The sequence below is a fragment of the Natrix helvetica genome (genome assembly GCF_964273705.1).
Source record: "Natrix helvetica genome assembly, chromosome: 4".
In the NCBI taxonomy this organism is placed as follows: Eukaryota; Metazoa; Chordata; class Lepidosauria; order Squamata; family Natricidae; genus Natrix; species Natrix helvetica.
Genome location: NC_138550.1, coordinates 76,041,165 through 76,113,253, shown reverse-complemented (window position 1 = coordinate 76,113,253; position 72,089 = coordinate 76,041,165). Strand labels below are relative to the sequence as shown.

Genomic DNA, 72,089 nt, shown 5'->3' with positions numbered 1-72,089 from the left:
TTGGCGTGAACTGGACTCCGCGGTCTGAAATGATCCTCTTGGGTACTCCATGCAGGCGATAAATGTGTTTCACGAACATTTTCGCTAATTTGTTTGTGGATGGCAATCCTGAGCAAGCAATGAAGTGTGCCTGCTTAGAAACCAAATCAATATCTGTCCAGATTACTCTATTCCCACTGCTGCCTGGGAGTTCCATGATGAAGTCCATTGCAACCTCTTCCCATGGTCGGTTAGGGCTCTCTGCTGCAGGTTCTGGGCTCTTGGATTCAATCATCCCTGGTTGGCCCTTTTCCTCCTCCGAGGCCTCCCCCTTGGTAGGACTCTTTGTCACCTTAAGTTGAGGATCCTCTTCCAGAGGTCGTTTGGGCTTTTCCCCCTCGGAGGCCTCCCCCTTGGTAGGACACTTCGTCACCTTAAGTTGGGGATCCTCTTCCAGAGGTTGTTGGCCGAGATGACTCTTCTGTGGTGGCATCTGGGGCCCTCTCTTTATCACCGTGGCGATTGGTACACACGTTTGTTCTTCGCCAATTCCCTCCTCCGAGGCCTCCCCCTTGGTAGGACTCTTTGTCACCTTAAGTTGGGGATCCTCTTCCAGAGGTCGTTTGGGCTTTTCCCCCTCCAAGGCCTCCCCCTTAGTTGGACTCTTCATCACCTTAAGTTGGGGATCCTCCTCCGGGAATTGTTTGCCCTTTTCCTCCTCCGAGGCCTCCCCCTTGGTAGGACACTTCATCACCTTAAGTTGGGGATCCTCTTCCAGAGGCTGTTGGCCCAGAAGACTCTTCTGTGGTGGCATCTGGGGCCTTCCTCTTACCGCTGTGGCGGTTGGTGTGCACGTTTGTGACATTGGGGCTGGAGCCAAGCACTCTGACACTCTGTGGCCAAGTTGACAGCAATGGTGGCATTTTATTGCCCCCCCCCCGAGGAACGGAACCTAGTTACATCTCTAAACTTCGGAACCTCCTCATCACATTGGACTGCTCTCCATCTTGCAGCTTCCCCCTTGGTAAACCCTTCTTCCCTTGTGGAGATTGCTTCTCTGATGAAAGGTGGGGTAAGAACCTTTTGGGGCATTGCAGGTGCACATTTTCCCACCATTCATCCTGCAGGCCCCCCTTTGGTAATCCCTTCTTCCATGGAGATTGCTTCTCTGTAGGAAGGTGGGATAAGAACCTTTTGGGGCATTGCAGATGCACCTTGTCCCACTTCCCATCCTGCAGGCCTCTCTTTGGTAACCCCTTCTTCCCTTTTGGAGATTGCTTCTCTGTAGGAAGGTGGGGTAAGAACCTTTTTGGGCAGTGCAGGGTAGACTGGAACCGGTGGGGAGGTCAATCCCTCAGTTGGTCACTGTCCAGTTTTCTGCCATGGTGCCATCTGCTGAGGGAGGGCAGGTGCCCACTGGCATTCCTCCCATCCATGACCTGGGGTTAAGACCCATCCCGGGGTTGCCTGCTTCACAGGTTTCAGTTCAACCAATGATGGCTGGCTAGGGGGGTTTATGTGCCAAGGACCCTCCTGCTGGCTAGGAGGAGTTATGGGCCAAGTAAGTGCCCTCTGCTGGCTTGGAGCATTTTCCCATGTTGGTGGCAAAGGAGGTGCCCAGTGGCATCTTATCCATCCATACTCTGGGAAGAAAACCCAATCTGGTGGTGCTTCATTCACTGGTTGCAGCCCAATTTGTGGCTGGCAAGTGAAAGCTGCTGGCCAAATCCCTTCTTGCTGGCTGGTTTGAAATTCCCATTTTGATAAGGAATCTGTCTCCCACTCAGTTGCAGGGTAATAAGTCATTTCATTTATTGCTGTCTGGAAGGAGTCAAAATCTCCACTCCAGGTTTTTTTTCCAAGCCTTGCTTCCAAGCTGGGGGGAAGGAGGGGGAACATGCACTCACGTTTAGTTGTCCGAAATGGTCCGGGAAGCCCTTCAGAGATGATTGCATGGGGATGGCTTGGATCTCCATTCTTTTCATCTTCTAGTCCTCCTCTAACCGGGTGTAGAAAAAGTCTTTTCCAGCCCCCTCCGTCCTCTTGCCAGATGCAATAAATCTTGAAGCAGAATTCCTTTGCCTTTGAAGTTAGCAGAGAAGCGTTTTATCTCAGCTTCTTATCACCAAAAGCTTACTTATAATTGTTCGCTGATACCTTACGCTGTCCCGGTCAGCGTTGGGAATTTAGCACCCCCTTCACCAGCCCCTCGCCCCCTGCGAGGGGGAGGTGCTGGTGCTTTATTTTAAAGGAAGAGTTGGAATAATGTCAGCGTTCTAAATACCATGCATGAAATCAATCAGAAACCAAGGCAGAATCATCTTTAAAGTTCCAATTTAATCATACAGGCATGTTAGCACTGCTGTGGAATTTCAATTTTGATTCTCATCCTGGAATTCCACCCAGTTGAAAGTTCATGATCTATCCCCACACCCCATAATCCATCACATGTTCCAATCATCATCTTCCATGCTGGCATCTACACCCCTTTGCTTCTGGTCAGGTGTCGAGGTGCGGAGACAAAAGATGACCTTGAGCTTCTATAAAAGAATGACAACAATACATTCCACAATCCTACTCCTTTCTATTCCCCCCTCCCAACTACTACACTAATGAAACAGCATAGGAAAATATTAGAAAGTGTGGCAGGCCAAAGATCCTAAAAGAAACATAACTACAGGCCTGACAGTAGGTTGGAGGCACCCTTGAGGAAGCAGCGCACCCTGGGTATCTTGCTGAGGGGCAGGACAGGATCGCCTGACCAAACGGTGGAAAGGGCCGCCACCTGGCGGCGGAGCGTGCTCAGGGCCAGACCCCTGCCGAGACCGTCCTGCAGGAAATCCAGAACGCGGGACACAGGAGCTGTGACCGGGTCAAGACGTAAGTCCTCACACCACTTGGCAAAGATAGCCCAGGAAGAGTCATAGATCCTTGTAGTAGAGGGGCATCTAGACACTTGAATGATGCGCACCACCTCCACCAACAATCCTTCACCCGTTAGCAGGTCCTCCTCAAGTGCCAGATGGCCAGCTGGAGCCACTGGGGCTCTGGATGGACGATGGCCCCCTGGCGGAGGGAGACCTGATCCGGGGGAATCCGCCACAGAGGGGACACTGACAGGCTGACAAGGTCGGCGAACCACGATCTCCTTGGCCAATGGGGGGCCTTGAGGATCACTTCCGCCCCTTCCGCGATGACCTTGTTGAGAACCTGAGGAAGGAGAGGGAGAGGAGGGAAGGCATATAGCAGGCCCCGGGGCCAACTGCACCAAAGGGCATCCGTCCCCTCTGCCCCTGGAGAGTGGAAGTGGGAGAAGAACCGCTGGAGTTGGGCGTTGTCCTTGGAGGTGAAGAGATCAACTGTAGGGTAGCCGAACCTGCGGGACAATTGGTGGAACAGGGCAGGGTCCAGTTTCCACTCCGCAGGGTCTATGGTGGTTCTGCTTAACCAGTCCTCCTGGGTGTTGTCCACTCCCGAGATGTGGTTGGAGCGGAGGATCACCAGATGATGTTCTGCCCAGTGGCCCAGGGTCTCCACCTCCCTCATCAGCTGCTTGGATCTGGTGCCGCCCTGGCGGTTGATGTGTGCCTTGGTGGCAACATTGTCCGTCATCAATAGGACGTAATGTTGACAGATGGACTGGTGGAAATGGCGTAGGACCAGCCTCGTGGCCCGCAACTCCAGAAGGTTGATGCTGTAGGTTGCCTCTGTTGGGGACCACTTGCTTTGAACCATGATATGACCCATGTGTGCCCCCCAGCTGACGAGACTGGCATCCATGGTGATGATCAATTGGTCGGGCTCTTTGAAGAGGAGGCCCTTGAGGAGCATAGGTGACTTCCACCATCAGAGGGACCTCTTCAGCGCCGGGGGGACCCACACCAGCATAGGCGAGATGCTCCTGCAGGCTCTCTGCTGAGGTAGGAGAAGCCATTGTAGCATCCTGGAATGGAGACGGGCCCAGGGGACGATCGAGATGCAGGAGATCATTTTCCCCAACAGCTGCGACAGGAGGACCACTGGAACTTGCCTCGCATGCATCACTTTGTGGGTCTTGGACACCAAGCCCTCTAACCTGTCTTGGGAAAGGAACACCCTGCACAATGAGGTATCTATCACTGCCCCAAGGTGGTTGAGTCTGGTGGTAAGTGTGAGGTGGCTTTTCTCCAGGATTAGGGAGAAGCCGTGACTCCTGAGGATCCTCATAGTGACACGGAGGTCCCACAAGGTCTGCTGCCTGGACGACGACTGGATGAGGATGTCATCTAGGTACCATTGTAGCCTTACAGGCCTGTGCCTGAGCTGTGCCGCTATGACCTCCAGGACCTTCGTGAAAGTCCTGGGCCCCGACGACAGGCCAAATGGAAGGGCCCTGTATTGAAAGTGTCGGCCGGCGTAGAAGAAGCGCAGAAACCTCCTGTGCTGAGGACGGATGGGGATGTGGAGATAGGCCTCCTTTAGAGCAATAGTGGTGAGGAGGTCTCCCTGGCGGGAGGATGGACTGGAGGGACTGCATCTTGAACCTCTGGTAGGCGATGTGCCTGTTGAGGTTCTTGAGGTCCAAGATGGCCCTCCACCCCCCGGGTTTTTGGGTACCAGAAAGAGGATGGAATAAAACCCCCTCCCCTCCTGGTCGGGGGGCACCTGCTCTATCGCATTTATCTCCAGGAGATGGAGAATCTCCTGGTTCATAAGCTCCCTCTTTAGGGGACAGGAGGGAGTGGGACACTGGATGAAATTCTGAGGAGGAGATGACAGGAATTCCAGGGAAAGGCTCTCCCTGACAATCTGGAGGACCCAGGCGTCCACCGTGGTCTGGGCCCAGTGGGAGGCAAACAGTTGGAGGCGACCCCCTATGGGAGATGGGGTCGGGCAGTCACTTGGACTTGCGGAACGGCCTGTTGGAGGCCCCACCGCGGTTGTACTTGCGGAATCCGAACTGTTGCCTACCCCTGTCCTGAAATGCAGGTCTGTCCTGCGCTCTGTCCCCCGATTGGCCGGATGGTCTGTTGGGGGAATTGAAGGCGGAAGAAGTGGAGGGCTCTGGGGCATGAAAGGACTGCCATCTGGAATAAGGGACTGACTTGCGTTCCTGCTTCTTGGACAAGGATGGCAGGACCTTCCTCTTGTCCTTCGACTCAATGAAGAAAGGATCCAGAACTTCCCCAAACAATTTGGACCCCTTGAAGGGGGCAAAGGCCAACTTTCATTTATTTTTCTGATCTACCTGCTAATGGTGTAGCCAGATCAGACGGCGGGATGTAACGTTGGCCGCCAAGGCCCTTGATGTGAACTTGGTGGCTTTAAGGGACGCATCAGCAGCATACTGGGAAGCCGCAATGACCTTGGATATATCCTGGCGGAGACGCATGTCCCATGCCGGGAGCTTGGTCAACAGCTCACGCAGCCAGATGACGGAGGCCCTATTGAAGAAGGATGCAGAGGAAGCCGCCTTAATGGCCCAAGCAGCCGCTAAGTGGGTCTTGTGGCAGGCTTTATGGATTATGAGACTTGGTTTAAAGAGTCCCGAGAATGCCGGAGCGTCAGGCGGGAGGTCCTCGTCCTCCGAGAGCTCCTGCCCCTCTTGGTCAGGATCCTCCAGGGTGGAGGCCTCACTGACCACAGAAGATTCTAGGGAGGGATGATGGACCCGTTTAGCAGGGGGAGGAGAAGCTGATTGGGCTGAGAAGAGCTGGGAGCCACTGGAGGTTGAGCTTGTTTCCGCATGCCCTCCGCGATGTCCTTGGCTATGGCACGGGCGACCATGGCCTGCATGTGGGCTGAGAGTTCGGGCTCTTGGTCAGACTCAGGGTCCATACCCACCGACTCCCCCAGATGGAAGGGGATGGCCTCAGGTCTATCATCCCGGCTGGGTTCCTTGGGAATGGGTCCCTGTTCAGAAGCCCAGGAGGGGGCTGGGGAAGCAGGTTCCATCAGCGACCTGTCGGGGGACAGGTCCTGTGATTCCACTTCCTCAGCCATCAGGGCTAGAGGATCTCCCTGGGGGAGGGGAAGGACAAAGGAGTCCCCAGAAGGATCGTCCTGTGGGGGTTCCTTGTCAGCCTGGCGCCGGGCCTTTTCAAATTGCTTGTCAAGTGCTCGATGGCGCCTTTCAGCGTCCTTGACCTCGGGCATGGACGGCGCCCTGGGGCGATGATTGCCTGCAGTCCCCGCACCGCCTTTGCCCACCCCACTGCCCCTAGATGAGGGGGATCCCTTGCTAGGGGCCTGGGAAGGGCCTGGCCTAGCATCTACGGACCCTAATGGGCTGGGCAGCTCCATGGCCAATGACCGCACAAGCTAGTATGCAAAGGCACTGGCAGATGGTTGGAACCGGAGGCTCTGACTGGCTAGGCTGGAATGAGAGAAAAAACAAGCAAAAGGACATTCATGAGAGAGTACGTAAATTAATACTGACACAACAGTATAAAAAAACAGCCAGGGAACACAGGAGGTGTAGAGGGCCTGCAGCCGAGGATGCAAAGACCTGGCAGTAGAGCAGGGAGGGCCAGGCCAAGACAGAAAAAAAGAGAGAAACACCCTCCCTGAGCCAGTGCAAAGGCCACAAGTGACCCAGGCACCAGCGCTGCCTAGCAAGCGATGTGGATGGCCGAGGGCCAGCTGAGTGGCCCCGGACAAGGCCCCTGACCACCCAGCGGCCTCCTGGTGAAGCATGGCTGAGTGGTGCAGCCATTGCCAAAAGGCGCAAAAAATACGCGCCTAAAAATGGCCACCGTAACAGCGTGGGGGGGGGAAAGGAGGCGAAAGCGGCAACCGGGAACGAGAGCAGGCAAGGGAAACTTGAAAAAACTCGAAGAAAATAAACGGGCTGGCAGGGAAACGCAGGATGGAAAAAAAGCCTTGCCGCTTTTTTTTTTTTTTTTACTTATTTTTATTATTTTTACATTTAAAACAATGCAATACCGCGGAATCGGAGTGGTCATACATTCACATTATGTACAGCTAGTTTCAACCATTAACAATTAATCTACTTAATACATTGTCTGTCCTTCTGTTCAATCACAGTATATACATTTGTTCCAGTCTTGTCATCTTGTCTTATACCAGTCATAAAATCTGTTCCATACTTCAAAATATTCTGATTCCCCTTTATTTTTAAGTTCAAGAGTGAGCCTATCTGCTTCTGCACAGGCCAATACTTTTCTGATTGTATCAAGCTCTGATGGTGTATTTTCTTTTTTCCAATACTGTGCATAGGTTATGCGCGCTGCAGTTAGTATATGTATAATTAAATAAAGTGTATCTTTCTTAAACACCTCCGGTATTATGCCTAGGAGAAAAGTTTCTGGTTTAAACATAATTTGTTCTCCCACCATTTGTTCTAACCATGATTGAATCATTTTCCAATATTTTTTTGCCTCATTGCACGTCGGCCACATATGATAGAAAGTGCCTGGTGTTTTTTTACACTTCCAACAATTTGGGGCGATTTTTGAACGTTTTGGAAAGCTGTGCTGGGGGGAGATGCCATCTGTAGAACATCTTATAAAGATTTTCTTTATACGCCGTAGCCAATGTTAGTTTCTGATTAAGTATCCAAAGTTTTTCCCACTTAGCCAATTCCACATAGTAACCGAAATTTTTCGCCCAGGCGACCATGGTTTCTTTGACATGTTCCTCCTCTAGTTTATATTCCAACAAGAATCTATACAGCACTTTGATCAGTCTGTTTTCTGTCTGTATCAACAGTTTATCTAATATTGTGTAGTCTTTGGCAATACCTTTGTTCTTCCTATCCTGTGCATACCTTGATTATATCTGTAAATAAGACCACCATTCTACTTGTACTCCTTGTGATGTCAATTCTGATCTGGTTTTGATCTCCCCCTGCCTGTTCAATAACTCTTTATTTGTGACTATATTTTCCATGTTGATTAAGTTTGGGTATATGTATGCTTCCATCGTAGATAGCCAAATAGGTATTTTGGTATAGTGGTCATGTTTAATTTTGTTCCATATTATTAACAGAGATTGTCTGATGTAATGTCTACTAAAATATTTGTGTGCAGATCCTTTTTCATACCAGAGGAAGGCATGCCAGCCTGCTTGGAGGTCATGGCCTTCCAAATTGAGTAATCTTTTATTTCTCAGCATTATCCATTCCCTTAGCCATGTTAATATGGCCGCAGTATAATAGAGTTCCCAATCTGGTACGCCAAATCCTCCCTTTTCCTTAGTGTCTTGCATAACCTTAAGTTTTATTCTTGGTTTTCTTCCCTGCCAGATAAATTTCGATACCAATTGATTCAAATCCTTAAAGACACCTTTTTCTAATTTAATGGGAATATTCTGAAATAGGAAAAGAAATTTTGGTAATATATTCATTTTATAACTGCGATCCTGTCCATCAGGGACAGTTGTAGGTTTTTCCATCTTTCTAGATCCTTCTTAGTTTTATTAATCAGATTAGTATAATTATCTTCTTTGATGGTCACACACCTCGCGGATAAATGTATACCAAGATATTTAACTTTTTTGACAATTTGGATACCCAATTTCTTCGTTAACTCCTCTTTTGCTTTTGATGTCATATTTTTAGTCAGCATTTTGGTCTTTGTCATATTTATCTTTAGACCCGCTATTTTCCCATACTCTGTCAGTTCCTCAATGAGTTTCGTACCAGACTTCATAGGATCTTCTAGCACAAACACTAGGTTGTCTGCAAAGGCCTGTAACTTAAATTGCTCCTTTTTGATTTCTAGTCCCTTTATTTGTACCTCTTTACGTATATTCCTGGCTAGTACTTCTAGGGTTAGTATAAACAACAGGGGGGATAAAGGGCAACCTTGTCTTGTACCTTTCTGGATTGCAATACTTTGTGTTAATTCACCATTGATTATTACTTTGGCTTTTTGGTTTGTATAAATTGCTCTGATCGTGTTTATAAATTTATCCCCACAATCCATGTATTCTAATCGTTGGTGCAAAAATTCCCAGTTGACATTATCAAATGCCTTTTGGGCATCGAGAAAGATTAGTGCAACCTGTTTTTCATTGTGCACTTCATAATATTCAAGAATGTCCAACATAATTCTCATATTGTTTTTAATTTGTCTTCTGGGAAGGAATCTGTTTTGATCTGTATGGATGAATGATGTAAGACATTTTTTCAACCTTTCTGCTATTATTGAGGCAAAGATTTTGTAATCTGCATTTAGCAGTGAGATTGGTCTATAGTTTTGTATAAACACCTGGTCTGTGTCCACCTTAGGTAATAATACAATATTAGCCTCCGTCCATGATAACAGTGTCTTCGCCTCTTTCAACACAGCATTATAGACTTCCAACAACGTTGGGACAAGTATATCCTGGAATTCTTTATATATTTCCGTTGGCAACCCATCCGGCCCTGCAGCTTTATTATTCTTTTGTCTTTGTATGGCCTTGGTTATCTCTGATGTTTTAATGTCTTCATTGAGCATGTCCTTAATCTCCTCTGGTACCTTTGGCATATCTGACTTTTCCAAATACTGTAATATTCCTTCCTTTGTATGGTCTCGGTTTTCTCTATATAATTATTCATAAAACTCTTGGGTAATTCTTTTCTTTTCCTCTAGTTGGTAACAGATCTCGCCTTTTTCATCTTGTAGTTTATTGATCCAATTCTCTTGTTTTTGCTTCCTCAACCTATAGAATAGCCACCGCCCCGGTTTATTTGCATTTTCAAAGAAGTTTTGTTTTGCTTTCTTTATAGATTGTGCCAATTTCGCTGTTTCAAATATAGCCAATTCATGTTTAATAATTTCCATATTTCCTTTTATACTTCTGTTCTGCAGTTTCTTTTGCAGTTCACTCTCTAAATTTCTATACCTTTCTTTCAGCTCTCTTATTTTTAGATTCTCAGTTTTTTTCTTCCTGGCTGTGGCTGATATTGTGACCCCTCTTATAAATGCCTTAGTTCAGTGATGGCGAACCTTTTTTGGCTCGCGTGCCACAAGTGGGGGGAGCGCAGGGGGGTCGAGTGCGGGCGTGCCGCACCCATAATGCGACACGCGACCCCACCAGTGCGCATGCACGCAAAACGATTGACCCCCCATTTTTACATGGTTTTTTTGCCCTCCCCAGGCTCCAGGGGCTTTATAGGAGCCTGGGGAGGGCGAAAAGAGCCTCCCACGACCCCCCAGAGGCCCTCCGGAGGCTTCAGGGACTGTCCAGAGGCTTCCCTGAAGCCTTCGGAGCGCTTAAAACGACCCTCCGAGCAAACCGGAAGTGACTTCCGGGTTGCTCGGAGGGTCATTTTAAGTGCTCCGAAGGCATCAGGGAAGCCTCGGACGGTCCCTGAAGCCTTCGGAACGCTTAAAACCACCCTCCGAGCAAACCGGAAGTTTTAAGCGCTCCGAAGGCATCAGGGAAGTGACTTCCGGGTTAAATGCTTAAAACGACCCTCTGAGCAACCCGGAAGTCACTTCCGGTTTCTTGGAGGGTGGTTTTAAGCGTTCCGAAGGCTTCAGGGACGGTCCCTGAAGCCTCCGGGGGGGAGGCTCTTTTCGCCCTCCCCAGGCTCCTATAAAGCCTCTGGAGCCTGGGGAAGGCGAAAAATAGCTTTTAAAAAGGTGAAGTCAGCTGGCCAGCGCGCGCATGCGCGCTGGCCAGCTGACAGGGCAGTGCCTCGCGTGCCCTGACAAATGGCTCTGCGTGCCACTTGTGGCACACGTGCCATAGGTTCGCCATCACGGCCTTAGTTGTATCCCACAAGTTTTGTATGGGTGTATCTCCTGGTCCGTTTTCTTTGAAGAAGAATCTTAATTCTTGGTTGACTCTTAATATATTCCTCGTCTTTTAGAATTGATCTATTGAGTAACCAATGATAACTGCCCTTTTGTTTTTTCCAAATAATCCTCATGGGGTTGTGATCAGCCCATAGATTGGGTTCTATATCTATCTCCTTCACTTCTGAAATTAACTCCATCGGCAGCCAGACCATATCTATCCTTGACCAGGATTCGTGTCTATTCGAGTAGAAGGTATATTGCTTTCCCTCTGGACATCTTTCTCGCCATACATCATACAGATTAAGTTCTTCAGCCATTTGGAAGAATGACCTTGGCAAAGTTCTCCTAGCTCCTTTTCTCTTCTTTCCACTTTTATAGTCCCGTTTCGGGTCGACTATAGCATTGAAGTCACCCAGTAAACAAACATTTTCGTTTCCCATCTCTCAAATAATGCTATGTAGTCTATGATAGAAATTTTCCTGGCCTTCATTAGGTGCATATATTACAACCAGTGACACCTTTTTTTGGTTTAACATTATTTCTACGATTAGTATTCTCCCTTCCTCTTCATGATAAATTAGTTTAGTTTGGATTGTGTCTTTGACATATAATGCTATTCCTCTTTTCTTTTGGTCAGCTAGTGCCGCGTAAAGTTTACCCACTCTAGGACATTCTAAGATCTGGATCTGTCTTTTAGTCATATGGACCTCCTGCATTGCAATTATATCGTAGTTCAAATGTTTTGATTTATTAAATATTGTTTTCCTCTTCTGGGGTAGGTTTAGACCATTAATATTCAATGATAGAATCTTGATTTCTCCCGACATACTTCTATGTGTATTTGGGTAGTGTGCTTCTTGTTGCCCTTATTTCTCTCACTTCCTTTGGTTCTTTCCCCTTTTTCGTCTAGAACGACTTCTTTCTCCTTTCGTGTCTCTACTAGTTCCTTTTCTCTTCTTATGTGCCCTGGGTCCTTGCCTCCTTGCTCCTGCCTGTTCTCCTTCGTCTTTCTCATCCTCCTGCCCAACAAGGGTATTGTAAAAATCTTCCACTTGTTCTATCGTGTCTATTCTAAATCTTCTATCTCTCCAGGTTACCAGTACGCATCAGCCATCTAAAGTTAATTTCAAATTTGTTCAGGACAGATGTTAAAAATTGATAGGGCCTTCTTAATTCTCTAATTCTCCTCGGTACCTGTTTTAGAACTGTTAGTTGTTGTTGGTTGTAAATTATTGGGTCATCTCTTGTTCTATTCAGCACCTCGTCACGTATTGATTTTTTAACAAACTTTACATGAACTTCTCTTGGTAAATTATTCTTTTTTGTGTAGTTTGTCTGTATTCTATACGTCTCGTTGATCTCACTTGCCATCTCATCTTTTTCTATTCCCAAAGCCTTTGCCATTAGGTCTGCCATCGTGTCTGGTAAGTCCTCGCCTTTTTCTTCCTTTACGTTCTGGAACCGTAGGAATTGGGCTGCTTTCTCCGATTCTAACGCGAGGACCGTTAACTCAAGTTCCTTGTTTGCCTGGATCAGCCTAGCACTCAGCTGCTCCATTTTTTCATCCTCCTTTTCCAACCTTCCTTCTATTACATTTATTCTTTGTTCGTGTTTATTGATCTGTTCCTGGAACTTCTCAAATTTATCGTCCATCTTCTGCATTCTCTCCTTTAATTCTACCGTATCACTCCTTATTTCTTTAATATCCTTTTTAAGTTCCTCATGATTTTTAGCCATTGGGTCCTGCATGATCTGTAATATCATCTGCAATTCCTTAGTTGAATTGGATCTTTCTCTCTGAAGCATATCCTCCGAAGATCTTTAGTTCGAGGGACTGGCAGCCGCTAGGGATGGCTGGGATGCTGGCTTCCTCCCCGTGCCAATTTTCGTTAAATTTGTACTACTTGTCATTTTTTGGAGGAATTGGATCCCTACTTTAATTTTTCTCCAGAACTCCCACTTTCTTCTCATCCTCGTAACTTTCTCCAGTCCTCCTTCTTTCTTTCTTTCTTTTTCTTCTTTCTTTCTTTCTTTCTTTCTTTCTTTCTTTCTTTCTTTCTTTCTTTCTTTCTTCCTTTCTTCCTCCCTCCCTTCCTCCCTCCCTCCTTCCTTCTTTCTTTCTTCCTTCCTTCCTGCCTACCTGCCTTCCTTCCTCTCCCTCTCCTCCCTTTCCCTCTCCTCTTCCCTCTTCCTCTACTCAATTATCAATTTTAAATAGTGATAGGGGGTAGTAAACTCTATATATCGATAAGTTCGTATGTTATATGAGAACAGCTGTCATAGGATAGGGAGAGAGTGAGAGAGACTTATCAGTTTATCACTGTATATATATGTGTGTGTATGTCACATTTATAATACTCCTAACTTTCTATTAATCTATTAATCTATATTATTAACTTAATAAAATCTAAGAGTAGATTGCTTATAGTTATTACTTATATTATGATCAAACAATCTCCTAAATTAATCAGTACTAGTGCCAATAATATCGTAAGGAGTTAGGATTAATAATCTTACAGCAATAACAATAACAATAACAGTATATTCCTTTGATGGTAGTATTATAACATTAATTCCTATTTTTTAAGTTCAACCTTAGATGCGTCCCTCCTGTGTTGGATAATTATATGAGAGTGTTCTGGGTTCCTCTGCTCCGATAGATCTTCTTTCTCTCTCTCCAGTTGTTTCTATTAGTAGTGTCCAAAGCTTAGCCTCAGAAAACTCTAATAGTTTATCCAGAGAATATAGTCACCAAGATTCCTGTTTTCTCTTAAGGTATTAAGAGGGGGGAAAGATTCCAAATTTCGCCAGTAGATGTCGCTCTTCCACTCATCCAGAAGCTAACCAACTGCAGTCTATCCACAGATATATGTTGCCAAGTTATATTTCTTCCTTCTTCCTCCTTCTCCCTTCAAGCCTTCAAGACTTGAATAATTAACTCAAAACCCCCTGAAGATATCTGTGTAGTCAGAGTTATTTACAGCCGGCCTTTGTTATGTTAACAAATTAGATTTAGGTTCAGCTTATCAGACAGTTCAGAGAGTAAAAAGAGATAGCCTCTATTTTTCACTCAGCATATTACTCTCACCGCTGTAATGAAGGGGGGTAAGCAGCCCCCCCCACTTCTTCTTGGAGCCCTTAATCTCTTGAGCTGTTTTGGGATAGAATTATCTTCACCAAGATCCGGAATCTGTTAGATCAGTGGTGGGCAACCTTTTTTTTCAACTGAGCCAAATCTCGCCAAAACCACGATTGAAATTTATTTTGAGAGCCACATTTTTAAAACCGAAAATACATAGGATGGTACACTGTTTTTAGTTTCAATAAACTCTGGCATTTGAAGCACGCAAGTCTTAAAGCTGTCAAGTTACAAGATCCTTGCATCCCTAACCCTTTAGAAAAAAAACCCAGGGTCTTCAAACCTGACAGCTTGAAAACTTGTGGACTTCAACTCCCAGAATTCCTCCTCCAGTCATGTTGGCTCAGGAACTCTGGCATTGAAGCATGCAAGTCTTAAAGCTGTGAAGTTGCAAGACCCTTGCACCCCTAACCCTTTAGAAAAAAGAAAAAACCCAGGGTCTTCAAACCTGACAGCTTGAAAACTTGTGGACTTCAACTCCCAGAATTCCTCCTCCAGTCATATTGCGGCGACGTCATCTGCGTGGATCCATCTTTGGCTTTTTTCACAGGGGGCAGGGCTGCTGCTGAAGATGTCGACGAGCCCCTGCCGCCACCAGAACAACAGCTGCCTCCTCCTCCTCCTCCAACAGCACCACTACATTTGGAGTGAAGCCGCCAAAGCTCCCGCTGGCGCCCCCCTCCACTCGGAGCACCGTGTTACCCCTGCTGCCTTCTCCACCGCCGCCATGCTTTTGAGAAGCCATGAGGCTTTTTTTCCCTGCTCCTGCCCCCCCCCCCCGCCGCCTTCCTACTGGCTCCCGCGGCCTCATGGCTCCTCAAAAGCACAGCAGAGGAGGAGGGGGCAGGGTAACGCAAGGCCCAACTCAGATGCTCCGAACGGAGGGGGAGGCGCCGCTGCCATAGGCGGGGGCGCCGGCGGGAGCGCCGGTGGGAGCGCCGGCGGCTTCAACTCTGCCGCAGCGTCGGGTGCTGTTAGAGGAGGAGGAGGCGGCAGCAGATATTCCGGTAGCGGCAGGGGCTTTACTTTAGCTGCAGCGCCGGGCGCAAGCAGCTAGGATTGGCCACCCACAAAGGACCTCCTCCCCGGGCTTGCTTTCCTGGTGTCAGTCACCCCGCGCTCACCAAAACAAGTCCGGGGAGGTCCTTTGCGGGCGGCCAGTTCTAGCAGCCGCACACCTTAGAGGGAACAGTGGGAGGGAGGGGAGCGGGCACCCGGCACACAGAAGAGCCGCATTAAAATGTGTAAAGAGCTGCATGTGGTTCGCGAGCTGCGGCTTGCCGACCACTGTGTTAGATCACTCGCAACTCCGACAGCTTCTCTGTAATAAATCCTTGCTTGCTTTGAACTGTTGTCAGCATTTTGGGGTGGCCATTACTTGTCGCCCTCTTCCACGGCCGGGGTTATGAATGAGATTTCAAGCACAGACCATGAATTGCCGTCCTATGGTCGTGCCAAACCAACCTTCTCTCTTCAGTCTTCCCTCCAGGAAGGCTTGGTTTATCAAAATCTTTTCAGCAAACCCCTCTGGACGTTAGATCTGGCTGCTGCTAACGGAGCTCTCCGTCCAAGCAGCCATTCATGCTGGCAGCAATCCCCGCCTCCAAGCCTCGCCGCTTGTTGCCGCGCTCTTAAAAAGGCGCACAGCGGGCCTCCAAGCCAGCCCAATCGGCGCAGCTATGGAGCACCCCACCACCACCATCACGCTTACCTCCTGGCTTCGTATAAGGTCGAAGCAGCTTGCAAAACACACGATTAGAGAAGGAAGGAAAGGGAGAAAGGAAAGGAGAGTTGTAGGAAAGTAGAAAATGGAAATATTTGGAGAGTCCAAGCCAAAAAGTGAGAAATTCAGCTGGAACTCGCAGAGAAGCAATCCAAACGGGCAGACTGAGGAAAAATTCTGGGAAGTGGCCACACCAGGAGGTGAGGTCAAAGGAAAAAAAAGTTCCTCAGTCCTAGGGCAACCAGACTGAATTAACCCACTGCTTGGACTCTCCAAGCGGTGCACAGGAAAATTGTGTGCTTTTACTTAATTCAGAAGTAAGCTTTATTTTAATCATGGGCCTTGTACAATTTCAGCTAATGAGATATTCCAGCATTCCTGATTGTTTGGTGACCTCCAAGGGGTTAACTGAAAATACAATCATAGCTGCATGTGCGGTTCAGGAACAAGAGCAGGTTCTCGGACAGGAGTAGGAAAGGATTCATGAATTAAGTTTAAGAGTAATGAAGTGCTGTTTTTGGTGCTAGTGTAAGGCAATATGGGGCATATTATCTCTAAACATAGAATCAGTTTAGAAGCTGCTGCAGGACAACTGATCAAGGAAATACCAGCACATGGATTGGAAAGGTATTTAGGCCCTGTTGAAAATGCTACACGATCCAAAAAAAGTACATAACCAATAGGCCAATGCTAGCAGGACCTCATAGAACATGAGTGTCCATCCCATAATGTGGCACCACTAGATTGTAAACTTTTAAAGGAAATTTGCTATTTATATACCTTAACCATATTATATAATTTATAAGCAGCCCAAGACAATCCTTCACTCAGTGTAGCCCAGACAAGCCAAAAAGTTGGACACTCATGGCTTAGAAGTTTGTTTAAATCTCCTACACCTATCTCCAACCCTCTAGCTCCCCCTTCCACCTCTGGTGATCTTAGAAAACAATGTGGGAGGCCTCTTTCATAGACAAAATATCGGAAAAGCACCAGTCCCAGATGGAGTAACTCCCTCGTTTGAAAACCTATGCTGAGGAACTGGTCCCCAGCTTCACCCACAACTTTTAATAATCATTGGAGATATACAATGTCTCTTTGCTTCAAATGCTCTGCTATCATCTTGATTCCTAAGAAAACCTCCACCAGGGAGCTAAATGACTACAGACTGGTTGCTCTGACATCTGTAGCTATGAAAACCTTTGAGAAATTAGTGCTGGTCCATCTGAAAATGCTTCCACGACACCTCCCCAGACACTATGTCAGAAGAGGATGAGCCAGTCACATCAGGAGGAAAGGCAGCTGGGGGCTATGAGCCAGGTGTGAAGGGGCCAAGCACAGGGGAGTGACTGGATGAGCAGCTAGCTGAGCTAGGGACAGGAGAGGCACAGCTGCAGCTGGGAAGCCCACAGGCTTCGGGTGGAGAGGGCTCAGAGTTGCAGCCAGTCAGTGGAGATGAAGAACTGCGTCCTCCTGATCCGAGAGCACATAGGGCTGAGAGGAGACAGGCACAATGAAGGTCAGCCAGGCTACTTGTGAGGCGGCAACCTCGTCCCTTTTAATGGGCTGCATCAGGAGGCATCTATTTAGCTCAGCAAGGGGAGTAAAATGATGCTGAGAACGGTGTGTGTGTGTCTCTTTGCTATGTATTTTTCAGCTGTCGTGATTCTTGTTTTGAACTTCAGATCATGCCTCTTGAATTCTGGACTTGTGTTGTGGATTTGCCTTTGCCTGAGGGACTTGCCTTGTCTTTGCGCTGTGGACTGGCGCTGGCTTATTTTCAATAATCTTTTGAACACATTCTGCTTTTCTGCTAACAAACAGACAGTTAGGCTGCCCCCCCCCCCCATTCCTGATGTTGTCTTTCTGCCACCAAACAGGCAGTTTAGGCTGCTATGGCTGGGCCTGGTGCGTGGTACTTGGCTCATCAGTATCGACTGAAGCCAGAGACCTCACTGAAGACCAGAGGCTTCAGAAGAATAGCACATAGTGTGGTGGCAGCCGCTTAAACAGCGTGTACACAGCAGTGTAGAAAGCAAAGGGAGGACTACTGCACTACATATTTCCCAGGAAAATAATGTTAATGGTGACAAAACCTAACAATTGCCCCGAGTATGTGCACCCCTTAAATGGGGCAGGGTGCTAAGAATCTCCCGGTCCCTAGAAGCATGATAAAGCCAAAACTACAAATTGGAACGTGGAACCTGAAAAGCCTATATGAATCTGGGGAAACACGCAACACTAAGTAAGTAGGTAGGTAAGTAAGCAAGCAAGCAAGCAAGCAAATAAATAAATTAAAAACTATCCAAGAAATGTTCAAATACAATATCTCTATACTGGGAGTGAGTGAAATCCGCTGGCCTGAAAATGGAATGTGTAGAATAGGAAATTATACTATCAACTACTCTGGTGAAAATAGTAAACATTATTGAAATGGAGTAACTATAATAGTAAACAAACTTGTAAATAAATGCATCAAGTCCTCTATTTCTGTATCCGATAGAGTGATGATGATCCAAATAAATAGCACTCCAGTAAATATGAATGTTATACAAGTTTACACTCCCACAGCTGACAGTGATGAGGAGGATTTAGATAAGTTCTATGAAGATATACAGTAAGCAGTGTACTGAAAAACCTAAAAAGCAATGGTATCACAATACTCATGGGGGCCTTCAATGCAAAAGTGGGAGAAGGAAGTGATGCTACTGTAGTTGGAAACTTTGGCTTAGGAACCAGAAATGGTAGAGGTGACAGATTTGTAGACTTCTGCAAGGAATATAGGCAATATAGACATATGATGTATATCTTTTTCAAGTTACCAAAAAGACGCCTCTGCACTTGGAGATCACCGGCAGATATATGAAATAATAGTAAAGAACCATATTGACTATTTTACAATAAACAAAAGATTTAGAAAATCAGTAAAATCAGTAAAGACATACCCAGGCACAGATGTACCATCTGATCATAATCTACTACTTACAAAGTCCAGCTGAAACTAAAAAAAAGTTGAAAAACCTGAATTCGTCTAAACTAAGAATTGACAATGACATCATCATTAAACAGGGAGATAAGATCAAATAAGAACTAGAAATTCATTTAAGAGACACCAACAATCTAAATAATGAAGATGTAGAAGTGAATTAGAATAAATTTAAAAATGCAATAGTAGAGGTAACAAGCTCAAAACAAAGAGAGAGGTACCACAAGAAACAACAGTGGACGATGGATGAAATTCTTCATCTCATGGATGAATGACGCTCTTATAAAAATAAAAGCAAAAAAATACAATGAATTGCAGAAAACAATTAGAAGAAAAATTTGACTGGCAATAAAAAAAAGTGGTTTGCAAAGAGATGCAAAAAATAGAAGGTATTCAGAAGGTAGACAGAAGGTATTCATGATAATTTCAACTTACACAAAAAAGTGAAAGCAGCAGCAGGTGTCTACAAAAAGAAAACCAACAGCTTAAGTTGACAAGGAGTGGAAAATCATCTTTGATGAGGATGAAAAATTAAAAAGATGGAAGGAATATATTGAATAACCTTTTGAGGACACTAGGGATGATATTGATATGGGAACTATAACAAATGGACCAAACATCACAATGGAGGAAGTTGAACATGCAATAAAAATAGCAAAAACAAGAAAAGCCACAGGACCTGATGATATCCCAGTAGAAATTTTAAAATTGCTGGAAGACAATGGGAAGAAATTTTTATGCCAGCTCTTCAATCGAATACATATATGAAACAGGAAAGTTACCAAATGATTGGCTAAAGTCAACCTTTGGGACAATTCCCAAAAAAATAAATGCAAAAAGTGCACCAAATACAGAACAATAAGCTTAATGAGTCATGCCCTGAAAATATTCCTTAGAATAATTCACACAAGAATATACAACAAAATTGAGGAGTCATGCCCTGAAAATATTCCTTAGAACAATTCACACAAGAATATACAAAATTGAGGAGTGTCTAAGTAAACACAATTTGGTTTCAGAAACTATCTTGGTACACGAGATGCCTTATTCAGTATTCAAGTTCTTGTACAGCCCTGTAGAGATGTCAATCATAATGTTTACATGTGCTTCATTGATTTTGAAAAAGCATTTGATAAGCCACAGCAAACTATTACAAATCCTGAAACAAGTGGGACTAGATGACAAAGACATCCGAACCACAAAGAATCTATATTGGCAACAGGTAGCAAAGGTGAGACTAGGCCAAAAATACTCAGATGATGCAGAAATATGAAGAGGGATCAGACAGGACTACATTCTGTCTCTGCTGTTCTTTAATATCTACTCTGAGTCAATTTTCAATGAAGCACTGGAAAACATTAATGGTGGCTTCAAACGGTAAACAGTGTTCAGATCAACAATTTAAGATATGCTGATGATACAGTTATGTTTGCCTGTAAGCATGAAGACCTTCAGCTCCTCATCAACAGAGTCTCAGAAATATCTGAAAAATACAGCTTGAAGCTGAATACCTCAAAAACCAAGATCATGGTCATCAGCAAACAACACATTAATTTACCACTAATAAATTCGGAAGGAATGCCACTAGAAAAAGTTGAAAGGATCACATACCTCTCGGTTTAAATTTACATGAAAGCTGGGATATGATCAGTGAAGTAAAGACAAGGATAGAGAAAGCTCGAATAGCATTCTTCAAAATGAAAAAGGTCTTCTGCAGTCACGACATAAGCCTAAGACTGAAAATCAGGCTTGTCAGATGTTACATCTTTTCTATCCTGCTCTACGGAATAAAGAGTTGGTCTCTGACAGAAAACCACTTGAAGAAACTAGAAGCATTTGAAATGTGGATTTACAGACGGCTGTTACATATAAGCTTGCTTGACAAAATCACAAATGAGGAGGTGATAAGCCACCTGGGAAAGCCAAGGAAAATCATCAAAGCCATTAAAAAGTGAGAGTATTTTGGACATGTGATGTGACACCCAGAAAAATATGGCATCCTTCACTTAATCCTCCAGGGAAAAATTGAAGGCAAATGAGGTCCAGGCAGAAAAAGAACATCATGGCTTCAAAACCTAAGGGGCTGGTTTGGACAAAACTCAGCAGCACATTTTTGTGCAGCTGTTGACAAAAATCGAATTGTCAACATAATTGCTAATGTCCGATGACGGATATGGCACAAATAGAAGAAGATAAGAAAAAGATCATAGCCCAATATTATCTGTAATGGTCTCTACAATACATAATTTTGCATTTAGCAAAAAAAAAAAAAGTATGTTCACTCTAAATGAATCAATATATCTAATCACCTTTACTATTCCATTGGAAAAATGCTGCTGAATCAAGTATCACAAAAGGTACCAGTTTGGTTCAGAGCTGATATTATGCTCCTGTAAGGTCAAATTGTTGGAATCAGGTAAAGCTGCAATTATAGTGATGAAGATGTTAAAGCAGTATTTCTTTATACAGTTTGATCATGTATTGATCATAGCATCTGAATTTGATCATAGCTCTTATCTGTCCAATCCAATATATTCTACATTATTAATTATATGTTTATGACCAGTGTCCTAAAGGTGCTTTTTCCAAAAGGCAGCTGGACTTTCTTGGAATTCAAAGAAAAAACAAACAAGAAAGTCCAGCTGCCTTTTGGAAAAAGCACCTTTGAGACAACCATGGCCTGGATGATTGAGAATGTCCATAGACTTTTATGACCAGTATTACAAAGATTTGTTCTCCATGGTCAGAACTAAATCACCTGATAGCAGGCTCACCAAAATAGGAGACAGACAGAAACTAAGCCTTCCAGCCAGAAGAGAAGAGAAGAGAAGAGCATCTAGCCAACTGCATCACTTGGGAGGGGAACAGAGGTACAAAAATTAAATTCAAAAGGACCACTGGGGTTCTTTTATAATGGTGTTACTACTTTTCTACAATAAACCTAGTCATCTGAATTTTTATGTCCTTTGAAAACTATTCCTGAGGGGATTTTTTTTGCATTGACAGCTGATGAAAGCCTGATAAATATATCTAAAAGTTAAATAAATGATATTCCAAAACCAGCATGTTTTCATAGATATGAATGATAGATGTTGTTTTCTGCTGCCACAGGTGTCAGGTGTTTGTTGCTACTTTTGTATTATTCAGTAACACAAATCTGTTCTGTTGTACAATAATTTTAAAAGAATCTATAAAAATATGGAAGCAATGCTATTTAAAGAACAATGAATAATAATTTGGCACAGAAGTCTTGAACATTGTTCAACTGTCTAAATGGAATATTTCAATATAATGTGAATGATTTTGCTACATTCATTTAATCAGGGATGGCATATATATTTCCAGTCTAGATATTTCACATAAACCATCACAAAATGACTATCTGTGGCCAATTACTTGTTCCAGAAAGGCAAGCTAACACTAAAAGGCAAATGAATTAAGAATCTGCCTATAAGATAGAGGCCTAGACCTCAAAATAGAAACCCACAACTTTTTATTTTAGGTTATTTTCTTCTTTATGAGAGCACACACAACTGTATATATAAGCAAAAGCATCTTCCTTATTCATATACTCATGAAACTCCCCCCTACCATCACGTCCCTTTGCAACCTCTTTCACATCTCCCATTGCTCTCAAATTCTCCTCTACTCCCCCCACCCCAATTCTGCTTTTCACCATAGTATGTTGTGCTTTTCCAATTTGGATGTCTTATTTTTTCCTCACTAACATTGAACCAGCTTCAATTCTTTTCTCCTTTATTTCTAAAGCCTTTCCTCCTGCTAATATTGGAATTAGTCACTGCTTTTTCCATTGTTGTGGGTGGGATGCTGACTTGTTCTGGTCCAACATCTTTATTTCTTAACAGGGTTTAAAATTCACATTAAGCCCAAAGTAATTCTGTGAATAAAGTCATCAACGGCTGAAGGATCTGAAGCACTTCTGAATTATTTAAGAAAAAAATAGGGTTCAACAGGAAATGTTCAGGAGAAGAAGCCTTTATGTGCATGGCATCTATCCCAATTCTAAATTCTGCAGGATTTTATAATCAATTATAGGGGAGAGCCAGCTGGTGATGTGGTTAAGGCACGAGGCTAGAGGCCAGGAGTTTTGGTCTTGCCTTAGGCCAAAACCAACTGAATGGCCTTGGCCAAGTCCCTTTCTCTTAATCCTAAAAAGGAGACAATGGCAAACCACTTTTGAAATCTTGCCAACAAAATTGTAGGGACTCATCCAGTCAGTAACCAGGAATTAAAAACTGCCTTAAAACTTACACACACACACACACACACACACACACACACACACACACACACACACACGGCTAAAAACCAGTAGATGTGAATAGAGCTCCTGTTTTAGGCACAAAATCAGCTGGGTGACCTTGTGCCAGTCAATCTGTTTCATCCCTCAGAAGAAGACAATGGCAAAACTTCCCACACTCCCCCCAGAAAAAAACCCATGTCAGGAAAACAGCAGTGGCTAGTCAAGGAATCAAAGACTGATTCAAAGAAACAACTGAGGAAAGTGTCCAATTGTTACAGACTGCAAGTGTACATTTTTCCCCATAGATGCAGTGTTTTCCAAATAGGTTCCATGTTACTCTATTGCAGTAAAAACATCAAGACTAAACAAGATTCTTCTGGGAGTTTAAAAGCAAATATTTATTAAGGCATTAGCTTTTATGCAACATACTAGCCCTTAAATATTTTTGCCACAATAAATCTGTCAACCTTTTAAGTAGGAACTTAAATTTTGTTTCTAAATATTTCTTGGATACTGTTACATCAATCGTAGGAAATTTTTCTCTCAAAATTTCCCTAGAGTTAATTTAAATCAGAGACCAGCACACAAATCCATTGAAGCATAAATTCCTTATTGCACCACTGGAAGCAGCCAAACAAATTCTAAAAGGGACAGAGATTAAATCTCTGTAGTTATACAAGTTAGGTTTATACCTGTAATCTGTACAGGACAATAATTTATTTGGTATAGTAGTACATGGATAGTGCTAAGGTAAGGCTAGAGAAGTAATGAGGTTTATATTGCAAAAACCAATACTGAATATATATATATAACAGCTCTTATGACAGGGCGATAATCTCCCTTGGACTACCATAATTAAATCCAGAGCTCTGTGGTTTTGTAACATCATTAAAAAGATATATCTGACACACTCCTATCAAGACTGAGTGGCTGTGCATACAGGTATTTGAGCTACCTAGATTTGGGGGTACTCTTTGATCATGGATGATGCAGCCCAGTGGTGGGTTCCTCCCGGATCGCACGCGCTCCCTTTCAGCGTTCCACCTGGCTTGCGCGCTCCCTTTCAGCGCTCCACCTGGCTTGCACGCTCCCTTTCAGCGCTCCACCTGGCTTGCGCGCTCCCTTCCGGCGCTGAAACCGGAAGTACAGTTTTGCCCGGCCCTGGCGAAGCAACGACGCCTGCCTGCGCTCCACCAGCTCGGCTGGGAACGGAGATGTTTCCTCAGCGGAGCGGAGCGCCTGAAAAGTCTTTTCAGGCGCTCCGCTCCGCTGAGGAAACATCTCCGTTCCCAGCCGAGCTGGTGGAGCGCAGGCAGGCGTCGTTGCTTCGCCAGGGGCGGGGCAAGACTGTACTTCCGGTTTCAGCGCCGGAAGGGAGCGCGAGAGCCAGGTGGAGCGCTGAAAGGGAGCGCGCAAGCCAGGTGGAGCGCTGAAAGGGAGCGCGCAAGCCAGGTGGAGCGCTGAAAGGGAGCGCGCGCGATCCGGTGCGATCCAGCAGGAACCCACCACTGATGCAGCCGCTCCCCCTTCAAGGTTTGTAGATATTCTGTAGGCCTTGTAACTCCTGCTTGAAGAACAGGTGACAGCTGTGACTAGGAAGGCCTTTGCAATTCCATGTGGCAGGCCAGTTGTGCCCTTTCTTAGATTAGGGAGTCATTCAGACAGACACATTCTAGTGATTTTGTGACTTGGCTACTGCAATGCTGTCTATATGGTGCTATCCTTGAAGGCTTCAAGTGGTCCAGAATGCAATGGTTTGAGCAGCAATGGACATGCCTCAGTATGCCCATGTAAGATCTCTGCTTCACAAGCTGCTTTGGTTGCTGGTTTATTTCTGGGTACAATTTAAGGTGCTGATCATTACATATAAAGCTCTACATCAGTGTTTCTCAAAGTGGTCCGTACCGCCGCCTTGGGGGGCGTTAAAGAAGTGCAAGGGGGCGGTAGGAAGTTCCGCCTTACATGGGGGCGTTGAACGTACAGAAGGGGGCGTTGAACAAATTCTATTTATTACTTGTTCTGCCGGACTCACACACCAGTCATTGCGTGCGGCACGTGGGCAAACATGCAACACCGATCGTTGCTGTTGGAAACATGGCTTTCATACGAGCGAATGTGCACTTCCTTAGTCAGTCTTGGGTCTAACATTGCGTCCCCAGTAGCGCAAGGAATAGAAAATTCAATAAAATCCCATAGAATGCTGATCAAATTTCTATGATATCCTATTCAAATTTCTATGGCTGTGCTACTGGGGGTCTAGTGTTTGCCGCGCGCAGTGTGAGTCAGCCTCCTTTCACTGCGCCAGGAATGGAGGCTTCCCCAGTAGCACAAGGAATAGAAATTTCAACAGAATCTCATAGAAAGGTGATCAAATTTCTACGGTATTCTATTTAAATTTCTATGGCTGTGCTGTTGGGGTTGCTGGGTCTTCTTCCTTAGAGTTTAGGCGTCTTTGGCACATCTGACGAGCGAAAATGCCAGTTTCAGATACGTCCTTCCCTTCTGTCTGAACAGCCAATCACATTACAGATCGTCATTTGTGTGTCAGACGTCGGAGATGCCCAGTAATTACTACCATAGAGTTATGAATAGAATTTCATCAAATTTCTGTGGTATTCTATAGATATTTCTATGAATATTTTTTTACTGGGATTTTTCAGAAATTTGAGTCATATACCCGGTGGAAAAAAGTCATAGAGTTATGAATAGATTTCCATAGAAATATTGTAAAATTCTATTGATAACTCTATGGCTTTTTCCACCGGGATGATGATGTTGTTAATCGACGGATTTTCAAATTAATTGTACTATCAGCCATCCTAAGATAAGGTGAGTGTTTGACCACCTCTATGGTCGTTCTAACCGTTAGAACTATTGTTATTGATATAGAATTTAAATAAATATTTCGTATAAGTCGATGTACAAGATTACAACATCCGTGCTTCAATATCTTGTTATAAATTAATAGAGTTCAGTCATAAAGCTGGCCTATTGTTTCTGGGGCTCGTAACATAAAAGCTAAGCTGCTTGCAAACTAGGATATAGCAAGCACTTGCAAACATTCCTGTAACATAAAACGTCTTTTCTTGCAACTGCTTGCATAGCCACACGCAAACGTAAAAAATGCAACCACTTGCTTTTGGCAATGTAACATAAACCTCCAATCCGCTTGCAAAGCCGTTCGCAAATTTGCATGCAGCTGGAGGCGCTTGCAAAGTCACCTTTCTATGATTCATCGATGAGAATGAAGAAAAAGCCATAGAGTTATCAATGGAATTTCCTAATACTTCTATGACATCATGTTCATAGATCTACCGGTGAAAAATTTATTTACATGTAATACATTTTGCAATTTAATACATTTTGTATATTATACAATTAAATAATCTTTAGGGGGCGGTGGCAAATCAAATTGTGTCTTAAGGGGGCGATGGTTAAAAAAAGTTTGAGAAACACTGCTCTACATGGTATGGGGCCTGGTTGCTTTAGGGACTGCCTGCTTCCATAATATCTGCTCAGCCAATTGGATCCTACAGATTTGATGCTCCCTGGGTTCCATCAATTAAATGTCATCCATCAGGACCCCGAAAGCAGGCCTTCTTGGAAGCAGTGCCTACCCTCTGGAAAGCAGTTCCCCCTGTGATCCAGATGGACCCCACTCTACTGTTGTATAGAAGAGCCATAAAAACCTGGCTCTTCCCCCAGGCTGTTCACCTTTGAGAAATGAAAGTAAAGCACCCTGTTTCTTTCCATCTGGTCTATTGTTCTTGCCATCTTTTATTAGCTTTATTGCAATTGCTTGTTTGATTGCTGTGAGACTCTCATTATCATTGGGCATTGGGTGGCATACAAGTTTAATAACTCATCAACTTTTTATATAGCTGGCTGACAATTTATTTTTCTTGGAAAAGCAGATTTAGGGAGGAGGTTGTTGACTTGCCATACCAAACACTATTTTCTTTTTTCTTAAATAGAAAAGGTGAAACAGAGAGATGGCAGGGTATTTGTGATACATAACAGCATGTTCTTATGAAAATCTTTTGGGACATTGTCCCGAGCTATTAAGACAGAGGAAGCAGCACAAGGATTGCTCTTTTTTGCTATATCTTCAGTAAACATTTTCTTTCTCTAATTAATTAAAAAAACCATTCCCAGCCCACATTCTGACCTGGTTTGTACATTATATTAACAGCTTTCCTGCATGAATTATATATAGCAGCTATTAAGGGCTTCATTGCCCCGCTTCCCCTGAATATTTGCATGCCATTAATATGATGTAGTTCTTCATATGTGTGTAAACTGGCTTTTCCATTTCCACTTCCTGAAGTTAAAGAAACAGGAGAACAGGTTTTCCTAGAAAACCACACATCTATAGCATCATTCAAAGGGCCAGTGATTTAAAAATATTTTTATTTTCTTAGAAGGCAGTATCTGGGGTTAGATATAATAAGATCAGTTTTAAAGCACATTGTAATTCCTTTCCTTTCCCTTATCCTCTCCAAGATACAATGGTCTCCAAGAAATCTAAATTCTTCTCCCATCACACAGATACACACACACACACCCAAACTAACCCTCCTTTCTCTTTCAAACCCTTTCAGAGTTTTACTGAGCCAAAGATCAAAGTCTGCTGTCCATTCTCCCCTCTGTACAGGTAGTTCTCGACTTACAACAGTTCATTTAGTGACTGTTCAAAGTTACAATGGCACTGAAAAACATGACTTATGACTGCTTTTCACACTTACAACCATTGCAGCATCCCCATGATCACGTGATCAAAATTCAGATGGTTGGCAACTGGTTCATATTTATGACGGTTGCAGTGGCCTGGGGTCACATGATCCCCTTTTGCAACCTTCCAACAAGCAAAGTCAATGGGGAAGCCAGATTCACTTAACAACTGGCAAGAAAAGTCATCAAATGGGGCAAAAAAACCCACTTAAAATGTCTCACTTAACAACTGAAATTTTGGGCTCAATTGTGGTCATACATCGGGGACTACCTGAAATTATAACAGGATTGAAATTGAAGTAAACTGGGAATTTGGGTGAGGGAAAAAACTAGTAGATTATATTTTCCTTCTTTGTTTGGGATAGTTGTATAGCCAAATACACGTTCCTTGTTTTTCAAATCTTTTTCTTTTTTCTTTTTGGCAAACAACTAATTGTACAAATATATATTAACCACTTGATTGGCATAGTAAGTCTGACCTGGAATGGAGGACAGATGTTTTCATGAACTGATCAGTTTTGGAACAATTAAGGTCTAAACTTTGCTGGAATCTGCCCAATGATACAGACAAAAATAGAGTAGGCCACAACTCAGGATGTTCATAGTTGTACAGAATGATCAGTGCTAAAGGATGCCCTTTTTATTCTGCTTCATCGAGGGCTGGTTAGTGGTTGGACACTTGTGTAAAGGACTAAGTGACTGTATGGTAAAATTTAGCATACTGGCTTAACCTCAAACCAAAATGTTAGTTTTCAATGAGCATAGCTAACCCTTTTAAATTTTTGCATAATTACAGATAAAATCAAACTGGGAAGCATTTAACAATGCAAAGTTAAAAAAGAAAGAAAGAAATGATTATATTCCACTCTTTAATGAATAGAAAAAATAAAACTAATCCTATTGAGTGATTATTTCTAAAATTTGAAAAATTAAAAACAAGCATCTCATCTACAGACTGGATTGTGAATCCTGTCACAAACTAATAATAACAGGACATATATCATTTCACAAATTATTTGCAGGTACATAACTTACAAAAAATACTAGAATTGATCTTGCTAACTTCAGAAAACTTCCTGTTCTTGTTTTTTTCTTGCTTCTCTCATTCCCATGTAACTCCAAATCACATTTAATTTGACATTATAGAAATCTATTCTAGTATTATTGCCATCGATTTTCCCAAGTTGTAAAATAGGATAATTTTTAAAAAATAATTTTATCAGAATTAGTAACTATCCTTTCAAAATTAAAAGTTCCAATAGGCTGTGAAGATCTGGACGGGATAAAAAAAAAGCTCAGACTAAATTTTATAAAGATGGAGTTGTTTGCATTCCATTGATACAAGAGTAATCTACTAACATTGGGTTTGATAGTTGCTCTGAATAGGATTATACACTTCCAAAGGAAGTTGCTTTGTGTCCTAGGGTTCTCCTCAGGTCCTGTTTAAACAGCAAGTAGAAGTAATGGCTAAGCCTTACACAGCGTAACTGATGCACTAGTTGTTGCCCTACCTGGGCCACGTTGTTACAGTTACAATAACGCATGCTTTGATCAACAATTAATCAATTCTGCAACATAAGCTAAATGGGGTAATTTTAGAAATTACCTGAAACTACAACTGACACAAAAAGTTTGACTAAACTTCTGATAAAGACACATCCATTTGGCTAAAATAACATCTATTTTAGAATCATTGCATCCATTGCCAGAATTCAGAAAATTAATAATTACCTTTAAATCCTTTAATAGTCATTTATAACTTCAGGATACATCAGGTAATGCCTTAACAAAATTGAATATTCCTCTTTGGTCTGATCAAGAGAGGGCCTGTTGCAGGTTTCCTCTCTTTGCAAGATACATGTGGGTTAGGCTTGGCAATTGGTCCTCATTTTATGAATGCTCTCTGCCAAGAGGTATAGATGGCCCCTACTCTAGTGGTGTTTTGAAAACAAGCCAAAGTATAATTGTTCCAGTAGGCACTTGACCCTTTGATTAGATTAACTGAATGGTGCACATAATGTGCTAGAGTTTCATTGATGATTTTTTAAAAATTACATGGACTTGAGTTTTATAAATATTTTTTATCTCTGGCTGTTTTATCCTATCAAAGTCACTTTTTTGTCTACATGTATGATACATGTCTGAAACAACAGATGGAAGCTAATCAAGGAGAAAAGCAACCTGGAATTAAGGAGACACTTCCTAACAGTGAGGACAATTAACCAGTGGCACAGCTTGCCTTCAGAACTTGTGGGCGCTCCGTCACTGGAGGTCTATGGAGATTCTCAGTCATCCAGGTCATGCTGTCCCAAAGATGCTTTTTTCAGTAGGCAAAGACCAGTTGCCAAAGTCTTTGGTTCATCACTAGAGGTTTTTAAGGCAGTCACTTGTCTGAAATAGTACAGGGACGTCTACTTGAGCAGGGGGTTGGACTAGAAGACTTCCAAGGTCCCTTCCAGCTCTATTGTTCTCATCTTTTGTGGGAAATGGATGCTTTATATTCAGTGTTAACACCCTTTATAATAATATCGCTAACAGGTTAACAGAAGGCAAGAAGTTCACTGTCTAATTCAAAAACTTCCCATCTGGCATCTTGTATTCTGAATCTAACACAAGCGCAGAAAAAGGCAGGACAGCCTTGTAGGCAAAATAGGCCATTTCTCGATCAAACAGCCGTGTGCAATTTAAAGGGCCACTGGAATTGGGCTCCCAGAGTCTAGAGGTAATAATTGCAGCGACTTCGCCTTCCCCAAATACGGTCTTCCAGAAGTATTAGAATCTGGGTAGGAATTTGAGATCTCGTATTTCGACCCATCTAAGGCCGTCAGGTTGAAAAAAAGGAATGCAATAAGCTGCATTTTGGTTTTTTGTTACAGCGTATTGAGACGTCCTGAGCACGTTTCAAAGTTTACCTAACTTTTCGTTATCAAAGAACCTGCGATTGCATTCTTTTCTAATACTTTCCGATCATTCTGGCAAAAAAAAAAAAAAAAAAAAAGCCAGGCGCTTTGACCACCGAACGCTGTTAATGTTACTTTACAGATGCTTTCGCCTCCAAAAGGAAGGAATAAAAATCGCATCCTCCGAGTTTCGTTTCCCAGCATTTCGTAGCGCGCCTAGAAGTGTTTTTCTCTTTAATCAGGGAGGATTGAAGAGAGCTGTTCTCGTGAAAGACTGCCACTGCGCAGGCGCAACGTTGATTTTAAGAAGGGGGGCCGCGAGGGGTGTATTGCACTGGGTCCTGTTCGTTGGCGTCGCCCGCCTCTTTCTCCAGCCTAAACGCCCCGCCTCAGATGCCGTTGCCGCCCCTCCCCCTCCTCTTCTTCCAGGCGCGTGTCTGACGGGCCGTCGGAACCGGCTGTGAGGCAGGGCCGGATGGATGGATCCCCGAGTTGCCTGGATCCAGCCCGAGCAGAAAGGCCCCGCCAATGCGCTCTGGATGCAGATCTGGGAGACCTCGCAGGGCCGGACCGGCGGCGGCTCTTCGACGTCCTCGCCGTCTGCGCCTGCCTTCCCGCCGACGGCCTCCACCCGCTATTCCTTCTGTCGATTTAGCCCGCTGGCGTCGGTGGCGGCTCCTCCACCGCCCCGCTCGGAGGCCTCCATTGCTGCTGGCGGACCTCTGTCGTCTCCTCAGCTGATCTCCAAGCCGGCTTCCCTGCGCCTTCTCCCTGCCGCCCAGAGCGCGGAAAGACGAGCGCCGCGCCTGCTGCTCCTCCAGAAGGCCCCGTCGGTGTCCCTCTCCTCCTCCTTCTCCTCTTCGTCCTACTCCTCGGCCGAGTCTGGCGCTGACAGTCCCGGCGGTGGGTCTTCCTTGTCGCCGTCCTGCGTCCGGCCCGGACTTGGTGGGCCGCCTCCGGCCTCTGGCAAAATTTTGGCAGGCACCGCTGAAGCGGATTCAGTGAATCAAGAGCTGGAGGAGGAAGAAAGGCAGGCCCCGCGGGCCTCCGGCGTGGCCGTTACCACCCCCTCCTGTCCCCAGCCCCATTACTACCATCACCACCACCAGTACCACCCGGGACGCAGGAAACGAGAGAACAAGGCCAGCACGTATGGGATGAACTATCTGCTCTCGAGCGGCTGTGTCAGCACCGTCCGCAGAGGGACCGGCCCAGCTGGCGAAAACGGCCCCTGCTCTCCAGCCCAGGCCGGCTGCGCCCTGGCTCTAGGCACGCCTTGGAAAAGTAGGCAATACAGCTCAGGTATACAAGGGTGAGTATCGGGTTTTTCCAACCCTCGCACAGTTTTGCCCTTTCAGTTGCCCTATACCGCTACCCTGATTTTCCGAATTGAGGCGAACAGAGTCGGATGTGGTCAAGGAAGTAGGGGAACGGACTTCCTTAAGCGAAATCCTAGACAAGAAGGTTCAGTTTGCATGGGAATAATGGGATTGTGATGGAGAGAAAGCTAGTTTGTCTCTCTGGGTTGTTCTATAGATAGTATTTAAATGTTGCTGTTTGTCCTGTAGATAAATTTTAGTACTAATAAGAGTTGGGGAAATACTTTTGGAGCCAGAATTTGAATAGGAAGAGGTTGGCTTGGTCCACTATACTTCTCAATTCAAGATTCTGTTCAGAAGGCATATGAAATTTTTATAAGCATACAGGTAGTCTTTGACTTACAACTGTAATGGAGTCTGCCCGTCACTGTCATAACGTGTGATGATTGTACTTTAGGGTTTCATGTGACTTGACATTTTTTTGTAGCAGTTGTTAAGGGAACCCATTTTTTTCTACCCTGAATTTTGGCCAAAAATTGGATGTGAACTTTGATTTTTGGCAAAAATGTGAATTGTAATTGTGTGACACTAAGACGCTGAAAATGCGAACTGGTTGATGAACTGTGACCATATGACTGTGGGAAATGGCCATTGGAACATGGGAATTGGGAGAGTTCTCACAACTTTGATCCTAACTTAAGGGCTACCTGTATTTAATATGATGCCTAAAATCATATTAGGCTAAAAACTAACTAAAATAATTAGTGGTTGCTTTTAAGTAAAAAACCCTAGGTGTTATACCTTGCTTTTTTTTTGAAACATAGAGTCAGGAATAATGTTTTACGTGTAGTTTTAAATGTAATTAAAAGTGTAAATATATTTTAAGTATAATTCCTGAGACACTTTGAATACCTAACTAGCCAAATGAACTTTTGAAAATTCTAATTTGTATTAGAAAGTTCAGTATGGGTAAAAAGTAAAATATACAATGCCTTCACAGCAGTGGTGGGTTCAAATTTTTTACAACCTCTTCTGTAGGTGTGGCCTGCTTTGTGGGAGTGGCTTGCTGGCCATGTGACTGGGTGGGCGTGGCCAACTTGTAAAATGTGGTGAAACTCACTTAACAACGCTCTTGCTTAGCAACCAAAATGTTGGCTCAGAAACTCTGGCATTTGAAGCACGCAAGTCTTAAAGCTGTCAAGTTACAAGACCCTTGCAACCCCTAACCCTTTAGAAAAAATACCCCCAGGGGTGTACAAATTTGACAGTTTTAAGACTTGTGGACTTCAACTCCCAGAATTCCTCCTACAGTCATGTTGGCTCAGGAACTCTGGCATTGAAGTGTACAAGTCTTAAAGCTGACAAATTACAAGACCCTTGCACCCCTAACCCTTTAGAAAAAAATAATCCCAGGGATTTTCACACTTGACAGCTTTAAGACTTTAAGGTTTAGATAGGACTCTTAGAGGCGGGCAGGGCAATTGGTGAGCCAGCCAATCAGTGAGCGGTGGGCGGGGCAAGCGTGCAGACAGGTGGGGGAGGGAGCTGGAACCGGTTCTAATCGGCATGGTAGATTTGTGGAACCTCTTCTATAGAAGAGGCTAGAACTGGCAGGAACCCACCCCTAGCTTTACAGGAATGTGATCCAAAGCAAACTTTTACTAAACTTTGGGTGTCATAAAAGTTTTAAGTTATTATAATTGGTCACACTGTCAACCAGATAGTTAGACTAGATTTGACATTTGAGTCGTTCCCAAGAACCTGGGATATGCAGATGTTATTGTTTGATGGTGTAAAAAATATTATCCAGGATGTAAGCTATTCCAAATAAAGCTGTCTTTGCAATTAACTGATGGTGTTTTGTCAATGCCGATTGTATTCAAGTGGCGCTCCAGATGATTTCAGATTGCATCGAAGGGTGTCTATTACTATTGCTATTATTAAAAATAAAATAATAAATAACATGCTAGGTCTGTAAGTGTAACCACAAAAATTCATATTTATTGGTTATTTAATAATTTCATATGATAGCACAGCTTAGATTCTGTGTGGCATACATCAATTTAAAATGTTTTAATTCGGGAAAGAAAAAAAATTGAGACCCAATTAAAATTCCAGCTGTAGTGGGATCTTCTATTATCCTGTCCCCAATATGCAAGGAAAGCAATTTTTTAATATATTTCCCAAAGCCAACAACATTGGGACTAAATATATGCTGGAAGAAGGAGGAGGATAGGTGCTGTACTGGAAAAGGCATACCTCTTATGTGCTATCAGATGTCATTGTTTCAGTGAAGGAACCTGAAGTGAGCCCTTCCTGTGAGAACATGTGAGACAATAGAAGGCAATCTGAAAAAGGTGGTCCTGCAGTAACCTAGTTCCCCTGTTACATAGGGCATTATGTGTGATTACCAGTAACTTTCATTGGACTCAGGAGCCTAGTGGGAGATAGAGCAGTTCATGAAGTAGTTACCGGTGTATAAGACACAGCCAAAAATGGGTGGAAATGTCTGAGCATCTTATACCGCAAATGTTGCCAAAGCCTCCCCCACCCCCCACCCTTTGGCCTTCAGCACAGCCTGATTTAGCATGAGCAGCTGATTGGCAGTTGGATCTGCCTCCTGGAATGCCACCTATCAGCTATTCCAGGCTGTAAGGATCACTGCCGCCTATCGCTGCCTCTATGTGCCCCATTTTCAGCCTCCACATGTCCCATTTTCAGCCTCCATGTGTCCCGTTTTCGGCCTCCATGTACCTAATTTTCAGCCAATTCCAGGCAGCAGGGATTGCTGCCTATTCCCGCCGCCTGTAATGGACCCAAAATGGGGCACTTGGAGGCTGAAAATGGGGTGCGCAGAGGCCAAAAATGGGCTGCACAGAGGTGGTGATGGGCAGAAATGGTGATGGGTGATAGCAGCCATCCTCGCAACCTGTAACAGCTGATAGGCGGTATTCCGGGAGGCAGATCCAACCACCAATCAGCTGCTCGTGCTAAATCAGGTTATGCTGAAGCTGACTGCTGTTTGCTGCAAGGAGGCAAATTGCTGGGAGGCAGAGGCAGATTTTTTTTCTTGTTTTCCTCCCCAAAAGCTAGGTGCGTCTTATAGTCCGAAGCATCTTATAGTCTGAAAAATACAGTAAGAGGATGTACTGAGGTATGTCCACAAGTACCTGTGCAGCTTTATTGTGGAATAATTGTAGCTTCTGGATAGTTTATAAGAGTAGTGCCATGTTCAGTGAATTGCACTAATTTGGCAGCAATAAAGCATGACTGACCATAAACAACTTGCCAAATCAGGAATGTATAATTGGTACTCTCTGGGCCACAGCTGTCATCCACGCAAGCAAAAACTAAACGAGTTTTTGGGAGCTAAAAGAGGTCCCAAATTATATGCAATTTTAAGTGGGGAGGTAAAAATCCCCACTTAGGATTCCCCCAATAAGGAAATATCTCCATTAGAATTAGGGGCTTCAACCACTTGGTCTTTTACTAGAGTTGAGCTGAAGCCTGTTCTCGAAAGGAGCTGACGTTTCACAGGCTTTTGACAAGGATGACCGGATTCCCCTTGGACTGTTAGTTTGATTCTTTTTCATTCTGTATGTTTCTTTTATCTTCCTTGCCATCTTTTATTTTGTTTCTTGCTGTATTTTTCTGTTTTTGATACTTTTTCGTATGAGCTGTCCAGAGTTGTTGAGAGATGGCAGGCATGGGCATTTAATAAATAGTTTAGATTAGCCCTAGAGAGAAGAGTACAGGTAGTCCTTATTTAACAATGGTAATTGGAACCAGGAACTCCGTTGCTGAGCAATTTAGTTGTAAAGTGCAACATCACGTAACTTTTCCACTTTTGTTAAGCATATTCTGCATTATAATTAAGTGTGAATTTACAAGTCCATTTTTAACCTCCCAATGGCTTCCCCATTGATATTGCTTGCCAGAAGCTGGCAGTGAAAGTCATAGATGGCAGTCATATGACTGTGGGACATTGCGACCATCCCAATTGTGAGCCAGTTGCCAAGCAACAAAATTGTGGTCATGTGACTCTGGGGAAGCTGCACTAGCCACAACTTCAAGGACCAGATACAAGTCTCCTCATTCAGTGCCATCATAACTATAATTGTTAAGGAACAACTACGTGTAATATAACATTTGATACGGATATTGCATTCAATAATGTTTTGAACAAATTCATAATAAATTACTTTCTTATACTTCTTAATTTCAATGCAACAGCATATTTCTCTTGAATTAATTTTAATATGCTTAAAACAATTTGCCATCATTTCAACATTTTAACAGAATTTAGTTCTCTTATTCTAAAGGAATGGACTTCCGGTTTGTCCATAGGGCCGTTTTTTGCCTTCTAGAGCCTTCAGGAGGCTTCCCTGAAGGCTCCAGAGGGCGAAAAACGGCCCTACAGACAAACCGGAAGTCCATTGCCGAACTTCTGGTTTGCCCGTAGGGCTGGATTTTCACCCTCCAGAGGCTTCAGGAGTTTCCCTGAAGCCTCCAGGGAGCGAGAGAGGCTGTTTTTGCCCTCCCCAGGCTCCTAGTAAGCCTCTGGAGCCTGGGGAGGGTGAAAAAAGCATGCCAAAAGCGGGGGGGGGTGTCGCACACGTCCCCCCTGCGCTCCCCTCGCTTTTGGCACGCCATCCAAAAAGGGTTAGCCATCACTGCCCTATATAATACAAAAATGTTAAAACTAAACAATGTTTCAAAAAGTTGCAATTCTAAAAACAACCATAATAGCAATCAAAGTCTACTAAAAGAGACAGTGTCTTAAGTGCAGCCAAAAGCATTGGTAATTAAATCTTTAGTTGACTGAATAATGTATATTCATTAATATAACTAGGATAGGAAAGGAATTCCATAATCAAAGCAACTGTATCAAGAATATCTCTCAAGTTTATGTCAACTTTATATTATTCTCTCTCCTAAAACAGCCAAAAGAACGGTACATTAACAATACACAGTAAACAGTGTTCCTTAAAAACAATTGAAGGATCCTTGGTGTTCTCTGAGCTTGCTTGTTTTCTAGCAGATGTTTCATTACCCAAACTAAGTAACATCATCAGTGCTAATAAGGAGTGGGGTGCTGTCAGTTTATATTCTAGTGTCTTGCCCTGCCAGTGTTAAAAACAATTTAATATAAACTTGAAGCAATAAAATACTCTCATATTAAACAACACTGTAAACTATTGAGAGTTCAACAGCTACCTATCAGGCCAGTTAAAACTAATTCAGGACTGTAATTTGTTTTGAACCTAGACAATACTTTATTAAGAATGTTCTGAATATATAGAGCCATTATCCCCTAAAACATCGTCCTAAGAAGATGATAAATCAGTTGCTATGGTAAACAAATGTGATGAGTTTAAGTAATAATGTTTAAATTAAATATGTGCTTGAGTACATGTATGATTCCTTATGCACAGTGTAGGAGTGTCATAAGATTTTTGCAAGTATATATGTATATGTCACTGCATTTGTAACTCTGGTAAATAAATGTATTGGTAGCACCAATCATATTCCTCATGCTCATGCAAATTGATGCACTTGAAAGTAAATGTACAAAGCAAATTACAACATTCTGTGATTTTTCTTTGGACATATAATCCAAATCTGAATGTGACATCCCCAGTTTGTATTTAATTTTTTGAAGTAGCTGTCTCATATTTTATCCATGGCCTAGATTCTTATTGATTTCCAGTGCAAGCTACTGTTGAGTATTAACAGACCTAGCTACAGGTAAAATATATTGTTAGTTTAACATAGTGCTACCTTTCCAAACCATATTGTTGGTGCATCATACTGAGATATTTAGCTGAGGAAAGGTCAGTAGTGCCTGTAAGATTGTGATAAGATGGGCGGCCAATACATTTTACAAATAATAAGTAAAACTTAATGCCAACTTCTATCAAAGTATTTGTTTGCTTATCATATTCTGGCTTTTTTATATGCATAAAACTGGGTCTCTGGAAGAAGTTGATTAGAACTGAATGAGAATTTTCTTGGTTGCTGAAGATGGACTTCTCAAAATCATTAAGGAAACCTACCTAGAAAAGTAGGGCTACTATCTTCCTCTTTCATGGTGGAAGTCCTCTGCTTGATGTAGAGATACATACATGGGTAAACGGATCTAAGAGAAGCTTAATTATGCCAGTACAAGTAGTCCTCGATTTGCAACAGTTCATTTAGATACTATTGGAAGTTACAATGGCACTGAAAAAAGTGACTTATGACAGTTTTTCATAAAACTGTTGCAATATCCCTATGGTCATGTGGTCAAAATTCAGACATTTGGTACTTGATTCATATTTTTTATGATTGCAGTGTCCTGGGGTCATGTGATCACCTTTTGAAACCTCTTGACAAGTAAAGTCAATGGAGAAGCCAGATTTATTTAACAGCCGCATTACTAACTTAACAATTGAAATGATTCACTTAACAACTGTGGCAAGAGGAGTTCCGGTTCCGGCGGCAGCGGCGACGGGCAGCTCTTTGCCCGCTCCGGCTCTCCGGTGGGCTTCCCCACTCCTTGGGGGGCACAGGACACCCCTCAGAGGGGTCCTGCCGGAGGGGCGGCATCGCGGGGAGCTCCTGCATCGGCGGCGGCCGGCGGGAGGTCTCTCGCGCGCCCAAGGCACCGGGGAGCTAGATCGGAGGGCGCCTCGCGTTTCTGCGCTTCGCGCCTCGCTAAAGCCGTCGGGAGAATGAAGCAAGTGAAGGAAGCAGCTGCGGTGCGGTGAGGCTGCTTCTCTCTTCATGCCCTATTTTGCACAAAGAACTAGTTAGCTTTCTTTAAATAACTTTCGGAGTATTCTGGAGGCGCGGCTGGAGGGAGGGGGGTTTCCCCCCCCCTTGGATAAGCGGCGAGGAATAATCTTGCTCTCAGCCCCCGGGGAAGGAGGAGGGGGGAGAGCCAACGAATGAAGCCTCACCCAGGTTGGATGATTTTCTTTGCAATTTAATTTCACTATTTACTGAGATTTGAGGACCTTTGGAACTTTTTAAAACTTTGATATGCCTCTGTGCCCAAAACTGGCAGGGCAAGATGGCACACTTCCGTTGTCTTTATGAACTGTGAAACCTGACTCCACCTTTAAAATTCAGGCTTCCGGTCTTTGTCTCCGTGTCTCCCAGAGGAATCTCTTGTGGATTGGTCTTTTTGAACTTTCTAGGGGAAACCTTTCATCTATTGCCAGACTTATTAGAGAGATTCTCTTCTGCCTGGTTCTTCTGCTCCCGGACCTCACCTGGCTACCCTTCTTTTCTAACTGTTTATCTTATATATGGACTGAACTTCTAATGTTATAAAGGATGGCATCCAAAAGACCACCTCCTGGGAAATCTGGCTTTGCCACATCTGCTCCAACATCTGTAACATCCAGTCCAGCCACACAGTCCAAGATAACAGAACTGATGCAACCTAAGACTATAGAGATGGACTTTCAACAAATGCTTCAACAAATTTTACAGGGCCAGGAGGAAATCAAGAAACAGCTAAGGGAAATGAAAGATGAAATTAAAGAAAATCAAGCCCAAATTTATAAGAACTCACAGAGACTGGATCTTGTGGAAGGGGGGGTGGAGGAGGTGAGGGGGGGGGTGGAAGCTGTGCAGAAAGGGAACAAAGATCTTGACATCCAACAGATGAAATTAGAATTTGAGAGAATGTCCTATTATCTTAGATTTCAAAATGTTATAGAAGAAGATGGGGAAAATATAAGGGACATCATGACAAACATTCTGGCTGACTACACACACAAAGAAAAACAACAGATGGGGTGGGATATAGATCTGGTTTATAGAGTGAATTCAGCTTACGCTAGAACACACAATGTACCCAGGGAGGTTCATATTAAATTTCTTAGAAAAAGCACAAGAGATGAAATTCTGGGTGTACAAAGGGGGCAAGCATTGATATATCATGATATGGAGATAACCATTCTGAAGCAGATCCCTAAGAAGATTAGAGAAAAAAGAAAAAATTATTCGCAATTAGCGAATAAATTATACCAGAAAGGGGTGTGGTTTAGATGGTTGATGCCTGAAGGTATGCTGATATTCTGGGAGGAGACAAGAATTAGAATTAATTCACCCATAGAGGCGCAGGCCTTTATGGAAAAAAATAAAACATTCCTAGAGAAACCACCAGATACCACAACGGACACGCAGGACACGGGAGGGGCCAGAGCTCTGCCGGTGGAGGGAGATGGGGCAATAGCAAGAAGACTCAGATCACAAAAATAAACAAGAAAATCATATTATTATAAACTGACCGAAAGTGAAAATGGAATTATATTTGGATTTTATACTGTAATGTTTAATTTGATTGAATTTAATAATAGAACTAATATGCTGACTGTAATCAATTATATACTAATGCATTATATTAAATGTATACTATGGGTATGGAGGGAGGGGGGCCTCACACACTTTGCAACTGCCAAAATTTGTATACCTGTCCATTTACCCTTTTCCCTATAAATCTTGAAAAACCAATAAAATTTTATTATAAAAAAAAAAAAAAAAAAAAAAAAAAAAAACAACTGTGGCAAGAAAGGTAAAAAAATTCTTTCCACAGTTCTTTACTATAACCATTTTCCTATCTCTTCTACCAGATATTACTGGCAAACATTTATTACTTATTCTTCATACTTCACTAAACTTTTTATTTCTAAATTTATACCCATTGTTTAATAGTAAATTGCTTTTCCAGGCAGAAAAGCTATTTATACTATTATATTTTTATTATTTAACTAACAATAAAAATACAATAGCATAAATAACATGATAAAACAAGACCTAACAGCAGAGGTAAATTTCCAGGATAGTAAATAGAAATGGCTGTCAATTATGGACCGTTGATTATAGATTAAATGGACATGAAGTATGTAAAATCTGGCATTAAACTGTAGTATTAACATAGGAGATGTTGCTTGTTTTCTATCCAGATCAGGCACTTAGTTATGTCCACATTATTGTAATCCAGTCCAATCCAGTCCTCTTGCAACACTTAGCCGGGCAAAAAGTGGGCCACATGGAAGACCCATGTGGCCCGTTTTTGGCTGGCGGAGTGATGCTGGAGGCTTAAAAAGTTTTTAACTTTTTAACTTTGCTTTGTGGGGCCCGTTTTTGGGCAGCAAAGCTGCTGCAGGAAGTAAAAAAAATGGGCAGTGGGGGGTGCACATCCCCACCCCGCAGCCCGTTTCGGTTGGCAGAGGCACTGTGGGCCGGTGCTTTGACATTTCCAATTTGGCTCCACAGGCCAGGTTTAAGTACCCCATGGGCCGAATCCAGCCTGCGGGCCTTGAATTTGACACCCTTGCTCTAAGCAACCATGGCAAACCTCTTTCTTTTGTTCATAAAGAGCCATCTATTTCCATTTCCACAAGTTTAGTAAATCCCATTCATCCTCATCACCTTATTCATAGGAAGACAGGCAAGTGGAGGAAGAAGGTTACAATTTCATGTTCAAATTGTAGCCTCAGCAGTATAAGTAAAGGTAAAGGTTCCCCTCGCACATATGTGCTAGTCGTTCCCGACTCTAGGGAGTGGTGCTCATCTCTGTTTCAAAGCTGAAGAGCCAGCGCTGTCCAAAGACGTCTCTGTGGTCATGTGGCCGGCATGGCTAAATGCCGAAGGTGCACTGAATGCTATTAACTTTCTACCAAAGTGGTCCCTTATTTTCTACTTGCATTTTTACATGCTTTCGAACTGCTATGCTGGCAGAAGCTGGGACAAGTAATGGGAGCTCACTCGGTTACATGGCTCTAAGGATTCGAATCGCCAAACTTCTGAACTTTCTGATCAACAAGCCCAAGATCACTTATTCCTGAGACCGATTCCTAGATTCAGGGTACTGTTTTTCCTGCATTCTACATCTTCACATTAGAAACTGTTTGGCGTTAAATTTTTTTTTGTCCAGTGATGCTTAATAAATTAGATACTTAACTTCAAGAAAGGGCAAAATAATAGCTTGTGTCTCGGGAAGTTCGGGTTAGGGCAACAGAGAGTAACCAAGGGGGAGTAAAGTAGAATCAGCCAAGATAAAAGCTTCATTAATAGCAAAAAAGTCAGATGACTATAGAATGGTCATCTGAAGTTTTAGCATTAAAATCCTGAAGGCAGTACTGATTTTCACAATAAGTGATTCTGAAAGAGAAGTGCTTATAGTCCCCAGAGAGTAAAAATTCCACTAGGAATCCTCGTGGAAAAAAACTGTAGCAATTTCAATTATCATCTGAATCTCAGGCTATGTTTATGTGTTCTCCCAGAAGACCTGGTAGAAAGTACATCAATAAATGAATAAGAAAAGCAAGAGAACATATGTAGCCCAGGGATGCTTTTAACCCGATTATCATATTGTATACAAATATTAATCATCATCATCAATGCAAATAAGTATAGATTTTGACCTATGAACAGGGAGCAAAATCCACACTCACATAGTCAATGTTACAGGGTGGATTTGATTTAAATCAAGTTGATTTAAATCACCAGTAAATTGAAAGTTAAAAGTAGGGAAGATGCTACTCCAAGAATCAGTCACATAGGAAGAAATCCTATCTATAGCTCTTTGTAGGAAAGCAAATAGAAATCCTCAATCATGTTTTCAAATTATAAAGATCAAAGCTTCTACCTTCTTTTGGATAGGAAGCAGAAAAGGAAATACATATTTCAGCTTCCTGTCTCAACAAAGCACTGTTTGCTAAAAATGGCAAAGACCAAGGAAAATATTCTTCAAGATGATATTATTACTCCTAAGGGATCACTTAACTGCAGAAATTCTGGCCTGCTGTCAGACCAGATGAGTGTTGGTACCCAGGCAGAATATGCAGTAGAGTTCATACAAATGAATATCACACATATCAAAGCTAAAGGTGAGGGATCTGAGAAAGATGGACAGTTAAGTGTGAAAAATGAAATAAAATAAAAGTCTCCAAGAACATTTCATGACAAATTGCATACCTCAGATGTCTTCATCATGTCCCACCCCCCCCCCCCACACACACACTGCTAAGAACAATAGATATTGGAAAGATTATCCTTAACTTTGGGTCTTAGAATAATATTAGGCATTGAAACTTAAGGATGAAAGTACTGAAATCAAAAGTGGAAGCAATCCTACTTCCTAGATTTGTAGGTTTGTTAGAGGCTTATATAAAAATCTCAATCAGAATCTCCCACTAGTGGTTTCATAGGTTTCATACAAGAGCGCTCTGTTTCAGTTCAGAATACATATACTTCTCAACTTATGACCCCAGTTGAGTCCAGAATTTCTATTGCGAAGCAAAGCAGTTGTGAGTCACTCCTAATTTTACAGCCTTTTTTTTGCCATGGTTATTAAACAAATGTATGCATTTGTTGAGTGAACCATGCAATTGTTAAGCAAATCTGGCTTCTACTATTGACATTTGCTTGTCAGACTTTCCCCATCTGGGAAGGTGTCAAATGACAATCATACTCTGACCAGGGTGGATAAAAATTGGTGATTGTTTAAAAGAAAATTAAAAAATATGACTTAAATGATTTAAATCAGATTTTTAAATTGGATTTTTATGATTTTTATCAAATTTATTTTAATAAAATGTTTTTGGAGTAAAAATCTATTTAAAGATAGTTTTCTATTTAAGATACGTTACTAATTTAGTTTATTCAGCATGAAATAGAACTTAGTTATACAGCATGAGGCTGTATATTCTGCAATATTTACATTTTTGGTAAACTCATTCAATGAATCCAAGCTCTGCAAGCTAAATCCGAAACCTTCATTTTGTTTGCAATTAAAGATTCTGACTACCTAGAGGAGTGACTCCTTACATTTAGAGAACACCTGTCATTTCAGATCCAACCAGCAGCGCCTGTTAGCGGGTATCCACTCACCTGTTGCCTGCTACATCCCTCACCTTTTTGTGTCACTGCCACATCACCAGCCATCCCATTAAAGTGAATGAGACTGTCGGTGAGTCAACAGTGGGTTAGAGGAGGAGCCGCTACAGGACAGAAATGACAGTTGCTCTTTAAAATTATGTTTTAAATTGACTTGATTTAAATCAAATCCATTCTGTAGCTATCATAAATATATGCTGGTTGACAAGTGCCCAAGGTTTGATCACATGACCGGGAAAGCTATGACAATCATAAGTGTAAGGAATAGTCATAAGTCAGTTTTTTTAGTGCTGTTGTAAAATTGAGTGGTCATTAAATGAATGGTTGTAAGTTTGAAGATTACCTGTGCTCATTTTCAAGCTGGCACAACCCCCCTCCCCCCAATATATTCCTTAAAGCAGTGACAGTTCTTATGTAGCATTTAAGAACACAGAAGACCATCTTTATATGTTGAATGCTTTTTGAAGCCAGGAAAGAAAGGCTAGTATGCAGAATGTTAGCATATCTGAAGCTGGCAAGGTTACAGAGCAAGATCACTGTAGTGATTCCCTCTCTCATTTCAGAATCAGATTACCAGCTGAACCCAGTTGCATATAACATTGCCAAGCAAGGTAATCCAATCCCTGCATTGGTAGGCTAGAGTAGTCCCAGGTTATTTGGCAGTGGGAATGCCACTTGGAACTGATCAGGAACCAGATGACCAAATATGCCAAGCTTAGGTGATTGGGAGGACGGCAAACTTCCAAGGTAGGCCAAGACTCATAGTGGATAATGATCTCATTATGAGTCAACAATGATCGTCAACAAACTAGAGCGGATGAAAATGTGTCTGACATCTGCAGAATTTTCCAAGAATATGGAGATATATTGACTTGTTCATGACAGTACACAATAGGCATGTGAAATGCTTCTTTTCTCAATTCCAAGACAACAGAACTGAGGGAATCAATGCCCTAGTGGTACCATGGTTGACAGGACAACTCATGCCTTATACAGCACTTCTCAGTGCCATTCAAATTAAGCTGTTTAGGAAATTCTAGTCAAATCTTTCTAGATCAGGAGGGCATGTTTCTTTTTTTTAAACAGCAGTAAACAGGAGTAATTCCTGAAATGTTCAGACATCCTATGTTCCAGTGAGACTCAAAGTAACAATAGCTATGCTAAAAATTAACAAAGCAAGCCCAAAACCTTAAAGTTCAACAATGGAAACCAACGAAAGGCCATTTTCTTTTAGATGGTTTGGTACATGTTTGAATGATGATGCAAAAGTCAGAAATCTTTGGTACTGATAATAGAGATCCCTGAATTATTGCAGTTTCTAAGGAGAGAGTTGAAGAAAAGGCTAGCAACAATCAGGCTGCAGATGCAGGCTTTAGATCTCGTCTGGTACCAACAAATAGCACCTTCCTCAGACAACCTTCATGTGAATTGCTTAGGCATGAATTTGTTTCATCCTCAGTCATCCTTGGTGAGCTACCATTTACTACACTGTACTCATTATTAGTACAGTACTCAAGTTCTTAATTTTCCTCTCAAATCCATTAGACAAAATCCCACCAACTTTGTTAAATCTGTTCTTTAGTATCCTTGGAGTGGTAAGAGATGGAATGCTTTCAGCTGGTGGGCTCCATGAGGACAAGTTTTCTGGTCTTTCTCCCTGCTTCATACCTCAAATGAATTTCCTTATTTCATTGAACACAAGAGATTATGTTTTCCAGCTTTTTGGTTCAAGGGGGATGAGTTTAGGCACTGAGGATCTAACAAAGTACTGTGGGGACATGAAAGACTGACAACTCTCTTGCAAACAGGATATCAGTAGTAATTAAACTTTCCTCTCCACAATTAACAGAATGGGTGAGAAAATGTCCTGTACTGGTGTTTACAGCTAACAAGATACTGCTCCCTTCCTGTACCACAACTTTCCAAAGAGCAATTATATATTTCACCTTGGAAATACTATTGTATTAAATATATCCCTTTTTTGTTTCTTCAATTTTTGATGAACAAGGACAATAGTTAAACTTACTGTGAAGGTCCTTACTGTTCACTGAAAGATGCAGATATTTAGGAGAGGAAATAGATTAGGAGATTATCCAAGCAGCAATATATGAGTGAATGTATTATGCTCATTGTTTTATGTTGTTCCCATGTATTTTATCATTTACAAGTAGAATATATAGAACATAGAAATATAGAGTTGGAAGGGTTCTTGGAGGTCTTCTAGTCCAATCCCCTGCTCAAGCAGGAGATCCTATACTATTTCAGACAAGTGGCTGTCCAGTCTCTTCTTAAAAGCCTTCAGTGATGAGGCACTCCCAACTTCTGAAGGCAAGGCATACTACTGGTTAATTGTTCTCACCATTAGGAAATTTCTCTTTAGTTCTAGGTTGCTTCCCTCCATCCATTGTTTCTTGTTTTGCCTTATAGTGCTTTGTAGTAGCCCCTCAGATATTGGAACACTACTATCATGTTTCCCGTAGTCTTTCTTTTCACTAGACATATTGAATTCCTGCAAGTGTTCTTCATAATTTTTAGCCTCCACCCCCTAATCATCCTTGTTGCTTTTCATGATAAAGGAAGAATTAAATTACTCATTTGCCGTCAGTACATTAAACTGAAGAATGGGATTTCTTCCATGGAACAGAAAGAAGTCTCCATCTCCTAGTTGTATGAGATAGAATTAATTTTGGGTGTGTTGGGTCCATTTTCTTGTCATCAGAAAGACTTTCTAATAAGTCTAGCTACTCTTGCACGCTTTTAACATTTTGCAGGTCCCATGCATAAATTTACTTTTTATATAGCTTAATTTATGTGTGTGTTTATCAAGCGATATAAGGAAAATGAAAGTATTCTCTATACTGCATAACATTAGGTAGACACAGATGCTATTCTGTCCTTTGTTAGGGTGTAACCAACAAGTTGGGTAGACAATATATTGCACAAGGCATGTTATGTATCTTTAAGAGAGGAGCTCTGCTAATTAGTAGATTACAGCCTTTAAATTGTAGCTGATGTTGTTGCTCTCTCTCTCTCTTGATTGCTGTATGATAACTGCTGCCTAACTGTTACTACTGTTGCTACTACTTACTGTGTGTAAGTTATTTGCTACTTGTATCCAAGTTATCTTGGTATTATTGGACTGCTTTTTCTGTGTATGACTTTTTGGCTGTGTTTATGGATTTTGCTATATTCTTCAAAAAGTAAAGATTTATTTTGTTACTTTACTATCCATTATTCAGTGTGGTTGCTTTATCTATCGCACGCTGCGTATACTTTACAGGGTTGCTCTGTTATAACCTCGACCTGGGGTTCATTGCTAGTGCTTAATCGCACCAGTTCCTAACATTGGTTATGGGCCCAGACGCCCTGCCTTAACCATAATTTTTTTTTAAGCACCACTTTTTGGATAGTTTATTTTTGTGAATATGGCACAAGAACAGTCTGCTGCAATCTCCATGATTACCCGGTTTGATGGAACCAACTATGTTTCCTGGTCCTTGAAGTGTTCCCTACTTCTGCGTAGAGAAGGACTGTGGTCTGTGGTTCAGAACCCACCAGATGTTACAGATTGGGATCCTGCTGATAATGAGGATGCGAAGAAGATTGCGCAGTTTAACAGGGACAATGAGAGAGCTCTCTGCATTATCGGACTAACACTGAATGACCAGCAACTGGTCCATATTCGTGGCGAAGAGTCTGCTGCTAGGTGTTGGAACACATTGCGGAGAATTTATGTTCGGGACAGTGTGGGTGCTCATATTCATCTCACACGGAAACTGTTTAGAGCCCGTTTGCAAAAAGGTGGTGATATGTTGGCTCATTTAGACTTCATGAAGAAAACTTTGCAGGATTTGCAAGAAAAAGAGTTAATTTTTTCTGAGCTTCACCAGGTGTATATTATTCTATCGTCGCTTGATGAAAGCTACGACTCTTTTGTTTCCTCATTGGAAGTTCGTTCACGAGATGAACTGACATTATCTGAAGTTACCGGGAGATTGCTTGAAGAGTCCAGACGAAGAGAGGATAGAGTTCAGTTCAGAGACAATCAATCACAAGAAGAAACACAGTTTTCAACTGTAAATTTTGTTAAGAAATGTTATTCTTGTGGTGGTAAGGGGCATATTGCTAAGAACTGTAAAAATAGCAAGAAAAGGAGTGTTGCTAATAGTAAAAGAAAAAGCAACAATGTTACTGTAACTGTAGCTAAGGTAGATAAGCCTGTAAACCATAGTTTCTGGGTGGTTGACAGTGGCGCATCCCATTCTATAACCAAGGTTAAAGAAAGGTTTGTTACTATGAAGGCTAGCAAACAGCACATTTCCTTAGCAAATGGTTGGAAAATTAAGGCTTCAGGTGAAGGTCCAGCGTATTGTCCATGTATTAATGAAAAATTGGAAATGTTATATGTACCTAAAATGAAATTTAACCTATTATCTGTAAAAGACCTTGTGAAATGTGGGTTTACAGTAACATTTAAGAATGATAGATGCATTATCGAAAAGGAAGGTAATAGTGTTATTGCCAATTTGGAGAATAATTTATTTATTCTACATGAGAACTCTTTAAATATTGCGAGTTCTGAACCTGGTTATAAGAATAAACAGCCCCATGATAACTGTATACATCTACTTCATAGACGTTTAGGCCATGTAAATTTTAAAATGGTACGTCAAACTGTTATTCTATCTAAGGGAATCAATTTGAAACCTTGTTCAAAATATCTTAACTGTAATGCCTGTAACCAGGCTAAAAGTAAGGTTACCCCTGCAAACCGGTTTAAAGGATTCAAGACATCTAAACCACTGGAAGTAGTGTTTGCAGACCTAATTGGCCCTAAGAAACCTAGTTTAGGAGGTGCCTGCTATATACTCAGCATTATGGACCATTATTCTAGGTATGGTTTCTGTTATGTAATGAAATCAAAGGCAGAAACTTTCCAACATTTTACTAAATGGTTAAAGTTTGTTGAACGTAAGATGGATAAGAAAGTACTTTGCCTAGTCACTGATAATGGGTCTGAATTCACTAATCATAGGTTTACATCAATGTTGGAGAATGCTGGTATAGAACATAGGCGTTCTGCCCCCTACAGGCCAGAACATAATTCATTTATTGAAAGACGTGGTCAATCATTGCAGGCAATGACCAGAACTATGCTGGTTGATTCTGGTTTGTCAGAAAAGCTTTGGGGTGAGGCTATAATGTGTGCAAACCATATTCTGAACATAGTAGTTGAGTTAACTACTGGTAAGATTCCTTATACTCTTTGGCATGGTAGGAAGCCTGATTTGAGTTATTTACACACATTTGGTGTCCCTGCTTGGGTGCATATTCCCTCACAGACTAGACGGAAGGATCAAAGCAGAGCTAGGAAGATGGTTTTTGTTGGGTACAATTCCAATCATAGATCGTTTAGGTTCTGGGAACCTGGAACTCGGAGAATTATGCACAGTGCTAGTGCTAAATTTTCAGAACATGTTGGTTGGGAGAAGCTAGAACAAGAGTTTAACAAGGTTTGTGATGTAGATGTTGATCGTTTGGTTAATCATGATACACCAAATGAGCAGTTAGAGAATCAGGATGGTCCATCTATTACTCTGAAAGGGGAGGAAGATGTAGATGTAGAATCTACTCGTGAGGTGGAACAGGATGATCCTGCAAGTCCTGTATTGCCTAGGAGGTCTACTAGGGACAGGCATCCACCCGACAGATACCAAGCCAGTGCAGTATTGCAAGTTAGCATAGAACCTTCTAGTTTTGCAGAGTTAAGGCTGTATCCTGAAAAGGAAAAGAAATTGTGGAAGGCAGCTATGGAGAAGGAGTTGAAATCCTTACAGGAATTGAAGGTTTATGAAGAAGCTAGGCTCCCTTCAGGGGAGAGTGCAATTGGGTGTAGATGGGTGTTTAAAATTAAAAACGATGCTGCTGGCAATGCTATTTATAAGGCTCGTTTAGTTGCTCAAGGGTTTTCCCAAACTGAGAGGGATTACGATGAGGTTTTTGCTCCGAGCTTGAAAGCCTCTACGTTGAGGGCAGCATTGGTGTGGGCTGCTAAGTATCGGTGTAATGTTACCCATATTGATGTTGAAACAGCGTATCTGCATGCTCCATTGCAGCATACCATTTATATGAAGATGCCACCAGGTGTGGATTCTAATGGCCAGACTGGTTGTTGGAGACTTAAAAAGAGCCTTTATGGTTTAAAACAGTCCGGTTTTGAGTGGAACAGATGCATAGTAAATGAACTAAAAGCTATGGGATTTATTCCAGGTTTGGCTGATCCTTGTTTATTTAGACGGGTGAAAAATGGTTTGATCTCGTTGTTGCTTTTGTTCACGGACGATATAGCTATTATTACTAGGTCTGAGCAGGAAGCTATTGACATTGTTTCACAATTAGAGAGTAAATTTAGAATCCGGAATTTGGGTGAAATTAAGCATTATCTGGGCTTAGATGTGGTTAGAACCAGTAAAGGTTTTAAGCTGTCGCAGGCTGGTAAAATTAATCATTTGCTTAAGAAATATAGCATGGAGCTATGTAAGACTGCAAAGACACCAATGGCATTGGAGTTTAAACCTGAGGTTACTGAGGGTACTGGTTTTGATAAGGGAATCTATCAATCTTTGATAGGTAGCCTAATGTATCTAAGTAATTGGTCTAGACCAGATATATCATTTAGTGTGAACCAACTGGCAAGATTCAATGATAATCCTTCAGAGAGGCATTGGCAAGCAGCAAAGCGTGTGCTGCGTTATTTAAAGAAAACTATCCACTATGCGTTGTATTTAGAGCCGAATAGGGATTTAGTTTTGACTGTTTATGCTGATGCGAATTTTGCAGCTGCTATAGATAATAGGAAGTCAACTTCTGGCATAGCCTTTATGCTAGGTGGTGTACTGATTGGATGGAAGTCGATACGACAGAAACACATAAGCTTATCCACAATGGAAGCTGAGTTTTCATGTTTGTCGTTGACATGTACTGAGCTGATATATTGTAAGCAGTTGCTTATAGATATGGGATTAAGTATCAATGAACCTTTTACTGTTTATGAAGATAATCAGGCAGCAATAAAAATGGCGACTAGTTTAGCTATTAAGACGAGATCGAAGTATACTGATTTGAGGTATCTTAATGTTCGACAAAGCATTAAGGATGGCCTGATAAAGTTGGAATATTGTTCAACTGAAGACAATTTAGCAGACAACTTCACTAAGGCACAAAGTTCAGTGAAACATACCTCATCATGTGAAGGTTATCATCTTAGATTGTGAGTGGATATATTGATCTACCCAAAGGGGAGAATGTTAGGGTGTAACCAACAAGTTGGGTAGACAATATATTGCACAAGGCATGTTATGTATCTTTAAGAGAGGAGCTCTGCTAATTAGTAGATTACAGCCTTTAAATTGTAGCTGATGTTGTTGCTCTCTCTCTCTCTCTTGATTGCTGTATGATAACTGCTGCCTAACTGTTACTACTGTTGCTACTACTTACTGTGTGTAAGTTATTTGCTACTTGTATCCAAGTTATCTTGGTAGTATTGGACTGCTTTTTCTGTGTATGACTTTTTGGCTGTGTTTATGGATTTTGCTATATTCTTCAAAAAGTAAAGATTTATTTTGTTACTTTACTATCCATTATTCAGTGTGGTTGCTTTATCTATCGCACGCTGCGTATACTTTACAGGGTTGCTCTGTTATAACCTCGACCTGGGGTTCATTGCTAGTGCTTAATCGCACCAGTTCCTGACATCCTTGACTATAGGAGTTTACTGGGTGACTTTTTACCAGTCATTCTCTTTCAGCCCAGCCTATATCACATATGGTTATTGTAATGAAAACAATAGGAGAGACAGTATGTTCACTGCATTAATGCTCTTGAAGAAAAAGATGGGATATAAATCTAAATAATTATTTAGTAATAATAATAATAACTATGATGATAAGAGATTGATGGATAATTAACATGGACAGATAATTTTCTCTCATATCTGCATACATATGTGAAGTGATCTCACATATGCTAGAGGTGAATGAAGAGAAATATGGCTTGTGTGAGGCAAAGTATGGAAACCTTAGGCTTGATTTTTATTTAACATGTCTACTACAAAAACAGATTTGATTCTTTATAAACTTTTTATTGTTTAACTTCTAGAAATATATATATATTTGGAGATGAAATCCTAGAATGCAACTGAAATTGAAATATTCTACTTGCAAATCCAGATCAGCATCCCCAGTCACCAGTAGATTAGTTCATTTGGTTCTCTTTCTGTTGCTATTGATTTTTTTTCTAATTCTTCCCATAGGCTCCATGAAGAAATAATTGACTTTTATGACTTTATGTCCCCATGTCCTGAAGAAGCAGCTATGAGACGAGAAGTTGTGAAAAGAATAGAAACTGTCATCAAAGATCTTTGGCCTACAGCTGATGTAAGCTTACCTCAAGTTGATCCTCTGTACACCATTTTAACTTTGACCACATACATATTTTAATTTTAGAAATTTTAAGCAATTAAATTCATCTTTTTCTTTTCCAGGTTCAGATATTTGGAAGTTTTAGTACAGGACTTTATCTGCCAACAAGGTGAGTCTGGGAATTTTTCACTTGTACTGTTGGCTCTAATATTATGTAATAGTAACAAAAAATTTACATGGCACCATATAAAGACTTACATTACCTCACTGGTAATGTATTAGCCTCACTGGTTATCAAGAAGTCAGTGCAGAAAAAAGAGGGATATTGAGCACAGTAAAAACAAAAAAACCAGAAAGAGAAGGAATAACACAATGATTTCATTTTCATTAACTTAGGTTTCTATGCAGTAAGGTACATAAATTATATTTTAGTCTCTTTAAAATTGACATAATTGAAAAGACATCTTATTTCATTTTAACTGTGTATTGATTCTTCAGGTTTAGCTGCAAACCTGAAAAATAGTTACATCAACAACATTAGAGTACTGTATCTCTAGCGATGCTAGTATTTCTAATTTATCATCTTTTGTACAATAGTGTGAACATATAGAACATTAATATTCTCCTTCTACAACTTTCAGGATAAAAAAAACTATGAACAATAAACTTGAAGTTTTAAAACCCTAGAAATACTAGTATTAGTTGTCATGGAAGTTTGTTTTAGGCTGACACTTTGTAGCATTTTAACTTTTTTATTATCCTTCCCTAGCTTTGTGCCTTCCAAACATATTGGAGTAGGATTTTTGATAACCCAATTAACTGGGAAATGATGAAATTGTAGTCCAATATGACTTGGGACTAGAGAAATGCTGCTGTATATATTATACTATTAAAATTTTGATTTGGAATGAATAACTAACATATTATCATTAAATTAAAGGTAAATGTTCCCCTCACACATACGTGCTAGTTGTTCCCGACTCTAGGGAAATTAAATATTTCCCTAGAGTTCCTATTTAAATATCATTACATTAAGTATTATTAAATTGACAAGGTAGTGTATATGGACTGTACAAACAATTAGAGGTATTTTGCAACATGCATGAGAGTGAACAAAGATCTGTCTTACAATTGTTAAAAAATTTGAATTGTTGATCAGCCTGCAGATATAGTTAAAACAGTTTTGAAGCAGCTTGGAAGCTTTACAAAAGACATGTATGCTTTGGCAATTCAGAGATATATTTATTTTGTATGTATGTTTCAAACTCTCTCTTTCAAATTGTGTTATTTGCCTATTCTTCAAATAATTGTTGTATAATACCTAAGTTTCTCATACACTTTAGCTGTTTTTATATCTACAGTGATATTGATTTAGTGGTTTTTGGAAAATGGGACAGCCCACCTCTCCAGCAGCTAGAACAAGCCCTAAGGAAACACAATGTGGCTGAGCCACATTCGATTAAAGTACTTGACAAAGCTACAGTAAGTAATTTAAAACAAGTTATCCTGAACATTTTGAGGGAAAGTTACATTGTCAGACATGTTTATATTTTACAGGTAGCCCTCAATTTATGACCAAGTGCTTTAGTATGAGACGGTGCCAAGAGTCCCAAGGCCGCCTCCATCCCCTGAGGCATCCCATGTTCTGCTTAATAACCTGCATGTTTGATTAACAACTGAAACAAGGAGAGCAGGAATTGTTGTCATTAAGTCAGACAATCATGAGTGCATCTTGCTTAATGACTGCCACAACTTATGATAGTAATAGGCAAGCTCCCTTATGATTGTATGTTTAGGACTACCTGTACTTTGGGTTCATTGCTTGCTTATTTATATTATGTTTTTGTGAGTTTCCGCAACTACAAGTTAGTAACAAGTATCATATGTGAAAATGTTCTTTCCAATTCCTGTCAGTTTTCCTGCCTTTCTTATTTGTTGGCATTAGCTCTAAATTAACTCATATTATTTGTTTTCAAACCATTTCAACATCTTGCATAACAAAGAATGCCTAGAAAGTTTTATTTTTGTTAATATATTGATTACTTAAATCAATCTAATAATTTTATTTAAATCAATAAAGATTGCATTATGAGATTCTTAATACTTACTGAACAATCATGTATATGTTCTGATAAATCTTCAGTTTGAAATATATTTTACACTAATCCTGAATTAAAGTCCTAGTAACATCACTGAAAGATGATGTGACCAGCTTTGCTGGTCCTGACATTTGAAAATTTCTCTTGGCATATGTTAAGCTAAACTGTCTTTAGCTTGTGAGTCATAACTTGCTTTGCGTAGGTAGAAACTTTATTAAAATATCTAGTTTGTATCTGCTTCTCTTTTTAAATATTTATATGCTTCAATTCTTCCTTTATTGCTATGTCATTTTCTTCCCAAGTAAAGAGACATTTCCTTTTTGCTTTACATTTCCAATATTATTAGTAATGTTCAGAGCTTCAGTATGCCATTTCAATGCTAAGTAAACAGATACACATGCTGTTTTTAGACTAGCACATTGCTGTAAATGAGATAGAGTTTAACAACCTAAACTTAAATGCACTTGGAAATGTTTGCCATTGATGTGAATAGATCCGTGAACATTCCATGCCTAAGATACCAAATCTCTGGTTTTATTTTAAGAAACCTTTTAGATATGCTGTTGTAAGCAGGTGGTTCTCTGCTCCTGTTAGTACACTGGAGACAAAGACCAAAAAGATATTAAAGAAAAATGGGAATTTCAGTATGGGAATGAGATAAATTGTCAGTGTATTTGTCTTCTCTTTCTCTCCCTGTATTAGAATCAAAATATATTTTGCAACTCACCCAACTATATCCCAACTTTCTAATTCAGAACATAGTATTCAAGAGGGGTTAGTAGTCAATTCAGTGGAGAGTTAATAATCTAACATTTGCATCAAAGTTAAAGAATAAACTAAGCTGAATACACTTTGCATTTACTGGAAGAACATAATCCAAGAGGGCACGAACCCTGGCTGCCACAGAAAACCAGTTCTTCCTCATCTTCTTATCTATTACATAGTCAGTAGCAATAGGATGCTGAATTAGACTGTTCTATCAGGAAATGAATAACAATAGGATTGTGCACAAAGAGACTTCTTAAAATTATTCAGTTCTAAATTCTTTGGCTTTTAAAGAAACAATAACATTTTGGGTTCAGAAATGGACTAGAAATCTGTGCAAATAAAACTGCCATTGAATCACATGCTCTGCAAAATTAGATTTGATTAGAATATTAGAACTAAATTGAAGTAAAATCTTTTCTAACACTCGTGAAGGTATGCCCAAGCATATTATATTAGGGAATAGTTCAAGTAAATGATTGTGGAAGGGTTTTTCTAGAAAGGGGTGCAGATAGTAGCAGAAACATAATAACTGCTTCTTGGCCATATAGTAAATAACTGATATAGTTTAAATGTTAAGAACATTTAATGCTTTGTAATAATGACCTCATCACCTCTGCCAAGATGAGTTTCATGACATAATCTGCATTGTAAAATAGAAATTAATTATTTTAAATATTGCACAAAAGAGTCTATGACTTTTGCTCTTTTAAAGTACCAATGGCTCTTCCATATTGAAGAAATGGTAAGAAGGGTTAAATGAATAGTTGGCATTGGCAGTGACAGATCTTGTAATATGTAGAATGTTGTTAAGTAATGGAGGCTATACAGTATAATGGGACCTGCCATATTAGGATCAAAATAGACATTTAAGTTGGCAAGAAGCTCTCTTGGCATCTACCACACTAATATGAGAAAATGAAGGAATACTAACACACTGAGTATTTATTGAATTTGCATACCATCAACATCTTCCAGACTCATGGTAGCTGAAACACAACATGCAAAATAACAATACATTCATGATACAAAATTTATAATACAATAAACTTAATAATAAAAAGCAACAACAATAAATGACATCTTATAAAAAGAGTTTTATAGCGTTATAAAAAGAACAATCATTCCCCAAATGCCCATCTTATACTTAAGTACTGATTTAAAAGGTTGAAATAGATTTATATTAGCTGTGTGCTAACAAATATTTAATGTGCTGTCTAGAACTGGATATTTTGAATGATTTGAAGTACTCATTACTCACTGCAAATGTCATATGAATTGTTGATTTTACTACTTTTGCAGGTACCAATAATTAAACTTACAGACCAGGCTACAGAGGTGAAAGTTGATATTAGTTTTAATGTAGAAACTGGTGTGAAGGCAGCTCGTCTTATCAAAGACTACATGAAGGTAAAGTAAGCAGGACAAAAATGATATATCTTGATAGATCTACTGGTTTTAGAACTGAAATTTGAAGAAAAGCAAAGTTAATGGATTGTGGTTTATGTTAAATGTCAGCTGGAATATCAGACAGCAGATATTGATGGATTATATACTTCTTGGTCTTCTTAGAAAATATATTCAAAAACTCTCTGAAATACTTCCCCACATCTGTTCATAATCTTTCAAGAATTTTTAGCTATATATTGAAAAGAATTTTTTTTTAGATCAGATATAAAATGTAGTAATTCAATCAAACATTTTAGTCTTTTCATTTAGACATTATGGGTATTTTAAAATTTCCTTTGGCTGAAGTCTTAGGATCCACATTTTAAACCCTAAATTTGTAGCACCAAAAATATATAGAATCTTGAAAAATTATATGAAGTATTGTGCATGTTTTGCTTTCTATCAGGCCCACTACATCCAATTCGAAGCTGCCAAACTAATACACATGATCAGTCCTCCAAAAAGTAGACTTTTTCCAAGATCCATACATCTTTGGTAAAGTGTCAACATAAAGAGAAAAGTAACAGAATTTATGGTAAAGTTCTCTTTGGATTGTTTGTATAAAATCTCTGAAATTGTGCCTACAAGAGCTTGTGCTTCTTGTTGATCCACTGGATGCTCATGCTCTAGTCTCTGATTCACGAGAAACAAACCAAATTGGAAAGAAAATTGAAATATTTTCTAGGGTGGTAGATTGGTAATTGTTGAAAGGAGGTCACCAGAATTAAACTGAGCTTCAGACAAAACTGTTTCTTCTTATTTATAATCTTCTAGAATCCAGACAAATTCTTGTGACTTTATTCTTGCTCAGACTTGGTCTCTTAGTGAGCAAGCCTAGTGATAGATTAGAGACTAATGATACAAATGGAAAGATGTGTTTTACACTTGACAGGATATTTTGCTGTAACAAAGAATCTAGGTCTGCATGCAAGTTCCTGTGTTGTCAATATATTTATTAGATGTTGTAACTCAATTTTTTTGCCCCTGCCATTTGAAGCAAATACAAGTACACTTTGCCTAGTGATCATAACCTGGAACTGGGAACTCTGTTGTTAAGCATTAGTGTCTCTTAAATGGAAAATCATGTCACTGTGAAGGATTTACAGATTTACTTCCCCTTCGATCATTAAATAAAGCACCATAGTTGTTAAGCAAATTCTGCCTTCTTTATTGCCTCTGCTTGTCGCAAACCAGTTGTATAGTACTTTGAAAGCAAGCTCCTCCTGATAAACAGAATTAAATTTTCTGTGTCTACACAGAGTGTACATGCATGAGTGTTTGTTTGCCATTAAGTAATTAGTAAAGTAATCTAGTAAAGATTAAGAGCATGTTCATACATTATATTCACAGGGTTCCTTTGATTCTTATTTGTGCGTATTTTTATGTACCATATAGTTATGTGTCATGTTTGTAGCAATTGCCTTGTCTTTTTCCTATTATTTATTAAATTTTAATGAGTGAAACTGTTGCTTATTTTTATAAGGAATAAACATACAGATAATAAACATTTGCTACTTCATTTTCCTACCTGTTGTTGTTGTATATGGGATGTTATTTTGGTGTGAGAGGCTTTGTATTCATTCATAAGCAAAAATGTTTCTTTTTAAAACTGACTTTTTTTCATTTGCAGAAATACTCATTGCTGCCTTACTTGATTTTAGTATTAAAGCAATTCCTTCTTCAGAGGGATTTGAATGAGGTTTTTACTGGTGGAATTAGCTCCTACAGCTTAATTTTAATGGCAATTAGCTTCTTACAGGTATGTCCTTTTTCATAAGTATCATAAATTGCCTAAATTTTCACTTTCACTATAAATTTTTGTTATATTATTGTTATATAAATGATATGTTTTGCACAGGTAAATGAACCTAATTCATTAAATTGGGCTATCTATAATTGATGGTGGATTGTGGTATGTTCTTTAGGAAATCCACTGTACTTTAAGAAGTTTGGAAAGCTGCCTTTCATTTGCAGCACAAATGGACAAATTTTAGGGCCCTAAAACTGTATTTGGTTTGACTGGGAGTTTCAGATTTATTTATTACATTTTTATGCTGGCCATCTCCCATACAAGATGACTTAAAAATTGCTGTCATAAACACTTAGCAGTTCTGGCAATAGTGTCATGGTAAGGTAGTTTAATGAAAACACATAAAATATTACATATATGAAAACCCTTCAAAATATATAAAGTAAATATATTTATGTAACAGGTCTTAATGGATGGAATACAGTTCTTTAGGTGGGCACCAGGATTGAGCCTTATTGGTCTATAATTTATTGATGATATTACTACTTCATCTGGAGCCATTTGTATTTCATACGAATTCCTTCTTTTCAGTAGTATTTTCTGTTATTATGAATATAATGGGTTATATCCATAATTTTTAGATAATTACTTTCTTGTTGGGTAAATATTGTACCTATTTTGGTGTTATAATGGTAATACTCCTTTTGGTTTTCATCAATTCTAGTATTTATATAAATTGTGAAAAATCTGTAATGGACTAGAGGTTTCAGATCTTTGATAATACCAGACATAACATACTATCTATCCCAGGGGTGTCAAACTTGATTTTATTGAGGGCTGCATCAGGATTGTGTTTGACCTTGGAGGGCTGGGGTGGGCGTGTCCAGGCTGGACATGGCCAGCATGACATCACTCGTTTTGGGGGCGCCTATGGTGGCCTGAGCACTCTGCCACAGAAAACAGGCTCCCGAGCTCCGTTTTCGGCTGCAACAGTCTCCTTCAACCTCTGCCAGTGAAAATGGAGCTTGAGGGGTCCTCCCGAGCTCCATTTTTGCTGGCAGAGGCACCGCGGGTCAGTCCTTCACTGTTTAAATACCACTTGCTGTGAAATAAAATAAAATCCTGTGATTTTCATTTTTAATAGTTGCACCCAAGAATTGATGCTCGAAGATTTGATGAAAATCTAGGAATGCTTCTAATAGAATTTTTTGAACTCTATGGAAGGAATTTTAATTACTTAAAAACTGGCATTAGAATAAAAAATGGGGGTGCCTATATTGCCAAAGAAGAAATCATGAAAACTATGACTAATGGATATCGACCATCCATGTTATGCATTGAAGATCCCCTACTGCCTGGTAAGATGATATATGTCCCTCTCAATTTTAACCCAGAAACTTTGAGAGAAATGTTTAAAAGCATACTCTTAGATATTGGTATGAAATATTTATTTATTTATTACATATATAGCATAGTTTTTGTGGGGAGAGAGAAGCTGAAGGCATTATCATTCACAAGAACAAAGCTGTGGAATATTTACTGGACTCCGTTTTTCCAGTGTGCATATAAAATTAAATATTGTATGTCTGATAACAAGGCATATCAGAGTGAGAGTCATGCTGACGTAGCTATAGGATAGACCTTTTATCTGAATTATATTGCAGCAGCCAGTGATTTTACAGTAACATTTAGTCATGTAATCACTTAGCAGCCATTTAGTTTAACAACTTGGTCATTGGAACCAAACTTGATTATTAAATTAGCAGTAGTGTATTTGCATGTTTTCTGTTGTACTAGTCAGTATCCATAATACCAAAACACGACACACACTTTTCTGGGATTACAAATCTCATGTTTTCCATGTATTTAGTCTGGAGTGGGAAATGGTATGATGAAGATAATAATTGTATTTCCTTTTGGTTTGTCAACCAGTGATATAAAGATAGTCCTCAATTTACCACCAGTTGCTTAGTGACTGTTCAAAGTTACAACTGACCCCCAAATGGTACTTGTGACCTGGTTCCTCAGTTCTGATGGCTGGTCTCTCCCCCTACAGTCACACATCTCAAGTTCTTGGCAACTGACTTGTATTTACAGCTGTTTGCAACGTCACAAGCTCACATGATTGCCATTTATGGCATTTTTACCAAAAACCAGCATTTACTTCCAGTTTGAGGCAAAAATGTCCCATAACGAACAATGGGCTCATTTAACAACTGCCACATCCACTTAACTGCTACAAAAAAGATCATAAAATCAAGTTCATCACAAGATGATCTACTTTACAATTTATTATCATAATAGGCAGGCTTCCTTATATTTGTAAGTTAAAGACTTCCTGTATTCAGCCCACTGTATTGGATGTCCGAAATGCTGGAAGCTAGAAAACATATCCCAAGAATAAGGGGGTTAATACAGAGGTGAAATTCAGTAGGTTCTGACAGGTTCTGGAGAACCGGTAGTGGAAAGTTTCAGTAGTTCGGAGAACCAGCAATTACTATCTCTGGTTGGCCCCAGAGTGGGGTGGGAATGGAGGTTTTACAATATCCATCCCCTCCCATGCCCACCAAGCCATGCCTGCAGAACCAGTAGTAAAAAAAAAAAAAGAATTTCACCACTGGGTTAATGTAAGAATGGAGTTAAGATTTGGTATTTCTACTGTGGGCTAAATTATTCACTCCAATAAGAAAAGGAGCATAATATGCAAGCTTGTAGCTCACATTACATTGATACAAAGTATTGAAATGATTCCTTAGAATTGTACACAGAAAACAAAAACTTTCATCCTGTTTGGATAGATCTATGTAGAACAAATAATTTTAGATTTGCCTAGGATAATTACATAATTTTAGAGACTTTTTATAATTGTTATGTTTAGGGCTCTGTGTGTATTTCCAATACTGAGGTGAACCAGGAACACTAATTTAGTTAGTACGATTATGCAACCTGTTTTTCCCCTCCACATATTGTAGACAACTCGTACCACCCAATTAGTCTTGCTATAGCAGAGTATTGTGGAAGTTGAAAACAGTAAGACTTGGAGATACCAGATTGTCTAACCCTAAACTGCCCCCTGAAAGTCATCTGCTTTTTAATGTATCAAATAAGGCAGGCTAGTAGGACTTGAACATGCCTGGGTGCTATTATCTGCCTGGGTGATGATGTTTAAGTGGTTTAAGTTTGGATTGTTTATTGTGTAATTCCACAAACTTACCCTTACAAGTAGCCAAATTTATATCTGCATGACATTAATAAATATCAGTAAAAATAGCTGGTACTGTATAAATATAAACTTCTTAATATTGACCTTCCAAACCCAGTGCAGAATAAAAATGATATGGTTGGAGTTCTTTAAATTTTAAGAATGGTAGATAGAAAACTAGGATGCAGCATACTGGTATTTTAAACAACTATCAGTTCTGTTTGACAAACAATAGGTTAACTGAGAAGATTGGGCACCAATTTGTACATATGCAAGTTTATAGAGAATGCATCTCTCCTTGAGATATCTTGCCAATTCCAAGAGTTTTAAACATTGTAAGCATTACAAGGTGAAACTAACTTGGAGTCAACTGGATAATGAGTGTGATTTTTTAAAATTTGACTGTTACAGGCAATGATGTTGGAAGAAGTTGTTATGGTGCCATGCAAGTAAAGCAAGTTTTTGACTATGCCTACATTGTTCTAAGCCATGCAGTATCACCACTTGCAAAATCATATCCTAATAGAGATTCAGAAAGGTAACTATTTGAGAATATGTTTATTGTATAGATTAAGGTATATACCCTTCTAAAAGCCAGGGCTGCATGTGGGTTTTGAAAAGCATGCCAGGTGCTGCAGTTTAAAAAGTGGGCAGGCCAGCAGAGGTCCAGAGAGAAATACACATTTAAGCTTCAAAATATAAAATTAAAGTGGAAATGCATGGGAACTTAAACTTCACATTCCACTTCCAGAATTTGTAAGTATGGTCAGAGGAGGAACTTTGACTGTTGCAAAGAAGAATATATTCATTTTTTCCAATAATTTATTAAGAATTATATGTGTAAAGAATAAAAGTTAATACAAACAGCAAAAAAGGGAGATGTTTGAAAAACAATAAAAAGAAAGAGAAAAAAAGTAACTTTCTCCTTCAGTTCAGGAAGTAAAACAATTTTAATAGCTGTCACTGTCTCTAAATAAAACATAACTCTAAATAAAACATAATCTGTCTTCTCCCGCATAGTTCACCTCTTATGAAAAGGAAACAAAACCATAATGCTATATTAATATATTCATCAGCAAAATTCCAATAAGAGAAAACATATATTAACTAAGTTCTTCTTTTAAGCCTGGTCAAACAAGACAATCTTATAAATCTTCCCTTATTTTTTAAAAATATTCTTTGATGCCCTTCAAAAAAAAAAGTTGTAGAGGTAGTTTGCTGCTCATTTGTGTTTCAGAGCAAAAAATCCTTTAGAACTTGAACAAGATTTCTCTTGTATCCATAAATAAAATTTATCCTTTTACTTGTCACTTCTAAAAAAGTCCTTTTAAGTCATACTTGAACTCTTTTGTATATGCAGAGAAAAAAAATCCAAATCATTTCCTGATTTAATATCTGTTCATCTCCTGTAGGTATCCGTCAGATCCCATTGAATTTACATTTGTCCCCCTTAAAATTAGTTTCATAAACATCCACTGCAGTTTGTTTGTTCTTTTACAAATTCACTGTATCAATTTTATCAAGCTTCTCATCCATTCTGTTCCAAATTTTAGCTGAATTGCACTAAGGATTTTCTGCTCCATTTTCTTTATCTCTTGGCTAAAAAACCCAGCTCCAAAACAATCTCCATTTTTCCATGAGCAAGTATCTTCTAAACAGTTCCAAACTGTATTTACAAATCCCTCTGACCCATTAATAATTACTAACCTGACAAAATCTATTCACTAAGCACCCTTTTCCTGTGTAGTTAGTTACAACAAATCTTATTTTTTTGGACCTTGAAATTTTTTGGGACCGTGAAAATTTATACCTTTTAAGGAACTCACCTGAAGAATGCCAATCCAAGAGGTCTTGATCTCTCTGATATGCAAATAATAAAATAATTCCAAAATAATTTGTGATTAAGATGTAAGGCTGGGCCAAATATATATATATACATAAAGGCTGTTATGCCAGTTTGAATTTGATGTAAATCACAACTCGCAGCCAATTATAAAAATGATGGTCTACTTGTGAGGAGCTGCTGCGTGGAGTCATGTGGATAATGTCATTGATCACTTCTTTGTTCTGGAAAGGTTATCTGAATGGAATCCAGCATTAAGTAGCACTTCCTCTTGCAAAGCTGTCTTGTAGCTAACAAGTCAGCAAGGAATTCACTCATCATGGCACATAAAGGAAGTATAATATGTATTCAATTCTGGAGTTGCATAATACTTACCATCTTGTAATACAGCACCCTGGAAAAAAGAACTAATATCAGTTGAAAAAACTGAAATTGACATTGAATGTGTGCAAATCTTTTTAAAACATTTTTGTGTTCTTATGTTATCTATAGTGAAGTTCAGATTTAAAAAAAAAATGTTTCACTGTTGTGTGTTGATTTCTTATCCTGATCAACATCTCTTCTAGTACTTTAGGTAGAATTATTAAAGTGACAGAAGAAGTGATTGACTACAGAGCATGGATTAAAAAAAAATGGGGAAACAAAGCTAACTTTTCATCTGAACTTGGTAAGCAAATATATTGATCCTAAAAAATAAACCAGAGATTATTTTTATTATACTTTTCCGATTTTTATTTTCTTGTCCCGTGTTTTAGTGCTATGTCAGTGTACCTCAACATTTTCCCCAGTGCTTTGTTATGATTTGTTGATATAAACATGCCTGGCAGGATATTGGGATTCCTGATTCTAATTTGTTGATATTAATAAAATGCACACTGAAGTTCATTTGCATGTTAGGCTTAAACATCTTTGATATAATATCTGACTTAATCAGCAATGCTTTTTCAGTAAAACTAACAACACTCAAAACACAGCTAAGTGAAAAGGAAATGTATTGACATATAAACATATATGTGCCCCCAGATGTTCAGCTGAAAGAGAGAGAATCAATATCTTCAGAGAGTGCAACCCAGAATAGAGATGCCGAATTGCTTTACAACCAACCATTGACTTTATCATTTACTGATATGCAACAATTATCATCAGGTTCATCTGCCTCTTCAGTGTCATCTCTTTCTGGAAGTGACGTTGTAAGTTTTATTTTATTTTTTCTATTTAAGCTGCTGTTTACATACATATGAAAGTTAATATCTGAATAAGATTACAAGCTATTTTATAAGATCACAAATACAATTATTACTAAGAGTACTGTAATATTCATATTATTGATATGTGTACGTGTATGTATACGCACACACACATATATACACATATTTTTCAGAGTATAAGACGCACCTTTTTCCCTCAAAAAAGAGGCTGAAAATCTGGGTGCATCTTATACACTGAATACAGCATTTTTTTGCCTCTCGAAACCCCGCCCCTTTCACCAAAATGGCCGTGCAGAGCACCTAGGAAGCTTTTAGAGAGTTGGGGGCTGGGGAGGCCAGAAATGAGCAAAAACGGCCCATTTTTTGCTCAATTTTACCCTGCTCCCAGGAGCACTCTATAAGTTTCCTAAAGGCTATCCATGCCCTTTTTTTACGAAAAATGAGCCAATTTTCGTGAAAAACGGGCCATTTTTTGCTCGTTTTTATCCCCCCCTCCCCAGAGCACTCAGCAAGTTCCTTAAAAGCTATTCATGCTTTTTGGGGGGGCGGAAATGGGCCTGTTTTCGTGAAAAACAGGCCATTTTTGGGAAGTTTGCAGAGTCCAAAAACTTTTTTCCTCTTCAAAACCTTGCTGCGTTTTATACTCTGAAAAATACGGTATATATTTGCTTGAAGTCACTGTTCCTGCAAAGCTGCTTCTAAATTTATGTTAAATAATATATAATCTATATATAGACATATAATCAATGCTTTACCATAAGCAAATAATCAGAAAATGGATTTGAAACCATTGTCTTATTTAATGTAAAGTTTTAAAAGAATTTCTCAAAATGAAAGAGGATAATGTTAATTTTAAAAAAAACTTATTTTCATTATTTCTATTTTAGTCTCCTGCTTGTGATTTTAAGCTCATGTTTACAATTTTACTCTAAAATGTTTTTTAGTTTTTAAAAACATTCACATGTGTGGAAATAATTGCATAATGGGTCCTTAAAGACAGATAGATACCACAGAAAACAAAGAAGCCTAGATAAATTGTGGCTTCTCCACAAATTATATCATGACTGCTGACTGAAGTGTAGCAAGTAACACATACTATCTAAATTCTCTCGCTAGCTCAGTCTTGGTAATGAAAGTTTATATTATGCAGTTTTGCCTAATCAGGAGAACAGCAACTGGCTAGTGTAAGGAACTGCAGTTATTTAACTTATTTTTCTAGTCTAGTAACGTAAGGTCAGAAACAGTTATTTTTCCGAAAATGATCCTCCTTTAGAGAGATTATTCTGTAACATGTTCAGTGCAAAATCATCCTGCTTTAAATATGTCATCACAGTTTCTTTATATATAAAATAAAACAAAATCCCATATTTTCTCCTTTTATGTAACATTAAGGATTCTGATACTCCACCTTGCACAACTCCTAATATATACCACTTCAGCCTGCCAGCACCATCTCCACTTACGGCTGGCATACATCCAGCATTAACTATGCCAAGTGGTAAAAATCAGTCTGTGCCTGCAAGAGCATTGATTATGGCCACGAATAATCAGGTATGTGAAACATTCTGTGTTTAATTTGCTCATGCAAGCATTTTGAAAATAATACACCAAAACCTTACCGAAGAGAAAAAAAACCTACTGAATTAGATAAAAAGATAGCAATTTGTAAAATGATTGAAATAGATGAAAATGAGCAATTCTAAGAAAAATCATTTAAAATCAGTATAGAAAAGCTCAAAAATCTTGTTAGCTAAGGTAATTAACCATTTTAAACAGTTACCACTTTACTGGAAATGTCAAGATTCCTAGCTGATTTTTTTAAAATTCTATTTTATTTTATTTTATTCAAAAGAAAGTTAAAATACAAAACTCATTTTTTTAAAAAAGAAAACAAAACAAAACAATCAAAACATTAAGAAAGTGTATCAAAAAGAAAAAGAATCAACATGTTATCCCCTTAATCCTGATATACATTACTACAATATTGGTTCCCAATCCCTGTGAATCAGCCCCTCCCCCAATTTTTAAGCTAATAAATCTATTCACAAATTATTGACCTGTCCTGTATACTATATTAATAACAAAATAGTTAACAACAAGCAATAACAATAATAATAGTAATAAAGACAAGATTAAGGTTTCAAAGATCTCTGCAAAGAAACTGTTATTGTAATCTACTATTTGCCACAGCATCTTATCTATTTCAAATAGTCCCAAAAGTTAAAACTAATTCATCCTGGATCAAATATCCATGTTTGTTACTTAATGCCATCTTGATACATTATTACTCTCTATAACTTGATCAGGGAACAAAAAACACTGAAGCAAGAAGGAAACAAAAATGATATAAACTGAATATTTCAATCCAAGGTTAAAAGAAAAATTCAAAAGTGCTAAACTCCCAAATGTTTTGTAAATTTAAAAAGGACAAAACCCTGTAGTGAGAGTCCAATATCAATGTAAATCAAATGAAGGCTATGCTTCCTTATGCTATGCTTCCTTACAGAGAGAACAAAGGTTACAAATGAAGGCAAATATACAAAGAACAAAAAGAGTATTCAAAGTTACATAAATTAAAGAGAAAGAAAAGGGGAGAAACAGAGTACAGCAAGGGGTTGAAATAAATCAGCATCCATTGCATCACTGGTCAATTTTTAACAGCAAAAAACAAAATAAAACAATAAATTGAAACAGTGAATGTTAAAAACCCCAGTGACTTCCGATTGTTTCCAGAGGGAGCTGAAATCTTCAAGACTCCTCAAATAGGTCTTTGACCATCCAAAACTCATGGATCATTCCTAAGTGCTTCCATTCAAATCCAGGAAGCAGCACTCCCAGTGGAACAGCTTTGGCAGCAAAAACAGGAGATTGTCGGTAAGAGAGAAAAAACCTCTTACTGTTCAACAGCCATCTTGGGAGGAATCAGTAGGATTTCTATCTGATTTTAGATCAAGTGAAAATTTCTCCAAAAGTATTAGATTTGCCAAGCCATAGTTCTAAGATATCCAGAAAAATACAATTAAGCTCAGCAAATTCAGAATGGTTGAAAAATGAAATATTTTGTAAATTAGTATCATCTATTTCCTCTCCTAAAAATCTCTTTTGCAGCACAGTAGATGAGAAATGATCCTTTAACATTCGATAAGAGCAGACCTAATATCTTCTTTGATTGGCTCTTCTCATGGAAATTCTTCGAAGTAATTTAGTGTTATTTTAATTTTTCTGAATGCAACTTTCTTTAAATTTTGATTGTAGATGTCTGAATACTGTACTGCTTTTTCATAAGTATAAATTCATTATTTAAGGACTTCATGAGACAACATTAATGAAACATTGGCAATAATATTAAATAGTTGACAGTAATATTAAATATTTCTTTTGTTTTCAGCAGCACAATGGAGTGAAGTTTACTGTGAAAGGAGCTCATAATCAAGGCAGTGGATACAATTCTGCCAGTAATGGAGCTGTAAGGCAGCCAGTTAGCAACAGAGGTCATCACCAACACAACCGTAATATTTGGAGGAGAAAGAAGTACAGGGACAGTTTGCCTGTTAGCCTTAGCAGATAATGGACAACTTCAGAGTCCTCTTTAGACTAATGCAGTGTGTGTGATACTGCTCTGGGAGGATTTGAGACCAGCACTGAGTACATCTGTCTGTGGATGTTGCCAAATATCTGCATCCAATGTTTGCATGTTTCGTGTGCGGTGGTGGAGTCCATCTTAAAAGAAATAATTGTGCTTATCGTGAAGCCTTATTAACTGTGGAAGTTTGTCTTCTGCCTATCCATGATTATTACAGTGCTGAAACAGCTCTGGTAAGATTATTGGGAGGACCATAAATGCTATGGCACTTTGCTGTAGCTGCATTTGTTCATAATTGTTTTGTTTTCTTGGAAGGATAATGGGTTGCTTGAATGTTATTTCCATTACAAAACTTCATTTGTGGCATTGTTCACCACCTTCCCATTCCTTCTAAAAATGGTTTTGTTGCCTTACTTACATCAAACATAACGTGCAATAACTTGGAATGTTTTAATCATGAAAATATTTATGAAACTGAGGGTGTGCACATATGCACACACATCTGTTTATGTCTGTGTGTGTGCGTGAGAGAGAAAACTTTTCTTTCTTTTTTTACAGATCCTTTCCCAAGTTGCATTTTCTAAGTTGGGTTCATGCTTCTGGTGGATTAGCTAAGCAATCAATTTTAACACATCAAGCTAATAATATTGGAAGCTTCCTGATTTGTAGAAGAACTGTTGGTCTGGCTTAAGTATTTATAATAATGATTTGAGTTAAAGGGCATTTTGACTAGTTACCTTACTAATCTGGCATGTAATGCTAAATTCAATCTTATGAGATACAATGCCATTTAATGCTCTTACAGATCTCATGTTTATTTTAGTGGGGATGATGTACAAAAATTTGAATCTTCAATATATTTTCTACAGCTGGACAAAAATTACTATTACAAATCAAGTTTGGGATATATATATATATATATCAGTAAAGAGTCAGGGATATATGTGTTTGTGTGTGTGTGTGTGTGTGTGTGTGTGTATGTAATGTGTGTGCGTGTGGTGTGTGTGTTTATATATCTCCCTGACCCTTAACTGCAAATTACAAATACCAGTTCATCAATTTTATTTACCTTCTGATTGCTTGGACCATTGTTAAATAAAGCATCCAACTTGAAGAATGTGGAGAAAGGAATGTGTAGTGATTCCATTCAGGAATCTGATTAACAGCCTGCATTAGTTCTGTTGAGAGCAACTACCTAAAAATGTATCTTCTGGCTTCTCTATGCATTCTGATGTGTTAAGTCTCTTGTTTGTAAAGACACAGCCCACCCAGTGGTATTGGGATTATCTGTATGGCAGGCAACTGATTTAAAGGTGCATACAGATATACTATGCAAGTGTGTATCATCATGGCAACATATTTGCTTTATTCTAAAGCCCCAAATTGTGTATAAACTTACCCTGCATTTTAAAAGTACCATGTTTCTTACTATCACTTACTCCATCTTTCTATGCTTCCCCCCCCCCCTTTTATTGAAATATAAATTCTTAAAATTTGGAAAGTACTGTGTTTAGTAATTCTGCTTGAAGAAATTCTGTCTTGACATCTTAAATTGTACATGGAAATGAATTTTCTTAAGCAGCGAATATTTGACACAGAATGGTCAGAAGCTGATGTAGCTCATGCTAGAGATTTTTTTTCAAAACAAATGCAAGGCCTTTGAATATCATGAGAGAAAAGATTGCAACATTCCAAAGCAGAGTAGCACATATTTTGACTACAATTCATCTTGATCTAGTGTTATCTTTTAAATTGCTTGTATGATAATCAGAAAGACAGGCATAAAATACAAGGTTTACTATACTAGCCAGCATCTGTATGGAAAGATATATAAAATTTGCAAATTTAAGGTAAATATAAACGTGAAAGTTACTGAAAATGTACACTGTGGTTGTTTATCTCTACCTGCAAGTTGCCCTGTCATATTCCTTATCACAGATTATATATTATTTCCTCTGGAAATAACTCTTGAACCTTAAAACTATGTTCTAGATATACACGGGTTATTTATGTCCCTCAACTCCATACTAAAGCCCCTTAATTATGCTACCCACCTTTAAAAAAAAGCCTCTACCCAAAATTCCTTCCTTCTCCAAAGCAACATTTGATAATATTATGAACCTCTGATTGTTAATACGTCACGTGAACAGCAATTGGACAACAAATAAAGAATAAACAGACTGCGAATTGCCAAAACTTCAGCTCTGCTTGATAGTGGAATCAGTGTTTTTATTATGATTATTTTTCAAACCTTATAAAAGGCTCGTAGTAGAATTTGGTATAGGAAGGGATCTAAACTTGAATAAACCATTCAAGGGCTGATTATAAACCTATAATCATTCTACATGCTAGCAATATTGACTATGAATCTACATTATTGAAATATCGATGTTCTAAATAGTTCCATTTAAAAGCAGGATTATCTTAAGCAGATATCATGTCCCATTCAGTCATGATTAACCATAAATTGCAATGGCTATCACGCTGGTTACCTTCTATGCCTCTGTGGATGACTGCTAAAATATCATGTTCATTTTTGTGTGTAATAACAATGTGGGAAGCTAAAAATACATATTTTTATGTGAAGTTTTGTATTCTTTGATTTTTAATAAATTTTCAAGGCAGGTATGTCCATGGTGTTCTTCATCTGTCATTGTGATCTTTTTATTTTCATTCTGTTATCACAATTCTGTTTTATAATCAAAGCAAAATTCCATTTGATCCAGTATTTCATGTATTAGAGTGTCTAACCAAATCATACTAAGACATTTATAAAAAGATCATGAGAGATAGCTAGCCCTTTTAATGATCTGAGAGAGATTGTCTTTGATCTGGATTGAGGTGAGCCAATCCTGATGTTATTTCAGAACAATTTCCTTGAGTAAACCTCCACAAGGTTTTCTTTTAAGATTTTGGTAGCAATTTTTATACAGTGTAACTTTGTGGCTACAACTATCACATTGAAAATTAATGAACTATATCAGCAGTGTATTGAAATTATTTTGGAAATATTAAAGCAAAGTTGCAAGATGTTGCAAAACGTGTATGCGTGAGTGAATAAATCTTTCAAATTTCAGTTAATGAAATACTCCTCTAGACTTGGCTAGATTTTCAAGGGACATGAACTACATTTTTCTCAGGCTTCACTATTATTGTATAAGTATGCTAGCAGTAATCTTAATACTATTTTAACTGCTCTTAGAAATGCTCCATTTTCATACCGGTAGTATTTAATAATAATAATAATAATAAATTTAGATTTATTAGCCGCTCCCTTTCCAAGTAGGACTCGGGGCGGCGTACAATGGAGCATATAACATGAAACATATATAACAACACCAAACGTACATACACACACAACACACATACATACACGGAGGAGGAAGCAAATTACATCAATAGACAGTTAAAAATCTGCTTTAAAATACCCCAATTGTAAAAACCCAATAAAATTAATATTTAAGAACAATTTAAAAAACAGTTTGGAGGAATGGGAAAATTACGATTGCGATTGAGCCAGGCCGGATAATTGAAAGAGGTGGGTCTTCAGCTGTACACGGAAGGAGCGGAGATCGGAAATCATCCTGATGTCACGGGGGAGGTCATTCCATAGGGCTGGGCCCATCACAGAGAAGGCTCTGCTCCTGGGTGTCGCCCCCCGGCACTGTTTGGCGGACGGCACCCGGAGAAGTCCCTCTCTGTGTGAGCGAATTGGTCGTAGGGATGTGTGGGGCAGGATGCGATCCTGCATATAACTAGGCCCTGTGCCATGGAGCGCTTTAAAGATCATAATCAAAACCTTGAAACGCACTCGGTAGACCACAGGCAGCCAGTGCAGCTCGCGCAGGAGAGGTGTTACAGGGGAGTATCTAGTCCTCCCCATAATCACCCGCGCGGCCGCGTTCTGGACCAATTGTAGTCTCCGAGTGCATCTCAAGGGAAGCCCCATGTAGAGAGCATTGCAGTAATCCAGGCGAGACGTCACTAGCGCATGGGTGACTGTGCGTAGGGCATCCCGGTCCAATAAGGGGCGCAATTGGCGCATCAGGCGAACCTGATGGAACGCCCCCCTTGCCACGGCTGTTACATGGTTATCCATGGACA

At 40.0% G+C, this 72,089-nt stretch overlaps 1 protein-coding gene across 2 annotated transcripts; it reads left to right on the top strand.

Moving 5' to 3' along the window:
- Positions 1 to 30,608: 30,608 nt before the first annotated feature.
- TENT4A (terminal nucleotidyltransferase 4A) lies at positions 30,609 to 70,613 on the top strand. 2 transcript variants are annotated; one of them, XM_081950769.1, is made up of 12 exons: positions 30,609 to 31,764; positions 51,978 to 52,101; positions 52,209 to 52,255; positions 53,448 to 53,568; positions 56,253 to 56,360; positions 58,030 to 58,158; positions 59,294 to 59,507; positions 61,763 to 61,889; positions 63,761 to 63,861; positions 64,218 to 64,384; positions 65,795 to 65,953; positions 67,794 to 70,613. In XM_081950769.1, exons 1-12 carry the CDS (start codon positions 30,932 to 30,934, stop codon positions 67,968 to 67,970), a joined length of 2,307 nt encoding a protein of 768 aa, XP_081806895.1. In that variant the 5' UTR covers positions 30,609 to 30,931; the 3' UTR covers positions 67,971 to 70,613. The 2 variants fall into 2 exon arrangements, with proteins under 2 accessions (XP_081806895.1, XP_081806894.1); XM_081950768.1 differs by having other exon boundaries at positions 30,615 to 31,764; positions 67,791 to 70,613.
- The last annotated feature ends 1,476 nt before the right edge of the window (positions 70,614 to 72,089 follow it).

Bases quoted from the DNA above. Each gene is read 5' to 3' on its own strand.
- TENT4A (XM_081950768.1), top strand. From the start codon at position 30,932: ATGGATCCCCGAGTTGCCTGGATCCAGCCCGAGCAGAAAGGCCCCGCC. The intron at 56,361-58,029 runs GTAAAGTAAGCA...TTTCATTTGCAG, and splicing joins TTATCAAAGACTACATGAAG to AAATACTCATTGCTGCCTTA. The intron at 64,385-65,794 runs GTAAGTTTTATT...TGTAACATTAAG, and splicing joins CTCTTTCTGGAAGTGACGTT to GATTCTGATACTCCACCTTG.